Below are 72,089 nucleotides of genomic sequence, written 5' to 3' on the forward strand. Positions count from 1 at the left end.
TTTATCTGCTTTCATTTTTTTTTGTTCACTTTTTTCTTTGTTTTAAAATTTCTATAAATTTTTTTCTTTTTGTTTTCTTTCATATTTTTGCCTCTTCATTTTTTATTTTTTTCTCAAATTTTATTTTATATATTTCGTATTTTCGTATTTTATTTTTTCTTGCTTTTTCTTAAATCTTTTTGTTCACACTTTTTTTTATTTCTTCTTTATAATTTTATATTTTTTATTAACTTTTATTTTATTTTTCATATTTTATATCTTTTTCCTCTATTTGTTATTTTTTTTCTTTGTACATTCTAAACTAAAAGTTTTTTCCATTTTATATTTCAAATTTTTATTCATTTTGTCTATTTATATTTTTTTGATTCGCTAATTTTTTATTTTCTTACTTTGTTACTTTTTGTTTTTGTTTATTTTTATTTTTTCCTTTTTTGGTATTTTATTTAATTTTTTCTTTAATTTATTTTTCATTTATTTTAAAAAATTTTTATAAAGTTCAAAATTTTTTATTTTTATTTTCTTATTTTTTTTGCTATTTTTTCTACTTTGTAATTTTTTAATAACTTTTTCCCTTCACAATTTTCCTTCTTTTTGCTTTTTTTTTTTCGTTGTTTTAAAAATTTTTATTTTTCTGTTTTTTATTCCAAATCTTATGTCTTTTCAATTTTATTCTTTTCTTGCTTTCCTTTTTTTTTTTTACAAATTTCCTTTCATTTTTTATTTGCGTATTTAAATTCTCATAATTTTTTTTTATTTTGTATTAACTTTTCTCTTTTTTAATTTTTTATTTGATTTTATTTTATATTTTTTATTAACTTTTATTTTATTTTTCATATTTTATATCTTTTTTCTCTATTTGTTATTTTTTTTTCTTTGTACATTCTAAACTAAAAGTTTTTTCCATTTTATAATATTTTATTTATAATAATTAATATTAATTAATTATTAATATAATTAATATATAATATTTGAATTACTCTTGCTTATAACAATTATAAATTAATAATTAATATTTTAAATAACTAATTTTATTTACTATAATTAATTATAATAAGTTTTATAATTTGTGCGAATGAGGATTTTGTTATAATATATATTATTTTTGAATCTATTTTTAGAATAAGTTATATCTAATAAATATAAATAACTTATATTTATTAGTAATTAATAAAATAGTTAAATTATATAACTAGTTTAAATAATTATGACTATTTGATTTTACCAAATTATAAAATCAATTAATTATTATTTATTTATTTATATTTGATAAATATAATAGATATAATTAAACATAATCTTCTAATTTATAGTTATAATTAACATATATATTGTTATAGTTATATTAATTATTTTTGTTTATATAAATTATTTATTAATAATTATTAAAAAGTCGTAATGATTTGAAATAAATAATTGCTTAAGTAGTCATAACTATTTAACTAGTTTGATGAACAGATTTATTTTTTAAATCTCTTATTAATTTTTGAAATATCAATAGATTAGTATTATTTTATTCCAAACAAACATATATGTTTGTTTTATGACAAAGGGACATAACAATTTGAAATAGATAATTGTTCAAATATATAATTATTTGTATATAAAAATTATAAAATTTTAAATTTATAATAAATTAATCTAATTAATATAATATAACTAATAATAATTCATATAATTATAATATAATTACTTAATAATTAATTAATTATTATAACATTAAATTAATATGAATATATTATTAATATTAACAATAATTTTTAAGACTATTTATTGATATTAATAAATAGTAATAAAAAATTGTCATAATTTTTATAAATTTGTTAAAAATTTATACCATAATTTAATTATATTTAAAATTGTCATAATAAATTACTATTAATAAATAATTTATTAATATAAATTAAAATAATTTTAATTTTAATATTATAATTTAATTATATTGTTTAATTAATAATATTATTTAAATTAGTTATTATTTAAATAAAATAATTTAAACAATTATTTTATGACAAAACAAAAGTTCATAATGATTTGAAATAGATAATTGTTTAAATGGCCATAATTATTTGAATTGATTTGATAAACTGATTTATGTTTTAAATCTCTAACTTATCAATTTTTATAATATTAATAAAGTAATATTATTTTATTTCATATAAGCTTTTATGAACTAAAACAATTGTTTTATGATAAAATATAAGGTCATAATGATTTTAAATATATAATTGTTCAAATAGTCAAAAATATTTGAACTTGTTCGGTAAATAGATTTTTTCTAATTTCTTACTTAATAATTTTCTGAATGTTAATAAATTAGTATTATTTTATTTTGAATAAGCATGTATGAGTTGAAGCAATTATTTTATGACTAAACAAAAGGTCAAAATGATTTGAAATAGATAATTGTTCTAATAGTCTAACTATTTGAACTGATTCAGCAAACACATTTATTTTTTAAATCCTTACTTATTAATGTTTAGAATATTATTGATTTAACAATATTTTACTCTGAATAAGCTTGTTGAACAGAAATTAAATGTTTTAAGACAAAACAAAAATCATAATAATTGGAAACAGATAATTGTTCAAATAGTCATAACTATTTAAACTGGTTCAGTAAAGGGATTTAGTTTTTAAATCTCTTATTAATTTTCAAAATAGTAATAAAATAGTATTATTTTATTTTGAATAATTTTGTATGAATAGAAACAATTGGTTTTGGAACATTAATTTTTAAATAAATTTATTTTTAAAATTTTTACTTATTAATTTTTGGAACATTAATAAATTTATATTATTTTATTTGAAATAAGCTTGAATGAATAGAACCAATTGTTTTATGACAAAACAAAAGGTTGTAATGTTTTGAAATAGATAATTATTAAGATAGTCATAACTTAATTTATATAATTAAATAATTATATTATTAATTATAAATAAATTTTATAATTTATTATTTGTAATTGTAATTTATATATATTAATTAATTAATAAGTTTGATTAATATTAACAATTGCAATAATTTAATAGTAAATATTTTATTATAAATATATAATCATTAAATACATTATATAATTAATTAATTAATTAATATTTATTTAAAGTTATATATAATTTATAAATATATTAAATTATATATTTAATAAAAAATAATAGTTATCAAATAGTCATATATAATCATTTATATAATTTAGATATAAATTAATTAATAATATATAATTATTATAATATTAATTATTTAAATTTATACTATATAAAATTATTATTATTATAATATTTAAATTATAATTATAAACCTTTTGTTACAAAATAAATCTATTTTTACAATAAGTTATATCTAATTATAAGAATAAGTAATAAGTTTACAATTATTGATTTGAATAAACATATTTAATTAATATTAAATTTATGAATATTGATTTTAATTAAAATATTTTAATTATTGACTTTTATTAATTAATAGATATCTAAAAAGATTTATTTTTAAATAGTTTATTAACTTATATAAGTATATTAATAAATTAATTTGAACAATTATCTAATATAGCTATATTAACTTATAACAATTATATTAATTAGTTATATTAATATTTATTAACTTATTATAGAGTTATATAATATTTGCAAAATATTAATAAAGTAGTATTATTTTATTTTGAATAAACTTGTATGAATAGAAACAATTGTTTTATTATTAAATAATAATAAAATATTATAATTATAATATTATATAAAAATACAATTAATAAATTTAATTTATTATAATAATATAATAATGAATATTATAATATATCCCTATTTTATAATCAATTAGTACTATTATTTGAATAGTTTACTAAATTAATATAATATAATTAATTTAATATTAAACAATTGTTATAAATAATTACTTATTTGATTTCTAATTAGTATGCATTTGTTAGGATTTGAAAAGGTCTTAACTAGGCTTCAAATATAACGATAATTTATAATTTAAATATTAATATATTATAAATATTTATAATAGTTATTCATAATTATAGTATATTAATTATTAATAACTATTTATAATATTTAGTAATAGTATAATTATAAATTTTTAACTAAGTTTAAAAATATATAAAAGAAAATACGATTATATGTTAACTGTTATTTAATTAATCAAATAGTAAAATAATATTATATTATTATTTTATAAGGTATTAAACTAATAATATAAAATCTAGTTATTATTATAATTTATATTTAATTAATAGTTAACTTATTATAAATATCAATTATTAATAATATTTTATTTTTATTTTTTTTGACAATCTATAGATTGTGTTTATTAATTTAAATTTAAAAAAGTATTTGAATTTTAAAATTAATATAAAATGTTGTCGTAATGGTTTTGTGTCTGCCTGATGAATTTGAAAACAAAATTAAAAAATGAAAAACTAACAGAGTCGCCACCAATCTTTTTTGGCTAAGTGCGATTGGCCACCTATTAAAGTATATCCTTTTAATAAAATCTTAAAATTAATTAAGAAATTTATATAATAATATTAACTTATTTATAATTTATAAATAATCTAATTGTAATCCTTTACTAGTCAAATAATTTATAATATATTTTGCAATTAGTATCTAACTAAAAATAAATTAATTAATAACAATAATAATAAACAAAATTATTCAAATTTTACTTACAAAAATATTAATTTGATAAAAAGTAATTATCAAATAACTTTGATAATTTATCAAATAATAAAAATTTTTAAATCTCTTTCAAATTATTAATTTAAAATAAATTGATATTTATATAGTATTATATAGTAATTTTATATTTAATTATATAAATATTAATAAAGTAATATTATTTTATTTTGGATAAGCTTTTATGAAATGAAACAATTGTTTTACGATAAAACAAAAGGTTATAATGATTTTAAAATAATAATTGTTTAAATAGTCATAACTATTTAAACTTGTTTAGTAAACAGATATTTTTTTAATTCCTTTCTTATTAATTTTTTTAATGTTAATAAAATAGTATTATTTTATTTCAAATAAAGCATGTATGAACTGAACAATTATTTTATGGTAAAATAAAAAGGTCAGAATGATTTGAAATAGATAATTATTATAATAGTCTTAACTATTTGAACTGGTTCAACAAATACATTTATTTTTTAAATCTCTTACTTATTAATTTTTAGAATATTAGTAGTTTAGCAATATTTTACTCCGAATAAGTTTGTATGGATAGAAATAATTGTTTTATGACAAAACAAAGATCATACTGATTTGAGATAGATAATTATTCAAATAGTCATAACTATTTGAATTAGTCCGATAAACAGATATAATTTTTAAATCTTTTATTAATTTTCAAAATATTAATAAATTATTATTATTTTATTTTGAATAATTTTGTATGAATAGAAACAATTGTTTTATTATAGAACAAAGGATCATAACTATTTGAAATAAATAATTATTTAAATAGTCATAATTATTTGAACTTACTCAGTAAACAAATTTATTTTTTAAATATTTTACTTATTAATTTTTGAAATTTTAATAAATTAGTATTATTTTATTTCGAATAAGCTTTTATGAATAGAAAACAATTGGTTTATGACAAAACAAAAGGTCATAATTATTTTGAATGTGTTCAAAAAACAAATTTATTTTATATATTTTTACTTATTAATCTTTGGAATATTAGTAAATTTATATTATTTTATTTGAAATAAGCTTGTGTGAAAAAAAACAATTGTTTTATGGCAAAACAAAAGGTCATAACAATTTGAAATACATAATTGTTCAAATAGTCATAACTATTTGAACGTGTTTGGTAAATAGATTCCTTTTTTGAATCTCTTACTCATTAATTTTTGGAATAGTAATAAATTAGTATTATTTTATTTTGAATAAGCCTATATGAATTGATATAATTGTTTTATGACGAAACAAAAGGTTATAACGATTTGAAATAGATAATTATTCAGATAGTTATTACTATTTGAACTTGTTCAATAAACATATTTATTTTTAAAATTTTTTACTTATTAATTATTGAAATATTAATAAATTAATATTATTTTAATCCAAATAAGCTAATATGAACAAAAATAATTGTTTTATGACAAAAAAAAAGGTCATAATGATTTGAAATAAATAATTATTCCAATAGTCATAACTATTCAAAATTATTCGGTAAACAGATTTGAAATAAGCTTGTATGAATAGAAAAATTTATTTTATGACAATACAAAAGGTTATAGCAATTTGAACTAGATAATTGTTCAAATAGCCATAATTATTTGAACTTGTTTGATAAACAGATTTATTTTTTAAATCTCTCACTTATTAATTTTGGAATATTAATAAATTAGAATTATATTATTCTGAATAAGCTTGTATGAACAAAAACAATTGTTTTGTGAGAAACCAAAAGTTCATAATGATTTGAAATAGATAATTGTTCATATAGTCGTAATTGTTTGCACTAGTCAAGCCAAATGATACATTTTCAAAATCCATTACTTATTAATTTTCAAAATATTAATAAATTAGCATTACTTTATTCCAAATAAGATTATATGAACAGAAAACAATTGTCAAATGGTCATAATGATTTGAAATAAATATTTAGTCAAATAGTTATAACTAATTGAACTAGTATGGCAAACAAATTTATTTTTTAAATCTCTTACGTATTAATTTTTAAAATATTAATAAATTAATATTATTTTATTCCAAACAAACTTATATGAACAAAAACATTTGTTTTATGACAAAACAAAAGGTAATAACAATTTGAAATAGTTTTGTAAACAGAATTGTTATGACTTTTTGTTTTGTAATAAAACAATTGTTTTTGTTCATGCAAGCTTATTTGGATTAAAATAATATTAATTTATTAATATTTTGACAATTAATAAGTGAAAGATTTAAAAAATAAATATGTTTACCAAATAAATTCAAATGGTCAAGATTATTTGAATAATTATCTATTTCAAATAATTGTGACCTTCTATTTTGTAATAAAATAATTGTTTTAGTTAACATAAGCTTATTTGAAATAAAATAGCTCTAATTTATTAATATTCCAAAAATTAATGAGTAAGAGAATTAAAAAAATGAATTTGTTTAGCTAACAAGTTCAAATAGTTATGACTATCAAAATAATTATCTATTTCAAAACAATATGACCATTTGTTTTGTCATAAAATAATTAGTGTTGTTCATGCACGCTTATTTTGAATAAAATAATATAAGTTTATTAAAACTCCAAAAATTAATAAATAAATATGTTTTTTGAACACATTCAATAGGTATGACTATTTGAATAATTATCTATTTCAAATCATTATGACAATTTGTTTTGTCATAAACCAATTATTTCTATTCATACAAGCTTATTCAAAATAAAATAATATTAGTTTATTAATATTTCTAAAATTAATAAGTAAAAGATTTAAATAATAAATTTGTTTATCGAGCAAGTTCAAATAGTTATTAGTATTTGAAAAATTATATATTTCAAATCTTTATGATCTTTTGTTTTGTCATAAAATAATTGTTTCTATTCACACAAGTTTATTTGGAATAAAATAATACTAATTTATTATTATTCCAAAAATTAATAAGTTAGAGATTTAAAAAATAAATCTATTTACCAAACAAGTTTAAATAGTCATGTCCATTTGAACTATTATTTATTTCAAATCGTTATGATATTTTTTTATTATAAAATAATTGTTTCTATTCATACAAAATTATTCAGAATAAAATAATATCAATTTATTAGTATTTCAAAAACTAATAAGGATTTTAAAATAAATGTGTTTTTCAAAGCAGTTCAAATAGCTAAGACTATTAGAACAATTATCTATTCCAAATTATTCTGATATTTTGTTTAGTCAAAAAATAATTGTTTCAGTTCATACATGCTTATTCACAATATAATAATACTAATTTATTAAAATTTAGAAAATTAATAAGAAATTTTAAAAAAATCTATTTATCGAATAAGTTCAAATAGTTATGACTATTTGAACAATTATCTATTTAAAATTGTTATGACCTTTTATTTTATCATAAAACAACTATTTCAATACATAAAAGTTTTTCCAAAATAAAATAATATTGCTTTATTAATATTTCAAAAATTAAGAAGTTAGAGTTTTAAAAAATAAATTAGTTTATCAAAATATTCAAATAATTATGGTCATTTGAATAATTATCTATTTCAAATCGTTATGAACTTTTGTTTTGTCATAAAACAATTGTTTTTCATCATACAAGCCTATTTGGAATAAAATAATACTAATTTACTAATATTTCAAAAATTAATAAAAGATTTAAAAAGTTAATTTGTTTACTGAACCAGTTCAAATAGTTATGACTATTTGAACAATTATATATTTCAAATTGTTATAACCTTTTGTTATCTTATAAAACAATTATTTCTATTCACACAAGTTCATTCGAAATAGAATAATACTAATATAATAATATTTTAAAAATTAATAAATAAGAGATTTAAAAAATAAATTTGTTTACTAAACTAGTTCAAATATTTAAGGCTATATGAACAATTCTTTATTTCAAATCATTTTGACCTTTTGTTTTGTCATTAAACAATTTTTTCATTTCTTAGTAACTTATTCGAAATAAAGTAAAACAAATTTATTAATATTTCAAAACTTAATAAGCAAGAGATTTAAAAAACAATTTAGTTTGCCTAACAGTTCAAATAATTATGACTATTTGAATAATTATCTATTTCAAATCGTTATGTTATTTTATTTTGTCATAAAACAAATGTTTTTGTACATAAAAGTTTGTTCGAAATAAAATAATATTAATTTATTAATATTTTGAAAATTAAGAAGAAATTTAAAAAGTAAAACTATTTGAATAATTATTTATTTCAAATCATTATGACCATTTGTATTGTCATAAAATAATTATTTCTATTCATACAGTCTTATTTGAAATAAAGTAATACTAATTTATCAATATTTTGAAATTAATAAGTAATAGATTTAAAAAATGAATCAATTAGCCTGACCAATACAAATAGTTATGACTATTTGAATAATTATCTATTTCAAATCATTATGACCTTTTGTTTTATCACAAAACAATTATTTTTGTCTATACTAGCTTATTTGAAATAATATAATTCTATTTTATTAATATTCTAAAAATTAATAAGAGATTTAAAAAATGAATCTATTTATCAAACAAGTATAAATAATTATGACTATTTGAATAATTATCTATTTCTAATCACTATAACCTTTTGTTTTGCCCTAAAACAAAATTTTCTATTCATACAAGCTTATTTCAAATAAAATTATACAAATTTATTAATATTTAGACAACTAATAAGTAAAAGATTTAAAAAATAAATCTATTTATTGAATAAGTTTAAATAATTATGACTATTTGAACAATTATTTATTTCAAATTGTTATGACTTTTTGTTTTCTCATGACACAATTTAATATTTATTAATTGAAATAGTCAATTATTATAATACTTAACTTTATATTTAATTAAATAATAATTTAATAAAGATTAAAATTAAATAGTTTTGATAATAATTTTAGATAATTATTAGGATAGTTAATTATTTTAATTAATTAAGATAATAATATAGTTATTTTTTGAGAATAAATAATAATTATCCAATGATGAAATTTTTAGAAAATTTCAAATATTAGTATCTTATTATTTAAAATTAAACAAATTTAAACTTAAATTACAAGAATATTCAAATAGTTATGAATATTTGAATGCATTGACATAACTATATTTATTGTTATAAATAATTTTTAATTAGCTACTTAATAAATCAAATAATATATATTTAACAAAACAGTTACAATTAACACAAATATTAATTATTAATTAAAAATAAATTATAATAAAAAATAAACTATTTGTTATGTAATATAATTATATTACATAATTATATAAATTTATAGGCAATCTAATAAATTTATTCATAATTAATAAATAATTATAAATTAAAATAAATCATAAAAATTAATATTTAAATCGATTTACCGATTAGTAATTATATTCTGAATAAAAGCTTTAAATTTGTCATGAGATCTTATAACTACTATTAGCTAATTTATTATAAATAAATTTAATTCAAATTGAATTATCTAATAAAATATATATAATAATAATTAAATAAGAATATTAAATTCTTAGTTATAATCTATACAGTTATAATTAATTAATTAAATAAATTTAATTATCAATTAATTTATAATTAATAAACACTATAGCTATTTCTATAGTTTATTTATTTATTATTTATAAATATTTAATTAACTTAATTTAGTTAATTTTAATAAATTAAATTATTTCTTAGTTATAATTATTATTATAAATACTTATAATTTATTATTAATTATCTTAATATTGATTTTAATTTAAATATTTTAAATATTTTATTTTTTTTAATTAATAGATATCTAAAAAGATTTATTTTTTATATCTATTATTAATTTAATCTGAACAAACTTATATGGACAAAAACATTTGTTTTATGACAAAACAAAAGGTCATAATTATTTGAACTGGTTAGGTAAGTAGAATTATTTGTTAAATCTCTTATTAATTTTTGAAATATTAATAAATTCATTTTATTTTATTCTAAATAAGCTAGTATGAATTGAAAAAATTGTTTTATGACAAAACAAAAGGTAATATTATGATAAACAACAATTGTTATACGACCAAACAAAAGGTAATATTATGTTTAAATATTAAATTAATATATATATATATTAATTAGATAAAACTAATTATTATAATTATAACAAATATGAACTGGTTCGGTAATTGATTTAAGAACTTATCAATTTATTAATAATATATATAATAATTAATCTAATTATTAATCTTTCAAAAGTTAATAAGTAAGAAATTTAAAAAATAAATTTATTTTTATACATATTATAATTAATTAATATATTAACTTTAGCATCAATATATTATAAAATTAATATAATTTTGATATATATTTAATTATATAATAATTTTGATGAAATAATATAATATAATTTTATTAACATTCAAAAAATTAATAAGCAAGAAATTTAAAAAAATAAATCTGTTTATTGAATCAGTTCAAATAGTTATAACTATTTGAATAATTATCTATTTAAAATCATTATGACATTTTGTTTTATCATAAAACAATTGTTTCAATTCAATAAAACTTATCCAAAATAAAATAATATTACTTTATTACTATTTCAAAAATTGGGAAGTTGGAGATTTAAAAAATAAATCAGTTTTATCATAATTATATTAGACTATTAGTTAGGACTAACAAATAAAAATTTAATTAATTATAATTAAACAAATCATAATGACTGTAGTTATTAATTTTTAAAATAAATTAATTTGTATTATTTTAATTGAAATAAACTTTTGTAAATTTAATTATTAATTATTTATAATTAAATTCATAATTAATGAAATAGTAAAATAATATTATATTATTTAATAATTGTATACAATTATTGTTTTTATGAATTGAAATAATTACATTTCAAAATAATTTTAATTACTATTAGAATAATTATCTATTTCAAATCATTTTGATATTATATATTATTAATTTTAATTAATTATAATATTATTAATATTATACATATTTATTTAAAATATTAATATAATTAATAACATTAAAAAATATATTATTAGTAAACTAATAAGTATATATTTGTTTTATGACAGAATAATTGTTTTATGACAGAACAAAAAATGTTTATTTTTTAAATAACTGATTTAAACTATATATTTGTTCAAATAGTCGTAACTATTTAAACGGGTTCAATAAATAAATTTATTTTTTAAATTTCTTACTTATTAACTTTTGAAAGATTAATAAATTACTATTATTTTATTATGAAGCTTGTATGATAAAAACAATTGTTATATGACCAAACAAAAGGTAATATTATGTTTAAATATTAAATTAATATATACATATATTAATTAGATAAAACTAATTATTATAATTATAACAAATATAAACTAGTTCGGTAATTGATTTAAGAATTTATCAATTTATTAATAATATATATAATAATTAATTTAATTATTAATCTTTCAAAAGTTAATAAGTAAGAAATTTAAAAAATAAATTTATTTTTATACATATTATAATTAATTAATATATTAACTTTAACATCAATATATTATAAACTTAATATAATTTTGATATATATTTAATTATATAATAATTTTGATGAAATAATATAATATAATTTTATTAACATTCAAAAAATTAATAAGCAAGAAATTTTAAAAAATAAATCTGTTTATAGAACAAGTTCAAATAGTTATACTAATTATTATAACATATTATAAATCTATTTCAAATCGTTTTGATATTATATATTATTAATTTTAATTAATATATTATTAGTAAACTAATAAGTATAATTATTATTTTTACTAATTTATTATAATAAATTTAAATATATAATTACCTTCATATCTAATATTCACTATTAAATATTATACTATATAATAAATATTTATAATCCTAACTAATAGTCTAATATTATCTAATCTAATAATATTTTTAATAAGATTCTAACAATAATTAATTCTAATAGTCTATTTATATTCTATTACAAATAGAAATTATATTAGGTACAGGTCTCCAGAGATGCCAAATATAATTGCTTTCAAAATTATTTTTCTTTTAGTAAACTTATGCTTTCTATAGTCTCCTTTTGTTTAGTCATAAAATAATTGTTTCAGTTCATACATGCTTATTCAAAATAAAATAATATTAATTTATTAACATTCAAAAAATTAATAAGCAAGAAATTTAAAAAAATAAATTTGTTTACCGAACAAGTTCAAATGGTTATGACTATTTGAATAATTATTTATCTAAAATCATTATGACCTTTTATTTTATCATAAAAGCTTGTCCCAAATAAAATAATATTACTTTATTAATATTTTAAAAATTGATAAGTTAAAGATTTAAAACATAAATCAGTTAAAATAATTATGGCTATTTGAACATTTATCTATTTCAAATCATTATGAACTTTTGTTTTGACATAAAACAATTTTTTTTCATCATATTACCTTATTCATAATAAAATAATATTAATTTATTAATATTTCAAAAATTAATAAGTAAAAGATTTCAAAAATAAATCTTTTTATCGAACCAATTCAAATAGTTATGACTATTTGTATTTCAATTTCTTATAACCTTTTGTTCTTTCATAAAATAATTATTTTTATTCATACAAGTTTATTCAAAATAAAATAATACTAATGTAATAATATTCTGAAAATTAATAACTAATAGATTTAAAAAATAAATTTGTTTGCTAAACCAGTTCAAATAGTTAAGGCTATAAGAACATTTCTTTATTTTAAATTGCTATGACATTTTGTTTTACGTAAAATAATTTTAAATAATTGTTTATTATATTTAATAATTATTATTAAACAATTATTTTTATTTCGGATAAAGTCTAAATATTAATTATTAATCTATATATTAATATTTAAACTATTGCAATATTTAATAGATATAATTAATTATAACATAATAAAGTAGTAATTTAAATAATTACAATTAATATCTATATTTTAATTGTTAATTTATTTAATAATTAGATAAATAATTTGATTTGTTTGTATTAATTATTAAGCTTTTCCAATATTTATTACTTAAAATAAATTTTAAAATTTATTTTTAATTTAAACAAATTAATATATTAAAACAATATATATTAGTTTTAATATTTAAATATTAATATTATATTTTAATTGTTTATTTATTATAATTAAATTATATTATTATTTAATTATAACAATTATTTTAATTTTAAATTAATAAGTAAAAATTTTAATTATATAAATAAATGAGACTTAATATTTAAAATTAATATATATTATAATATTAAATATAACTAGTAAAAATATATTTGATAATTATTATTAAAATATTTGTTAAATATTTTATAATTAGATATATTTTAAATATATTTATATTTAATATCTAAAATATAATTATAATACTTATTATAAAATATGATTATATTATTAATCAAGTTATATTTATAATTATAGACTTAATATAATTAAATAACTATTAATAATTATAATAAATATAATTGTAACTTAATTATAATATTAGTAAACAATTATAGTATATAATAATATACTTAATTATAATTAATCAAAATAAATAATTTCTAATATTAATATTTATAATAATTTATAAATTATTTAAAACTATTTATAAGTTATTTAAAATATTATAATAGTATTAATTTATCTATTATATAATATTATTATAATTAATACAATTATAATAAAACTAATAGTTATATAATTATAACTAATTATTTATACTATTAGAATAATTATTAAACCAAATTTATATTAATAAAATTTATATTTAGAATAATTATAATTAATACTATTATCTATTACAATATTAACTTGTATGAACTTATTAATATCTGATAATGTTATCAAATAACAAAAATAAATTATATGTAATTTATAATTCAAACTATTTAACATTAAATTTTTGTCTTAGTTATTTATCAACAAATTTAATTTTTGAATTATCAAATAAATATTATTTTTAATTTGAAATAAATATAATTTAATATTTAAAGAAATTATTATATAAGCAATAAATTTAATATTACATAATTATATAAATTTATTGAATTATAAAAAATTAATATTGTACTAATAATTAATTTAAATTAATATATTATGTTATTCTATTCTGATTTAATATTATTGATATAACTTAATATATTATTGAATATTGAATTAATTATTATTAAATAATTATTGATTTAAAATTAAATCAAACAATATATAAATATTATTAAATTTATATATATTTAATTTTAATAATAACAAATACTTATACAAACTTATAAATAATTAATTTGAATTATTTAATATTATAATTTATTGCTTATAAATAATAATAAATTTAATTAATAAATTATAATATTTAATAATAATATCATTATTAATGATAAAAATGATTATTAAATTCTGAAGATTTATTAGTATATTATAATCATACTAAATTGATATTATCTATCAATTTTATGAACAAAAACATTTATTTAAAACATAATTCAAATATTATATAATCTTATATAATTATCAATTAGTTGATAATTTAACTTATTATATTAGTTTAATAATCTCTATGAACTTATTTAATATTTTAAATATTAAAATAATTTTTAATAATAATTAAATTTAAATGGTTTATAAATTTAATAATAATCATTAATATATTCTAATACATATATATCCTAATTAACAATTAATTATTAATTATAAATATTTAACATAATTAATATTTTATATTATAGTATAAATATTAATTATTTAAATATTTTAATAATAAAATATTAATTAAAATTATTATCAAATAGTATATAATTAATTAATTACATTTACTAATTAATAAATTAACTAATATTAATTAATAACAATAATTAAAATATTTACAATTGTTTCTAATAATATTAATTGTTATATAAGTTAATACAATATATAATATTAGTTAAATATTTTAAAATATTTGAATATTAATTCATTAACGATTTTTATAGTCAATTATTTTGACTATTTATTTATTAAAATTAATATTTTAACTTGATCTATTGAATAATATATATTATTTAAAATTATAATATTATATTATTTAATTAAATGTTATTAATATTATGTTATTTCAATATTTTAAAATTAATTAATGATTGATCTCTACCATTTAATTATTTTTAATATTAATATTATTATTAATTAGTATAATAATATTTGAATACATTTACTTATTAATTAATATTTAAATGTTGGTTTAATAAAGAATACAAGATCCTTTCTATTGCTTATAACAAATAAAATTAGTATAATATGTTATTAAACTAATACAATTAATCAATTATAATACATTATAATAATTAATTATATGATATAGATTAAATTTGTTTAATTCATAGCTTATAATATACTATCAATTAGTACATTAATATTTAATAATATTAGTTATTAATAATAATAATAACCATGATAACAAATTATATTTATTATCAATAAATATAAAATAGATTATTTCAATTAGTGTTAATAAATTAGTGTATTTTGAATAGTAAATTACAAGCTTATAATAAATTAATCAATTTATTAATTAATAAAATTGTATTTTATTATATAATACAAATAACTTATATACTAATTTATTACAAAAATATTATGAAATAAAATATCTATAGTGTTTGAACGATTATCTATTTTAATATTAATTATACTAAAATATTTCATATTATAACTATTATTTAATTAATAAAATAGATATTATAATATGAATATATGTTAGCTTTCAGATTAAAATAATGCCTACTATTTGCTAATAAAATTATATTTATTTATAATTATTATAAATGATAAGTAATTTGAATTAATAAATTATTATTAATACTATAATTAATTAATATTTATATACTAATTAATTAACTAGTTTGTACTAATTACAAATTATAACCATTAATTTACCTAATTAATTAATTAGGTATATGAATAGATAACTTGTGTTGGTTTATTAAATAATAATTATTAAATTTTATATATTTATAATTTATTATAAATTATAATATTTAAATTATAGAATGTAATTTATTACTATAATTAAATATTATAATTACATTAGATAACAATTGTCATATAATTGTTATATAATTATATTATATTTATTTGTAATTTAAATTTTGATATTAAGTTATTAATATATATATATATTAATAATTATCTATTTTGTTATATTAATAATTAAATTACTAACAATTATTGGATTAGAACTAATGGCCTTTAGTTACAAATTAAAAACTAATTAATTAAGTAATTAATATATTAAATATAGTATTATAGAATTAAAACAATTATAGTAATAATTTATATTATTTTAATTATAATTAAAATATTTTATATTTAAATATAATATAATATACATGTCAAATATGTATTATATTTTTAGTTATAAAAAAATACGTTTATAATGAACAATATTAATCATAATCATTTATTTATATAACAATTATATTAATAATAATATTAATTATTTATATATTGTTAATAAAGTGTTATTATGTTAAATTTATACTAATAATATTTATTTTTATATAATAATATTAACCATATTTATTGTAATTTAATATCTTGTCTAATAGTAGACAAAATATAATAATTATATAATATTTATATTTATATTTATATTGTAGAATATTTATATTTAAAAAATATAACATCACTTTGAGAATTAATTTATTATAAAAATTATATAGTTATTTTATTTATTAATATATACAATTATAATTAAATATTACGATTATAATATGACCATTTGAATGATTTAATAATTTAGTAATTATATTAAATATAGTCATTTGGTAATATATTATATTAATTACTAATAAGCTCGTACACTATCTTCTTAATTATTGAGCTTAGTAACTATTTATAATCTAATTGTCTTATTAATAATTAATAATTACTTGTAATAATTTTGTTAATAAATTATAGTATAATAATATTAATTTATTATATATTATTATAATAAGTATGGTTTAGTAATCAAATATATATAAAAACAATATATATGAATTATTATTAATAAATATATATAATATAATTACTAAGCAATAAATTATATACTATTTATAATTTTTATTATAAAATTAATATATATATTATTATTAATATATTAGTTTATATAAGTAAGTAATATTTAATTATTACTTATTTGAATTTTAGTAGTATTAATTATTATCTATTTATATTATTATAATTATAATTGTTTACAAATATTATTTTAATAAATAAATATCAATCAAATATTAATTATATTATTAATATTATTAATTTATATATAATACTATATATTATTAATAATTGTTATATATAATAAAATATATGACATTAATAATTATATCAGATTATTAATTTGATTATACTATTAAATTAGATTATATTAATAAATGGTTATTATATATTATTAACTAATAATTAATATTAGTTAATATTATAAGTATTTGAATAATAATTTTACAATAAAAGTTATGACCTTAACTATTAATATATACTTAAATAATTATTATAGTATTATAACTATTATAATAATAAATTTAAATAGTGATAATAAATTTTACTAATATCTTATAATAATATAAATTAAATATAATTATTATAAATAATTTTATAATTAGTTAATATTATAAAATTAATGATAAATTAACAAGTGACCTATTATATTAATTAGTATTCAATTTTAATAATAGTAATTAATTAATTACTATATTCATTATAAGTATTTATATTTCAATTAATAAAATTATAAAATTAATTACTATTTGTAATTTTATTATAATATATAATTTAACTATTAATAATATTAATATTAATAACTATTTCAAATAATAGTATATAGTAATTTTAATTAATTATTATTGATAATAATAATAATATCAATTATTATATTAACTAATTATATTTGATTAATATATTAATGGTTAATATTGTTATAATTAATAAATTTAATTTAATTATTATTTAAATTATTAAATAGTTTATTGTTATTGATTAATAAATAATTTATTAATGTTTAATAAATGTTATAATTATATTTGATTAATATATTAATTTTATTTATAATATGTTAAAAATAAATAATTATAATATCTTAAATATTTTATTTATCTTATATATTATTAAGATTATATGCTTATATAATTTTTATTTAAATAACTAACAATAATAAATGATAAACTATAATAATATTTTTTAAATGTTCATTTAAACTATTAATTAGTAAATATTAATAGTCTCATTAATATTTAAATGATAGTTACAAATATTAAAATATAGATATTAATTTAAGTTACAAGTTCAAATCATTATGACTTTTTTTTTTGTCATAAAATAATATTAATTTATTAATATTTCAACAATTTATAAGTAAAAAATTTTAAAAATAAATATGTTTACCAAACAAGTTCAAATAGTCATGACTATTTGAATAATAATCTATTTCAAATCATCGTGAGCTTTTGTTTTGTAATAAAATAATTGCTTTAGTTCATATAAGCCTATTTGAGATAGAACAATTTTCTTAAATAATTTTATTATCTGTAATTCAAAATCAATTAAGTCATGAGTATAATTAATTATGATTTATTAATTTAATAATAATTAATAATATAAAATTATTATTCAAATACTTATTGGTTAAATAATTATAATTTAATTATAAACTAATATCAATTATTTTAAATATAAATTCTAATATTATTTACTTATAAATTTATATATTTAAGTTAACTTAATTATTATTAATCCAATACTTAATTGACTATAGTAATAATATTATTAATTATCTCCAATAATTGTTAGTATTGGATTAATAATATAATTTATTTCAATAATAAATAACTAAACATTATTTATTTTGAATATAAACAATTTAAAATTAGTTAAATTAATAATTATAATTATAATTAATTTAAATTAATAATTAAATTTATTAATTATACAGTTAATTATAATTATATAATATTAATTATAACGATAATTATACTAAATATTATAACAAATCTATTATATTAAATTAATAATATTTATAATATTATATAACATGTCGCTTATTTACTATTTATTATTATAAACAATTGTTTTATGGCATTGATAATTGTTTTAATTAAACTTATAATAATGTTCTATTAATTTTATTATTTAACCAACTTAATTGATTTTGTAAGGAATTTTTATAATCTATCATTATATTAAATCTTGGGTCCTAACAATAATATATTTTGATACTACTAATGTATTTTATGTATAACAAATTAATAATATAAATTTTATTAATTATTTATTATAATAAATTATATAATCATTACAATAGTTAGGAATATTTTATTAATTAAGTAATGATTAATAATTTTTAAGTATATTATGTATAACTAAGATATAATAATATTATATTATTATTAATTATAATAATTAATTTATATTAATTTCATTATTAATTTATTATAATATAATTATAAGTTTATTATAATAATAAAAATTAATTATTAAATATACTAATAAAATCTAGCTAATAAATATTCTTTTAAATACATATTATAATTTAATTATAATATAACATAACAATAAATTATGTTATTATATAATAAATTTATATAATAATTTAATAATTATAATTATTGTTTGCTAAATCAGTTCAAATAGTTAAGACTATTAGAACAATTATCCATTTCAAATCGTTTTGACCTTTTGTTTAATCATAAAATAATTGCTTCAACTCATACATGCTTATTCAAAATAAAATAACACTAATTTATTAACATTCAAAAAATTGTTAAGTAAGAAATTAGAAAAAAAATCTATTTACTGAACAAGTTCAAATATTTTTTACTATTTAAACAATTATCTATTTAAAATCATTATGACATTATATTTTATCATAAAATAATTGTTTCAGTTCATAAAAGTTTATCTGAAATAAAATAATATTACTTTATTAATATTATAAAAATTAATAAGTTAGAGATTTAAAACATAAATCAGTTTATCGAATTAATTCAAATAGTTATGGCCATTTAAACAATTATCTATTTCAAATCATTATGAATTTTTGTTTTGTCATAAAAAAATTGTTTAAATTATTTTATTTAAATAATATTATTAATTAAACAATATAATTAAATTATAATATTAAAATTAAAATAATTTTAATTTATATTAATAAATTATTTATTAATAGTAATTTATTACGACAATTTTAAATATAATTAAATTATATTATAAATTTGTAACAAATTTATAAAAATTATGACAATTTTTTATTACTATTAATTAATATCAATAAATAGTCATAAAAATTATTGTTAATATTAATAATATATTAATTTAATGTTATAATAATTAATTAATTATTAAGTATTATATTATAATTATATGAATTATTTAAATAGAAATAACTTATATTTATTACTAATTAATAAAATAGTTAAATTATATAACTAGTTCAAATAATTATGACTATTTGATTATACCAATTATAAAATCAATTAATTAATTAATTATTTATATTTGATAAATATAATAGATATAATTAAACATAATCTTTTAATTTATAATTATAATTAACATATATATTGTAATAGTTATATTAATTATTTTTGTTTATATAAATTATTTATTAATAATTATTAAAAAGTCGTAACAATTTGAAATAAATAATTGCTCAAGTAATCATAACTATTTAACTAGTTTGATGAATAGATTTATTTTTTAAATCTCTTATTAATTTTTGAAATATCAATAGATTAGTGTTATTTTATTCCAAACAAACTTATATGAACAAAAACATTTGTTTTATGACAAAGGGACATAACGATTTGAAATAGATAATTGTTCAAATATATAATTATTTGTATATAAAAATTATAAATTTTTAAATTTATAATAAATTAATCTAATTAATATAATATAACTAATTATTCATATAATTATTTAAATATATTTGATAATAATTATAAATCTAAATAACTAATATTTATATTTTATAATATTACTTATAAATATCTATTATAACTATTTATTATAATTAAGTAGTCTTAATTATTTATTAAGATTATAATTACTTTTAAATAAATAATTCTTTAAGTATAAGTAAACTATTTATTATAAATAACAAAAGCTTATTATAAATTATCTTAAAATAAATATTTATTATGATTCATACATAATTATAATATAATACAAGCTTAAATGGAATTATATATAATAATTAATATACTAAATTATATAATTAAATCATAAGAAATATTAATTATAAATTAACTATTAATTTATACTAGTTATAATATAATTTATAAAGATAAATAAATTTAATAGATAATTAAATAAATTTACTCTAATATAAATATCTTTATTTAATTAAATAAATTAAATATACTCCACTAAATTATTTTACACTGTAAAATAATCAATTAGAATATAATAATACTAAATTGTTATTATATAATAATTAGGATTATTAAAATTAAATATTAATTTTACTAGTTATATTTAATACTATAATATAAATTAATAAATTTATTATTATATTAATAATGCTAATTTAACATAATAATACTTATTATTAATAAATATATATTATTTTAAACAAATAATAAAACTATTTAATATTAAAAAATATGAATTATAAATATATAATATAAATTATATTATATAACTTGATATAATAAATATTAATAATTAAGATAATTATTATATTATAATTATTACAATTTATTTAATTATATATTATAAAATAGTTAAATATTTATTAGTTTTAATAATGTAGATAATTATTATTCATAATTTTATAAGATTTAGTAATATTTAATTAACAATATATATATTAAATAACAAAAATAAATCTGAATAATTAATGATTATTAAATTGAAGAGTTAATTCAAAATTTGACTATTATTAATATTTATACTAATAAAATAATTATATTAAAATAATATTCAATTAATTAATATTAACATTTATTAATTAATAAATTATTATAATAATTCTTAATTTTTAATATTACTATTAATTATAATACATAATTAGTAGTATCATTATAAAATTGAATAATTACCTAATTTATTAATATAATAATATATTATAGTAATATTATAATTATATAATTAAATATTAGATAAACTTATTTATAGAAAAAATATATTTATAATATATTATAGTTTATAATTTATAATTTATTCATATAATTATTTAAATATATTTGATAATAATTATAAATCTAAATAACTAATATTTATATGTTATAATATTACTTATAAATATCTATTATAACTGTTTATTATAATTAAGTAGTCTTAATTATTTATTAAGATTATAATTACTTTTAAATAAATAATTCTTTAAGTATAAGTAAACTATTTATTAAAAATAACAAAAGCTTATTATAAATTATCCAATTTAATATTAAGTTATTACTTAATTATTAATTCATTATATTATAATATAATATTCAGTGCAAGCCTCATCTATTGATATATAAAATAACAATATATATTATAAATATTTCAAGTCGTTATGATCTTTTGTTTTGTTATAAAACAATTGTTTCTATTCAAACAAGTTTATTTGGAATAAAATAATACTAATATATTAACATTCTTAAAATTAATTAGTTTGTCGAACCAGTTCAAATAGTCATGTACATTTGAACTATTATCCATTTCGAATTATTATGACATTTTTATTTTGTTGTAAAACAATTGTTTCTTATCGATCAAGTTGAAATAGTTATGACTATCTAAACAATTATCTATTTCAAAACATTATGACATTTTGTTTTGCCATAAAACAATTCATTCTGTTCATGCAAGCATATTTTGAATAAAATAATATAAATTTATTAATATTCCAAAAATTAATAAGTAAAATTTTAGAAAATAAAGCTATTTTGTTAAATTAATTTAAAATGATAATTTTAAAATAATTAATAAATTATTATCGATAATTTTAATAATTATAATATTTTTATTAAAATCATTATTCTTATATAATATAGTTATTATATATAGTAATAATTAATTGTTCTAATTAATATTTAAGTTAATTAAATTATTAAAACTAATTTATTAAGAAAATTATTTGTTCAATATGCTTATTTATTAGACCCAATTATTGGATAATAATTATATATTTGATTAATTAAACCGTAATTATTAGATAAATTATATTATGATTAAGCTTGTATGATAATAAAATAAAGATATTAATATGAATTATTGATTTTAATTTAATATAACTAATAAATAAATAATTATATTTATTAATTTTCAAAATATTTAACAAATATTTTAATAATTATTATGAAATATATTTTTACTAGTTATATTTAATATTATAATATATATTAATTTTAAATATTAAATCTAATTTATTTATATAATTAAAATTAAAATAATTGTTATAATTAAATAATAATCTAATTTATAATAATATAATATTATTATATTATTATAGTATTTATATATTATATAATATTTATTAAATTATATATATTATAAACTATATTTAGTAATTGACCTATGGATAAAATGTAATTTAATTATATTTAATTTTAATTATTTGTAAATATAATTATTATTTTATTTATAGTAATTATAAATTACTTATTAGATTTATAAACAAATATTATTTATATAATATAATCAGATTATTGATTCAATGAATATATTTATTTTTTAATTTTCTACTTATTAATTTAGAAAATATTAATAAATTAGTATTATTTTATCCGTCTAAGCTTGTATTAACTGAAACAATTATTTTATGACAAATCAAAAGGTTATAATGATTCTAAATAGTAATAATTTTTATACTAATTTATTAATATTTATTATTATTAATACTAAAATAAATATTTCAAATACATTGAGTCATTGATTCAAATAATTATTACTATTTAGAATCATAATTAAGTATCATAAAAAAATTATTAATTGAAATATCAAATTAAATTATATTTGATCATAAATAATAATAAGCTTTATATATTTATAAAAATATATAAATATTTTCAAAACCTAATTCTTTGATATGGTATAATTAATATTGATATTAATAAATTATAATACTTAAATTGTTATGTAATATATAACAATTATATATTAATTGTTAAGTTAATATTTTTAAAATATAAATTCAATACTAATTCCAATAATATGATTAATAAATTTATATGAATTAATAATATTTTACTTAATAATATTAAATATTAATTATTGATATTTACTGTTACTTTATATATTATATAAAACAATATTAATTAATCTTAAACTTGTATAATTATTTTAAATCCTTATATAAATAATTATTATAATATATTATTATAAATATTGTATAATTTAATATTTATTATATAATAATATTACTAAATTATTTATAATATAAATAATTAATTATGTACTTGGGAATCATCTGTGGTACTATAATAAACATTTTAATTATTATATAGTATTCTATTAAAAATATTAAATAAATATTATTACAATTGTTTTATATATATAATATTAACTATTAATTAAAAATAGTTATTATACTAATAATAAAAATACTTTAATAGGTTAAATATTATAATATTGTCAATAATATTAATTTATATTAATTATTTTATAAATTAATTTAATAAATTTGTTTATTATAAATATACAAATTTATTTATTATTAAATACATTATAAATATTAATTAACATATACATTATTTGGCTATTAATAATAAATAATATAAATATAATTAACTATTTGAATTTGTTTGGTAATTATCTAAATATTAGTTTGATAAATTATACATAACTATTATTCAATTGTTTAATAAAATTAATATTATTATATAATTAAATTAATAATATAATAATATAATATTTATTATATTATAATAAATATTTAATTTAAATATTTAATATATAATAATATTATTAATTAAATAAATTAAATATATTATAATGATAAACATTTACTTATTAATTATTATAATTTAACTATTATATTTAATTTATTAACTATTATTATATATATTAATATTTAACATTACATATTGTTATTAAATAGTCATAACTAATTTTATATAAGTAATATTAATTGAATTATTAATAAAATTAATAAACTATAATTAATATAAACAATAATATTAATAATAAATTTATTGATATTTCATTAATTTTTTATTAATAAGTAGGAGATTTGAACAATTATATATTCCAAATTGTTATGACCTTTTGTTTTGCTATAAAACAATTGTTTCTGTTCATACAAGCTTATTTCAAATAAAATAATATAAATTTACTAATATTCCAAAGATTAATAAGTAAAAATATATAAAATAATTTTTTTTTGAACACGTTCAAAATAATTATGACTATTTGAACAATTATATATTTCCAATTGGTATAACCTTTTGTTTTGTCATAAAACAATTATTTATCTTCAAACAAACTTATTTGAAATAAACTAATACTATTCTAGTAATATTATGAAATTTAATAACTGATAGATTTAAAAAATAAATTTGTTTACCAAACCAATTCAAATAGTTATTAATTAAAATATATAATTTGTTACTTATTAACTAATTGCAAATTATATGATTAAATTAATAGTGAAAAACTGTAGTCTATATATGGCTAAAGCCATAACAACCATGTCTTACTCATCATTTGAATGTTCTTTAATGAAGCTTTGCAAAAAGCTCCTTGAAATACCTTTGCTCTCACCTTTTGATTAATAATTTGTTTATATTTATAATTAAATTGTAATTATAATAATTAATATTAATTATTATGATATTAACAATTAAAAATAGAAATATAATATAATTATTAATTAAGTAACTTATAATTATATTATAGTTATTATTTTATAAATTAATATACCTTATTTATAATTATTTATTATTTAAATAAATATTATAATCTTATAATATATAATTGATATATTAATTTTATTATTTTATAATTATAAGTAATAAAATATATAATAATTTAATTTAATTATTATATTAATTATTAAAATAATTGATATAATAATTAATTATTCTTAATAATAATATAAATATATAAATATAAATTTATTATATTATAAATAATAGGTTAGTTTAACATTAAATTAAATAATTATTAATTTATAGTATTAATTAAAATAATTAATATTGATAGATAAATAAATATAATAATTATTATATAATAAATAGATTAATATATAATAATTATTTATATTATTAAATAATATAAATTAATTTATATTTAATATTAAAAATAAATATTAATAATAATTAAGATAATTATAATATTATAATAAAATAGTTATTTTATTTTGGATAAACTTTATTAATAATTATAATAGAAATTATTAATAAAGTTATTAATATTATAAAAATATTAATTATTTTTTGTTTAATAATTTAAACTTATAATATATTAATTGAATTAAATATTAATAGTAATTATTAATATTTATTATTAATAAGTAATATAAATAAATTAACTATTAGCTTAATAAATTAGAATAATTTTTAAATTAATTATTATTAAAGAGATTATTAAAAACTATTTGAATGTTTTATAACTAATATTATTATAATTATTATAATATTTGGATAATTTATTCATATAATTGATAATTATTAAATAACTAATATTTAACTGTTCAATTAGCTTATAATAATTACTATTTAATTAAAATAATTTAAAGTACTTAATTTATAATTTAATTAATATTAATAATTACTTAATATTATTAACATAATGATTAATATTATTAGGATAATTATATAATATTTTTATATATTAAATATTTAAATTAAATATTTATTATAATATAATAAATATTATATTATATTATTAATTTTATTAAACAATTGAACAAAAGTTATGTATAATTTATCAAACTAATATTTAGATAATTAATAATATTAATTAATTAATATTCTATTATATTAAATAATTAATAAGAATTTATTTAATATGTTAAATAAATTAAGTATTTATTTAATTAAATATTATAATTAAAATGTTTGGATTAATGATTACTTATTAAGTATTTAAATAAGTATTATTGTTATTATTCATAATTAATTGAATTATATATAATAATTCTATTATATACAGATTAGTACGAGGAAACTAATCGATAATTATAAAACATAATTACTATTATTTGATAATATTTAAATATTAATTAGTTATTTAATTTAAATAGATTTAATAATATTTGTTTTGTTAATCTATAACAAATTATAATTTATAAAGTATATAATAGTTTAAATAAATAATTTAATATTAAGTATTAACCAAAAAGTATAATATTAAGATAATTATTGGTATTATCTATAATTAATAATATAGTAATGAATTGAAAAAAACTATATATAAAATAGTTTAGTTATATATCAAATTATTAATAATTTATATTAATTATAATAGATAATACATAATTAAATAAATAGATAATAACTTATCATTATTTTATAATAATATTATTAATTATTATATTATATACTATAATTGTTATATTTTATTAGCAATAAAAATAGATATATTAATGTTATATTAAATATTTAAAGTTTAATATTTTCTTATATATAAGATATAATTTATTATAAATATTATGATAATATTTGATATTATATTTTAAAATTAAATTTAAAATAATTGTAGTTTTATAATAATATAAAAAACATATAACTTAATTATAAATATTAAGGTTAATTTATAAATATAATTTTAAATAATTTTAAATTTTAATTAATAATATTTATAATTGCTATTAGTTATTTTAATAATATCAATTTTGTCATAAAACAAATGTTTTTGTTCATATAAGTTTGTTTGGAATAAAATAATATTAATTTATTAATATTTCAAAAATTAATACGTAAGAGATTTAAAAAATAAATTTGTTTGCCATACTAGTTCAATTAGTTATAACTATTTGACCAAATATTTATTTCAAATCATTATGATCATTTCTTTTATCATAAAACAATTGTTTTGTTCATATAATCTTATTCGAAATAAAGTAATGCTAATTTATTAATATTTTAAAAATTAATAAGTAATGGATTTAGAAAATGTATCTTTTGGCTTAACTAGTGCAAACAATTATGACTATTTGAATAATTATCTATTTCAAATCATTATGACCTTTGTTTTCTTATAAAACAATTGTTTTTGTTCATACAAGCTTATTCAGATTAACATAATTCTAATTTATTAATATTCCAAAAATTAATAAGTGAGAGATTTAAAAAATGAATTTGTTTACCGAACAAGTTCAAATAATTATGGCTATTTGAACAATTATCTATTTCAAATCATTATGACCTTTGTTTTCTTATAAAACAATTGTTTTTGTTCATACAAGCTTATTCAAATTAACATAATTATGATTTATTAATATTCCAAAAATTAATAAGTGAGAGATTTAAAAAATGAATTTGTTTACCGAACAAGTTCAAATAATTATGGCTATTTGAACAATTATCTAGTTCAAATTTCTATAACCTTTTGTATTGTCATAAAATAATTTTTTCTATTCGTACAAGCTTATTTCAAATTTGTTTACTGAATAATTTTGAATAGTTATGATTATTGGAACAATTATTTATTTCAAATCATTATGACCTTTTGTTTGGTCATAAAACAATTATTTTTGTTCATATTAGCTTATTCAGATTAAAATAATATTAATTTATTAATATTTCAACAATTAATAAGTAAAAGATTTAAAAAATAAATATGTTTATCGAATAAGTTCAAATAGTAATAACTATCTAAATAATTATCTATTTCAAATCATTATGACCTTTTGTTTCATCATAAAACAATTATATCAATTCATATAGGCTTATTCGAAATAATGAGTAAGAGATTTAAAAAATGAATCTATTTACCGAACAAGTTCAAATAGTAATGACTATTTATATTATAAATAAATAATTTAATATTAAGTACTAATAGATTTATTATATTATATTATTAATAATACAATTTAAATAATATTATGAAAATTAATAACTACTTAGTATTATAATAATACTATTATTCAAAATAAATATAAATGATATGAAATAGATAATTATTCTAATAATTTTAACCATTTGAACTGATTCAGTAAACAAATTAATTTTTAAATCTCTTACTTATTAATTTTTAAAATATTATTAAATTAGTATTATTTTAATCCAAATAAGCTTGTACGAACAAAACAATTGTTTTACGTTAAAAAAAAATGTCGTAACGATTTGAAATAGATAATCATTCATCGAGTCTTAACTATTTGAACTGGTTTGACAATTAAATTTATTTTTTAATTTTCTTAGTTATTAAGTTTCAAAATATTATTAAATTAGTATTATTTTATTCTAAATAAAATAGTATGAACAGAACCAATTGTTTGATGATAAAATAAAAAGGTTATAATGATTTGAAATAAATAATTATTGAAATAGTCAAAACTATTTGAAATGGTTTGGTAAGCAGATTTTCTTTTTAAATCTCTTACAGATTTATTTTCTAAATATTAATAAAACAATATTATTTTATTTCAAACAAACTTATATTAACAAAAATAATTATTTTATGACAAAACAAATCTTTAAATATTTTTACTTTGAAATAGATTTGAAATTAAATATTTAATTTTTAAATTAAACAAATTTAAACTTAAATTAGAAATGTTCAAATAGTTATGAATATTTGAATTATAAGATTTCAAATAGAAAAAATTAATAATTAAGAGATTTAAAAGGTAATATTTTTCTAACTATTTAGCTGTTGTTTTGTGACAACTCAATTAAAAAACTTTTAATAAGTTTAAATTACAAAAGGTACGATTCAAATTTATTAACAAATTATTAATTTAGTACGTTTTGAAATAAATAAATGTTCAAATTGTTATAACTAATTGAACTAGTATGGTAAATAGATTTATTTATTAAATCTCTTATTAATTTTTGAAATATTAATAAATTAATATTATTTTATTTCAAACAAACTTATATGAACAAAAACATTTATAACCAATTGTATTAATAGTTTAATATTAAAATATAATTAAATAATAACTAATACTAATAAATTGATAACTTATTTTTCATTTAAAATTATTAATATTTCATTTTTTCAAAATATTAATAAATTGGTATAATTGATATTGAATTGATATTAATCATTAATTTATTTACTATAATTAAATTCTATTATTATAACATTATTAATTAAGTAAATATGCTCGTAAAACTATTGATTTACAAATTAAATATATTAATTTAACATTATTACTTTTAAAATATTTGTTCAAATTATACATATATTACATTAAAGTAATTTTATATTAATAATATAGAACAAGTTCAAATAGTTATGACTATTTGAATAATTATTTATTTAAAATCGTTATGACCTTTTGTTTTGACATAAAAGAATTGTTTCAATTTATAAAAACTTATCTAGAATAAAATAATACTAATTTCTTAATATTTCCAAAATTAATAAGAAAAAGTTTTAAAAAATAAATTTGATTATGGAACAAATTTAAAAAGGTAATATTATTTTATTTCAAATAATACTAATTTTAAAAATAGAATAATTATCTAAATCATTAATATATAAATTGATATATTATAAAATTGCTTGTTAATATCGATTATTACTAATATAAAAATAATTGCTTATATAATAAAATAGAGTTCTAATTATTATATAAATCGGGATTTAAATAGTTAAATGTTATATTAATATTAAAAAATTTATATAATTATTAAATTAAAAATTGTCTAGAGCATATATTATAATAATTTAATATTGTTTGTCATTTAAATGTTCATTATACAAGTTTTATAATTAAAGTATAACATTAATTTTATTTGTTTATTAATTATTTAATTATTATTGATTTTAATAATAACATTTAATTATTTATTGATTAATTTTTATTATTATGATTATTTGTTATTAATAGTTTAATAATAAATTGTAATTAGTATTATTATATTATTATTAAACTACTAATTAATATTGTCATTATTTAATTTATTATATTAATATTTATAATATTACTAATAATTAATATTATTATAATATAATTATTATATTATTTTTATAATATTAGTAATTTTGTTATCCAAAATTAGTTATGACTATTTAGTAGATTACTATTATTAATATAGTTATTAATTAAACTAAATTAACAAATATTAAAAAATGAATATTTTTATCGATCAAGTTTAAATAATTATGACTATTTGAATATTTATCTATTTGAAATTGCTATAACCTTTTGCTTTGTTGTAAAATAATTTTTTCTATTGATAAAAACTTTTTTTGAATAAAATAATATAAATTTATTATAAAATTGATCAAATCCACCCTTTTGTGACAGTTTATAATTTCAATTATTAAATCTCTTGCTTATTAATGTTTGAAATATTAATAATTAATATTTTAATTAATAATTTATTTTTAATAAAATAACGTTACATTTTTTACTGTTAATAACAAGTAATTATTAACTTAATTATAATAAAATAATTATATATGTAAAATTTACTTTTCATAACTAATTTAATGATTTAATGACTAATAGTTAAAAGCATAAAAAATATATTTTCAAAATAATAAATCAAAATAATATCATTATAATCTGTTAACTTATTTAATATTCTAACCTAATGCTCCACAAAGTGTTGGCATAAGTCTCAGGCACATGATAGTTGGCATCAGAGCAGGTTCTGATTAAGGTCATGTTTAATATTAATAATTAATATAAATTATACGTATATTTATTAGAAATTTATAATAAGCTTATTATTAAGATATACTATAATTGATAAAAACTATTATATTTTTTATTATAGATTATAATTTAATAAAAAATTAAATATTTATTAATATTATTATAAATTTATTAAATTTGAATAAATGGTATTAATTATTATAATAATATAATAATAGTATTAACAATTAAAAGGTATAGGTTATATTAATTTATTAAATTCTGTTCTATTATAAAACAATAGTTTCTATTCATACAAGCTTATTCAAATTAAAATAATATTAATTTATTAATATGTCAACAATTAATAAGTAAAAAATTTTAAAAATAAATATGCTTACCAAACTAGATCAAATAATCATGACTATTTGAATAGTTATTTATTTCAAATCGTTATAACCTTTTATTTTATCATAAAAGAATTGTTTCAGTTCATATAAGCTAATTCAAAATAAAATAGTACTAATTTATTAATAATCCAAAAATTAATAATAAAGAGATTTAAAAAATGAATCTATTTATTGAATAAATCTAAATAATTATGTTTATTTAATTATATATATAATATTAACTATTATTAAGTATATTATTTAAATATTTATTAATATACATAATTATAATTCTAAATTAATTTTATTAATTAATTGAATTATTTTTTGTTTTAAGATAATATAATATAATATTATAATAATATTATTATTTAAATATTAGGTTATGTATATATACTTAAAACTTTATTAATATACTTAAAATTTTATATATTATTAATTAATTTAATATCTTAATAAGATCTATAAATTATTATAGATTAATTAATTCAATAATTGTTAATATATTCATATAATTATATTATATAAATTTAAATGGTATATTATAATTATTATATTAAATAAATTATTAGTAGTTAAATTAGTTGTATTAATTATAAAATAAATTATTAATATTATTTCAAATTAAACATTTATAATTTAAATATTAATTTTTACTATAATTAATAATATATTAATTATAATATAATTATCTTAATATAATTGTTAAGATATTTAAAATATATTTATATTCGAATATAGTTAATTATAATTAAAATAAATATTAATTAAGTGTAACAATAAATACTATATTATAGTATTTTATCTATTATTTATATATTTAATTATATTTATATTATATGCTTTAATATATTAATCATATAATTATTAAAAGGATATACTTTAATATTTATAATAATAGTTATTAATTATTACAAATTAAATATTATAACAAAATAAAACATATAATTTTCATACAATTGAGTTAGATATTAAATTATATATAAATATTATAAATAATTATAATAATTATAACTTTAGGTTATTACATGTATTATAAATTATTATTATTTAAATTAATAATATTATTAATTATAACTAAACATTATAAATTAAATAATTAATTTCAAATAATTTTGATTATATATAATAAATATATAATTATAAAATAATTATATTGTAAATTAATCATTATATATTATAATTACTATTATAATATTTAATATAAGATATTATCTCATTATTTATTGTTTAATATATTAAATAAAATAATTAATAAAACAAATTAAAATAATATTAATATTATTTAATATAAGTTATTAAAATAATAACTTTTATAATAATATTATATAATTTATAAACTAAGAAGTAATAGTTATAATATTATATTTAAATTAATTGTAATTAATTAATTAATTAATATTATTTTAAAAGAATAAAAAATTTAAAAAATAAATTTTGGGAATAAATATTAATTATCCAATGATGGAATTTATAGAAATTTCAAATGGTAAATTTCTATAAAATTCCTAGGTGAGAAATTTTGTCTAAATTTATCCCAAATGGTGGAATAATTTAGATAAGGTTTCAAAAACAATATTTGATATTTATTTTCAAACAAAAAAATAAAAAATTGGTTGAAAATATTTGATCATTATTGAAGGATGAGAATCTTAGAAATTTCAAATGGTAAATTTTCTAAGAAATCTCTAGGTGAGAAATTTCTTTAAATTTGTCCCAAATGGTAGAAGAATTTAAATGAAATTTCAAGAAAAGTAATTGTCATATTATTCCCCTTCAAAAAAAAAAAGAAATAAAAAGAATTTCTAAATAGGCCTAAATGGTGGAAAATTTAGAAATTTCAAAAAAGAAAATATTTCTAAATTGACCCAAATGGTGGAAAATTTAGAAATTCAAATAAAATAAATAATAATAAATAAAGAGAATTTCTAAATAGGCCCAAATGGTGGAATAATTAGATATATTTTCAATAAAAAAAAAAATTAATTAAACCTTTTTTTTTATGATGGAGCCTCTTCAAGGAAACAATGGGATCCTTGAATACTCTTGAGGTGAGGTTATTAAAGTTGGGATAAACTCAGAATTGAAGATTGGAAGAAATTGAAACTCTTTTCTTGCTTAGGGTTCTTAGGCTCAAGACCCTATAAATACATATACACTGACACAGATCAAGGGCAGAAAGAGAAAAAACAAAGAACACAGGAATAGAATTAAAAAAAAAAAAAAGAAGAGAAAAGCAAAAAGCAAAATAACATTTTTAGGAGTTTTTTGGGTTTAAAAAAAAAGGATTTTTTTGGAAAATTTTTTGCCCCTGTTGAATTTTTTGGTGACTTTTTTGGTGCCGATTTTCCACAAGCATCCCAGAATCTAGTTGAAGATTTCAGCTAGCTTGAATTTTTTAATGAACGTCCAGTGAAGCTACCCAAATTTCAATGACTTTTTTCAGAATTCAGTGAAGATTCAATTGAAGTTCTTTGATTTATTAGAGAGAGAGGGAGAAGGAAAATCTGGTGAAAAAATACCAAAATTAGCCTTTTATACTATTGCAAAACGACGTAGTTTTGGCGTTAGGAGACCCCTAGGATCCACGCGTTTCTATTCAGACCAACCCGACCCGAGCGCAACCCACTTTTGACCCACACATCAACCGATCTCTCAAGCTGTTATTTCTATCTCAAGCTGAGCCGAATTTCAGCCATTCCAACTGAGCCATTTTTTTATTTATATGTTTTTTCTTATTATTTTGCATGATTAAATTTTTAAAAAAATAAAAAATAAAAAAATAAATTTGGGGAATAAATATTAATTATCCAATGATGAAATTTATAGAAATTTCAAATGGTAAATTTTTATAAAATTCTTTGGTGAGAAATTTTATCCAAATTTGTCCCAAAAAGTGGAATAATTTAGATAAAGTTTCAATAACAATAATTAATATTTTTTTCAAACAAAAAAAGAGAATAAATAAATAAATAAATAAAAAGAAGAATTTTTTAATAGGCCCAAATAGTGGAAAATTTAGAAATTCCAAAAAGAGAAAATATTTTTAAATTGACCTAAATGGTGGAAAATTTAGAAATTCAAAAGAGAAAATATTTCTAATTTGGCCCAAATGGTAGAATAATTAGATATATTTTCAATAAAAAATAATAATTAAACCTTTTTTCGACGACAAAGTCTCTTCAAGGAAACAAATGAGATCCTTGAGTACTCCTGAGGTAAGGAAATATTTTTACGAATTCTGCCAGATTGATAAAGAATCTTAAGAATTATTTCCAATATTTAACATAAAATTTTAAAACCATTAGACTCAAGACCCAATGATAAGTTTAAAATAAAATGGTATCATCCTTTGGATGGGCATGTGGGGGTGCTATAACCTTTCCCACATGTAATCGAACTCTTAAACCTTGTTCTGGTTTGTATAATTACCATAATTACTATAATTTTATTATTATATTTAATAATATGTATAATCGATTAATAGTTATATTTATATTATTATATATATTTAATTGTATAATTATTTATTAAATAATTTATAATAATTAATATTATTATATTTGTAGTAATGGGTAATAATAAATTATAATATTAAATTTATAATTTTGGCAAAAATTAGGGATAATATATTAAATTATTTTTAAATGGTAATTTATTATTACCCATTACTACAAATATAATAATATTAATTATTATAAATTGTTTAATAAACATTAATTTTTTTTAAATTATTAATATATAATTAAAGATAATGTGTAATTAATATATATTTATATATATTAAATAATATATGATTAGTAGTAATATATTTTACTTATGTAATAATGGAAACATATAATTATAATCTATTTAAATAATCTTATTTACTGAATTGTTTAATAATGATTTAATTATTTGTAATTTTTAATTATAATTAAAGATAATTAGATTTAATTTTTTTAAACAATTAATAATTAAAAATATTTTTAATTAATTATTATTATTATTAATTTTAAATAATATTAAAATTATTTAAATTAATTAATATTCAACTAATTTATGAATAATAAATTATAAATTATTACTAATATGATTATTAATATAGTTATAAATTATATATAATATTGTTATAAATATTATAAGCTTTTATAATACTAAATGGATAATTATAGTTAAATAATTTATTTAATTATTATATATATAACAAATTCATTAATTGTTATAACTATTATAAATTAAAGTAAATATTTTACTTATAAATAATAATTATATTATATACTAAATATATACTATTTATTAATAATTAGTATTTAATGAAAATTAATAATATAAATACATTATAATTAATGAATATATAATTTAATATATTATAAGATTTAATAAATATACTTAATTATTATAAACGTATATTAAATTATAATAATATTAACATGATTAGCTTAACTTTAATTTAATTATAATACAATTAAATTAATATTAATTATTTTAATTATTAATATTTAGTATTCAATACATTTAATTTAATTAATTTTAATTAAATTAATTATATTCATTATCTTTAATTAATAAATATTAATTAAATTAATGTAACTATAACAATGTTTAATTTAACCCCTTATTATTCATATTAATAATTATAAATAGATAGTTTCAAATTATATAGTTATTATTTATTATATATAATAATATTATTATTATTTAAGACAATTGTTTTTGTTAATAAAATTGAAATTAATATTAATAATAAATTTAATATTAATATTAAATAACTTATTTTGATTAATATAATAATTATAGTTATTAATAGTAATATAATTAAATAACAAAATAATTATTAATTATTAATTTAAATAAATTAAAAATAGTTAATTTTTGTCTATATGAACAATTATTTATTAATATAAGTATAAATTTATACTAATTGCAAAATATATTATAAATTATTTGATTAGTAAAGGATTACAATTAGATTATTTATAAATTATAAATAAGTTAATATTATTATATAAATGTCTTAATTAATTTTGAGATTTTATTAAAATAATATACTTTAATAGGTGGCCAATCACACTTAGCCAAAAAATATTGGTGGCGACTCCGTTATTTTTTTATTTTTTAATTTTGTTTCCAAATTCATCAAACAAACACAAAACCGTTACGACAGCATTTTATATTAATTTTAAAATTCAATTACTTTTTTAAATTTAAATTAATAAACAAATCTATATATTATCAAAAAAAATAAAAATAAAATATTATTAATAATTGATATTTATATAATTTAATTATTAATTAAATATAAATTATAATAATAACTAGATTTTATATCATTAGTTTAATCAAAGATTTAGTTATAGATTATTATCTATTTATTATAGACTATAATAACAATTATATAAACTATTTATATGTATTTTATGAAATATTAGTAATCAAATATTTGAATAATTTTTTAAGTTATATCTAATTAAATATTATTTAATTATAAATTAGTAGTATTTACTGAACAAGTTTAAATAATTATGGCCGTTTGGACAATTATTGATTTGGAATCACTATAACCTTTTGGTTTGTCATATAATGATTTTATTTATTCATATAAGCTTACTTTGAATAAAATAATACAAATTTATTAATATTAAGACAATTAATAAGTAAAAGATTTAAAAATAATCTATTTATTAAACAAATTCAAATCGTTATGACTATTTGAATAATTATTTATTTCAAATTCTTATGACTTTTTTGTTTTGTCATAAAACAATTGTTTCTATCCATACGAGCTTATTCTTAATAAGTAAAATTTATATAATCTATTTAATGATTATATAGTTCTAATAAAATATTTAATATTAAATTATTGCAATTGTTAATATTAATCGAACTTATTAATTAATTAATATACATAAATTACAATTACAAATAATAAATTATAAAATTTATTTTTATATGAATCTATTCAAATATTTTATATAATTATAGTATTAAATATTATTAATAAAAATAGTAATAATATATTACTTAATTAATATAATATATATTTAATTATAACATTAAATAGTCATAACTATTTGAATTAGTATATTATCTATTTTAATATATTTAAATAAATATAATTATTTAATCTAATTTATTATTATAATTTTATAAATATTATAAAATAGAAATTTCTTATTTATGATTATATTATAATAATATATATTAATTATATAGTTAATTAATAATTGATTAATTTTATTATAATATTTGTTAAATTAATTAGTAATGTAATTAATTTATTATATAATTTATATAACTTTAAATTAGATAAAATAGTTATCTTAAATATACTTAAATATAATATATTGTTATTTATCTAAATATATTATAATTATTTATTTATATATATAATTATATTATTTATTTTATTAATAATAATATATCGATACTATATAAATATTAAAATATATTATATTTTATAATAGAATTCATAAAAATCCTAATTAAAATAAGCAATAATAAAATATATAATAATTGTATTAATATAATTTATAATAAGTTCAATTATTAATTGTTATGTATATTAATATATATTATATTAATTAAATAATATAATATTATTCTTTTAATAATCATGCATATTATTTGAAAGTTAAATATTATAATAGTATAATAAATTATACTATTATAACATTTAAGTGCTATGTATAATTACATAATAGTTATTATATTTATAGTTAATTTATAATATTGCAATAATATTTATAATTGTATATAAATTAATTAATAATATAAATTATATGTATTCAAATAATATATTAATGATTTAATATTTAATTATTTATCATAATTAATAATTATTTATATCAATTGTATCATTTAATATAATTAATTATATTAATAAACTTATATATCAACAATTAAATAAACTAGTTTGGTAAACAGATTTATTTTTTAAATCTCTTACTTATTAATTTTTGAAAGATTAATAAATTAGTATTATTTGGTTTCGAATAAGCTTGTATGATAAAAAATCAATTGTTATATGACCAAACAAAAGGTAATAATAATTTGAAATAGATAATTGTTGAAATGGCCATAACTATTTGAACTGATTTGGTAAATAGATTCACTTTTTAAATCACTTACTTATTTAATATTAAGTAAAATACTATAATTAATTAATAGATAATAATGATTAAATCTAATTATTAAATTATACTTATTTTTAATATAATAATTGTTAATAAATAATTGATTTAAGTAATTAAAAATTTAATTTATAATTTAATATATTATAACAAGCATATAAGATTACATGCGTATTAAATTAATTATTTATAATTTATAATAAATATATATAATTAAAATTTATATTAATAATTTAAATAATAATTAATATTATATGATTATATACTTATAATAGCAAAATATAATAGTAATATACTGTAGAATAATTAATTTTATAAATTAATATATTAACTAATTATGCCTGTAGAATTATATTATAATTCTTAATTTCGTATTAAATTTATTCCATTTAAGCTTGTATCAACTGAAACAATTATCTTATGACAAATCAAAAGGTTATAATAATTTTAAATAGATAATTGTTCAAATTGTAATAACTATTTGAATTTGTTCAATAAACATATTTATTTTTTTAAATCTCTTTCTTATTAATTTTTTGAATGTTAATAAATTAGTATTAATATGTATATATTAATTATTAAAATTGAAAAATTGTCTATAAAAAAATTTATTAATTTGAAATAAAATAGCCAATATTATATCAAATAATTTAATTTAATATTAAAAAATTGTTAGTATTAATATAACATTATAGAAATATTATAATATATTTATATTAATATTAATATATTATAATTAATAAAATTATTAATATTAAATTTATAATTAATATAAATTAACAAATATTTTTATTTGTAATGAATAAATATATTTATTAATTTTATATACATTAATTAATTAATTATATACAATTCAGATATTTATATACAAAAATAAAATAACAAAAATTATGAAATAAATTTTTAATTACAAATAATAAAATAATATCAATATTATTTAGTGTTAAAAATTTAGAAATAGATATAATAAACGCTTATAAGCAATTTTATTTGTTATCAATTTTAAATTATTTTAATTTATGATATTAATTATAATTATAAACATATAATCTTATTATATTAGTAATATATAATTATTATTAATAATAATTCATTAATATACTACAAAATTAATGAATATTAAAATTAATTATCGATAATAATATATCAATAATACAATAATTTTAATAATATATAATAATAATAATATTTAATAATATTTAATCTTCATTTATAAATATAGTATAATAATATCTAATTTATTAGTTAAATTAATTATGATAATATGTAAATTAAATAAAAAAAATTTTCAAAATATTATTAACTATTTTAAATAATATTTATTATTATAAACAACAATTATATATTATTTATTTCAATTAATAGATAGTACTATATAATTAGTAAAATTAATTTAAAATTTAAGTAATAAACAATTGTTTATTTATTCTATTAATTATCTATTTTAAATAAATTAATTATTTGATAATATAATTATCAAATATTACTAATTTAATACTATATTATTCTAATCTATTATAATTATAATATTACAAAATAATACTAATTTATTAATATTCCAAAAATTAAAAAGTAAGAGAATTAAAAAAATAAATTTGTTTGTCGAACAAGTTCAAATAGTTATGACTATCTTAATAATTATCTATTTCAAAACATTACAACCTTTTGTTTTGTCATAAAAAAATTGGTTATATTCATTCAAGCTTATTTCAAATAAAATAATATACAATTATTAATGTTCCAAAAATTAATAAGTAAAAATTTTAAAAATAAATTTATTTAAAAGTTAATGTTCCAAAACCAATTGTTTCTATTCATACAAAATTATTTAGAATAAAATAATACTATTTTTATTACTATTTTGAAAATTAATAAGAGATTTAAAAACTAAATCTCTTTACCGAACCAGTTTAAATAGTTATGACTATTTGAACAATTATCTATCTCCAATTGTTATGATTTTTGTTTTGTCCTAAAACATTTAATTTCTATTCAACAAGCTTATTCAGAGTAAAATATAGCTAAATTAATAATATTCTAAACACATTTATTTTTTAAATCCTTACTTATTAATGTTTAGGATATTATTAATTAGCAATAATTTACTCTAAATAAGCTTGTTGAACAAAAATTAAATGTTTTAGGACAAAACAAAAATCATAACAATTGGAGATAAATAATTGTTCAAATAGTCATAACTATTTGAACTGGTTTGGTAAAGAGATTTAGTTTTTAAATCTCTTATTAATTTTCAAAATAGTAATAAAATAGTATTATTTTATTCTAAATAATTTTGTATGAATAGAAACAATTGGTTTTGGAACATTAATTTTTAAAATTTTTTCTTATTAATTTTTGGAACATTAATAAATTTATATTATTTTATTTAAAATAAGCTTGAATGAATAGAACCAATTGTTTTATGACAAAACAAAATTAATAAATTAGTATTATTTTATTTCGAATAAGCTTGTATGATAAAAAACAATTGCTTTATGACAAAACAAAAGGTTATTTATTAAATCACTTAGATTTTTACTTATGACTAAGTAATAATTATTTAATTATATATAATTAAATAAACTATTTTAAAATTTATATATTAATAATAGTTTATTTAATATTTAAATATTATATTAATTTATAAATATTAATAACTAAATTAATTTAATTGTTAAATTAAATATTTTATATAATATTAAATAAAAAATATAGTTATATAATTACAATTAAAATAGATAATTAAATATTTTAATTCAAATAGTAATTAAATTAAAAATATTTATTTATCTGAATAAATAAATATTATTAATATTTTGCAAATTAATATTAAAGATAATTAAAGAAATTAATATAATTATTAAAATATTAAAATAAATTGTTTTAAATAAATTATAATATTGTTAATTATTAATTATATAGATTAACTTTTATTAATCTATTTGATTTAATTATATATAAATTAGATTTAATATTTAAAATTAATATATATTATAGTATTAAATATAACTCGTAATTTTAATAATTATTTATAAATTAATTAAATATTTAATTATTATTTAATTAATTTAATAATTGTATAGATTATATAATTTAGTATAATCTATACAGTTGTAATATTTATTTAAATTTATTATTTGATTTTAATAATATCAAATAACCATATTTATTAACTGTATTATTTAATTTATATTAATTTAGCTAATATAAATTAATTTAAATATATAAATTATTAATTATTAAATATTTAATTTATTAATGATTATATTAATTTATAAATATTAATAAATATATATTTATTGAATTAATTGATATAAATATTAAATAAGTTAATTTGAATTGAAATAATTATGGTTAAAATTAATTATTAAAATAAATTGTTATTAATATCATTAATAATAGTAATTTATTAATATTTAAAAAGTAAATCTGCGTACCAAACCATTTCAAATAGTTTTGACTATTTTAAAAATGATCTATTTCAAATTGTTATAACCTTTTATTTTATCATCAAACAATTGGTTCTGTTTATACTATTTTATTCAAAATAAAATAAAAACTAATTTAATAATATTCTAAAACTTAATAACCAAGAAAATTAAAAAATAAATCTAACTACCGAACCAGCTGAAATAGTTAAGACTATATGAATGATTATCTATTTCAAATCGTTATGACCTTTTCTTTTGTCGTAAAATAATTGTTTTCTTTGTACAAGCTTGTTTGGATTAAAATAATACTAATTTAATAATATTTCAAAAATTAATAACTAAGAGATTTAAAAAATAAATTTGTTTACCAAATCAGTTCAAATCGTTTTGATATTTTATTTGGTTATAAAATAATTGTTTTAGTTCATAAAAGGATATTTAGAATAAATTAATGCTAATTTAGTAACATTAAAAAAATTAATACAAATGAGATTTAAAAAAATAAATCTATTTACCAAACAAGTACAAATAGTTATTACTATTTGAACAATTGTCTAATTTAAATCATTATAACCAATTATTGATTCACATGATAATTAATAATTTATTAATTATTAAATCTATTTAATAGATTCTATATTTGTATAATATATTATTTTTTTTGGCTTTCTGATTAAAAATAGATAATAGCTATATCAATATTATATCTATTAATTAAAATATTTAATAATTATCTATTAAATTTTTTTACTAAATTTATTATTTAATTTTTACTATTTAAGTAATTGATTTAAAAATTAAATATGTTTTATTTATTAATTGATTAAATAAAAAGCTATTCGAATAATTTAATTATTTTGATTTGTCATAAAACAATTATTTCAGTTAATACAAGGCTAGATGAAATAAAATAATATTATTTTATTAATATTTTTGAAATTAATAAGAAATTTTAAAAAATAAATCTATTTACTGAATCAGTTAATGTTTCAAATCATTATGACCTTTTGTATTGTCATGAAATAATTGTTTTTGATCATACAAGCTTATTTGAAATAAAATAATACTAATTTATTAATATCTCAAAAATTAATAAGAGATTTAAAAAATAAATTTATGTACCAAACCAGTTCAAATAGTTATGACTATTCGAACAATTATCAATCTTAAATCGTTAAGATCTTTGTTTTGTCATAAAACAATTATCTCTAATCATAGAAGCTTATTCAGTTAAAAAAATACTAATTTAATAATATTTCAAAATTAATAAGTAAGAGATTTAAAAAATAAATATGCTTGTAGAAGCAGTTCAAAAAGTTAAAACCATTAGATTTATAAATATTTCAAAAAGTTCAAAAAGTTAAAACCATTACAATAATTATAATAATATTTAATAATATTAATTTAATTTAATTAATATTATTTAATCTTCATTTATAAATATAGTATAATAATATCTAATGTGTTAGTTAAATTAATTATAATAATACGTAAATTAAATAAAAAATAATTTTCAAAATATTATTAACTATTTTAAATAATATTTACTATTATAAACAACAATTATATATTATTTATTTCAATTAATATATAGTACTGTATAATTAGTAAAATTAATTTAAAATTTAAGTAATAAACAATTGTTTATTTATTCTATTAATTATCTATTTTAAATAAATTAATTATTTGATAATATAATTATCAAATATTACTAATTTAATACTATATTATTATAATCCAATAATTATAATAGAAGGAAATAATAATTCTATTATTAAATAAATTTATTAATAGTTGATATTAATAAATATCAAATTATTATAATGGATATATTAATTTAAAATTTATTAAATTATTATAAATATCAATTATTAATAATAGGAATTATAATAATTATAATTAATAAAGTAAATAATTATTGGATATTTTTAATTAATATTTTAATAAATTATTTAACAATAATTTGAACAATTATTATTCATTGTTAGTTATAATAAATATTACTATAATTAATTAACAAATAAGTTAATCAATAATATACTAATATAATATTATTATAAATAATAATAATTATTAGTTATACTAATAAAATAATTTATAGTTATTATTAATATATAAATAATAAATATCTTAACTATTTATTTTATTATTATATTTGAATAATAATTTTCAAATTTTTTATTAAATATGATTAAATAATTATAATATATTTTAATAATTTATGTGTTTAATTTAATAGTTAAATACAAATTATATTATATACTAATTTATGACCTATTAAATAATATATAAAATAACTATTAAATTATAATTATATTTATATAGTATTATTTGAATAGTTTACTAAATTTATTATTTATATTAATATAAATATATAATATTCAATTATATGATAATTTATATTAAATTAGATTAAACTAATTTAATATTAATCATTATAATTAAATATTATTATTAATTAATTATATTATAAATAGTTATGACTATTTGAACAATTATCAATTAATTATAATTAAAATAAGCTTGATATATCTATTTAATTGGAGGAGTTATTTATTAATTTATTAAAATAATTTAATTAAGTTAACTAATTATAATATAAATAGACTATTAGAATTATAATACTAATAATTTATTAGTTATTAATTAATAATATTGATAAGCAAGTTATCTATTCATATGTACTAATAAATTTTATTAGTATGTAATAAAATGAATGTATAATTTATAATTATCAGATTATAAAAATTATTAATAATCGTTAATATTATTATTAGTAATTAAATTATAATAATATATATTATATATATTTAAAATAATTATCTTTTTAAATTATAATATATTCAAAAATTTATAATATTATAATGTTAATTAACAAATACCTAAAAGTCAATAATATTTAAACTTATTAATATATAATTCAATCAAAATAATAATAAAAGAGTTTGTTATTTAATAACAATTGTCATTTATTTGAATAATTATCCCTAATATTGATATTATTATTAGTAATTATTTTAAATAGATAATTGTTGAAATAGTCATAACTATTTGAACTTGTTTGGTAAATAGATTTATTTTTTCAAATCTCATGCTTATTAATTTTTTGAATGTCAATAAATTATGACCCTTATCTTATAAATTGAATATTTTGAAATAGTTGGAGATTTAAATAATAAATATGTTTACTGAACAAGTTTAAATAGTTTAAATTATTAAATCTTATTATTTAAATAATTATTAATTTAAAAGATAATTATATTCCTTATAGTTTTAACTATTTAAACTTAAATTAGAATCATATTCAAATAGTTGTTTGTTCAACTTATTAATTTTAATAAGTTTATTATTTTAAGCTTATTTAAATTATTCGATAATTTAAATAATTTTTATAAAACAATTATAAAACTTAACTTATAGTAAAATAATTAATAAATTATATCAATATTATCTATTTAATAAATTAAATAATAAACTTATTTGAACAATTATCTAATTAATATTAAAATATTAAAAATTATTTTTATTTTATTCTAAATAAACTTGTATGACAAAACAAACGGTCATAATGATTTGAAATAGATAATTGTTCACATAGTCCTAACAATTTGAACTATTTAGCAAATGAATTTTCAAACTATTATTAAATTTGTATGAACAGAAATAATTGTTTTATGATAGAACAAAAGGTTATAATAATTTGGAATAGATAATTGCTCAAATAGTAATAACTATTTGAACTGGTTATAATTATTTAAATTGGTTTGGTAAATAGATTTATTTTTTAAATCTCTTAGTTATTAATTTTTGAAATATTAATAAATTAGTATTATTTTATTTTGAATAAGCTTGTACGATCAAAAACAAATTTTATAATAAAATAAAAGGTCATAACAATTTGAAATAAATAATTATTTGAACTGATTCGATAAATTGATTTATTTTTTAAATCTCCAACTTCTCAATTTTTGAAACAGTAATAAAGTCATTATTTTATTTTGGATAAGTTTTATTGAACTGAAACAATTGTTTTATGATAAAACAAAAGATTATATATGTAATAAATTGTTATATAATAATTATAAATTAAATATTTAAAACTTTATTATTTAACTTACTTAGATTATATTAATATATAGTAAATTTATTTTTTGCTATTTTAATATATATTATATTAATAATTAATATATTATATTAATTTATTATATAATAAATTAAAAAATATCATATATAATTAATTATATTTCATAATTATTTTTAATTGAAATCGTTAATAATATTAAATTATTAATATTTAATAAAAATTTTTATATATTAAGTTTGTGAATTGTGTTAAACATTAGTTTTTATGAATATAATTAATAATTTCTTAAGGGATTTAATTATATTAATTATAATTATTTAACAAGTTAATAAGGATTGAACTATTCAGAAGTTTTGTTATTATAGTCATTTAAATAGATAATTATACTATATTTATATTCTATTATAAATAATAATAATATATAAATTATTATTTATAAATTATTTGATGGGTCATATCTTTATACAGAGTTAGGCTTGAAGGAAACCACTTCACAGGAAATATATCAGAAGCTTTTGGTGTGTATCCAAATTTGAATTATATTGCATTAAGCAACAACAGATTTTATAATGAACTTTCTCCATATTGACTCAACTAATTAAATTAGTAATATAATTCACAAATTTTAATATTAATAACAATATTAAATTAATTTTTAATATTAATTATACCATATCAAATAATTAGGTTTTGAAAATAATTATAAATTAATTATAAATTATTATAAATAATAATAAGCTTTATATATTTATAAAAATATATAAATATTTTCAAAACCTAATTATTTGATATGGTATAATTAATATTGATATTAATAAATTATAATACTTAAATTGTTATATAATATATAACAATTATATATTAATTGTTAAGTTAATATTTTTAAAATATAAATTCAATACTAATTCCAATAATATGATTAATAAATTTATATGAATTAATAATATTTTACGTAATAATATTAAATATTAATTATTGATATTTACTATTACTTTATATATTATATAAAACAATATTAATTAATCTTAAACTTATATAGTTATTTTAAATCCTTATATATATAATTATTATAATATATTATTATAAATATTGTATAATTTAATATTTATTATATAATAATATTACTAAATTATTTATAATATAAATAATTAATTATGTACTTGGGAATCATCTGTGGTACCATAATAAACATTTTAATTATTATATAGTATTCTATTAAAAATATTAAATAAATATTATTACAATTGTTTTATATATATAATATTAATTATTTTTATAATTAATTAATTTATTATCTTTCAAATATTATCTCTTACTTACAATTATAGATAATTATATAGTTAGAATATAATTGAATATTAAAGATAATATAAAATATTATATATTTTATTAATTAGATAATAAAAAGCCTATTTAAATATTATTTATTATTATTTTAAAACAAAAAGTTAATACCATATTCAATTATTATTTTTTATGAATATTATGGTAATAATTAAATTATTAAAACTATAATAGATAATTTTAAATATTTTAATATTAATTAGATAATTGTTCAAATAAGTTTATTATTTAATTTATTAAATATATAATATTGATATAATTTATTAATTATTTTAATATATGTTAAGTTTTATAATTGTTTTATATAACTTATTTAAATTATCGAATAATTTAAATAAGTTTAAAATAATAAACTTATTAAAATTAATAAGTTGAACAAAAAACTATTTGAATATTATTCTAATTTAAGTTTAAATAGTTAAGACTATAAGGAATATAATTATCTTTTAAATTAATAATTATTTAAATAATAAGATTTAATAATTTAAACAATTTAAACTTGTTTAGTAAACATATTTATTATTTAAATCTCCAACTATTTCAAAATATTCAATTTATAAGATAAGGGTCATAATTTATTGACATTCAAAAAATGAAAAATTATATTATATTTATTATATTATTAATAATATTTATGATAATTAATAAATAAATTTAATTATTTAATTATATTAGATTACTAACTATTAATTGTTTCTATTTAGTTATATACAATATCATTAAATATTTTATAATAAATTGATATAATTATTAAATTAAATTAAATTAATTATAATATAATTAATATTATTAATTATTAATTAGATTTATTATATTAATTATAATATAATAATTATATTAATTATATGCTCTTATTAAATTACTTAATAATAAATTTTAAGTATATTGATTAATTATTAAATTATTTCATTTTTATTGTTTAATGTATAATTTTAAAATTAAAATTATATTAATAATTAGTATAAAATTATTTAAATTTTATTATATTTAAAATTAAATATAATTTTTATTAATATTAATAACATATTAATATTTTATACTATATTAATTATTTAATTATATTAAATTAAAATACTAAATATTTTATAAGTATTAAATAAATGAATTAACTTAAATGAATTATTTAAACATTAATTAATTGTTACTAATATCATGTTCAAATTATTATTTGTATCTATGAGTAAACTAATGTTTAACATAATTCATAATTAATTAATAATATTAATAAATAAATAATTTATATAAATTATTTGATAATTTACAAATTGTTTAATACAATTTAATACAATATAATTATTAATATAACTAACACAATTAAATAAATAAAAAAATAGTATATTAAATTATTATAATTAATTAATTAAAAATCTATAATTATTGTTTAATAAACGATTAAATTATTCAAATAATTATGGCTAGGTCAATAATGTAGTATGTTATTATATAAATTATTTATAATAATAATTAATATTATAATTTTATTTATTTGTTTTGTCATAAATTATTATTTAGTAAATATTATTCTCTTATATTCAATATATTCAAATATTTAATAAATAATATTTATAAAACATTTAAAGTAATTGTTAATAGATTAAAATATTAAACAATTAAATATTATTAATTAGAATTTGAATATTAATTTGCAAAATATTAAAATTAAAATTATTTGAAACTGAATTTAATTAATTAATAGAAAATTAATAATCTATTAACATATTTATTAATTTTTAATACAATTAACAGTTATTTTTAATTTCTCAAATGTTAATAAATTAGTATTAACTTATTCTAAATAAGTAATATAAATTAACTAATTACAAATATAATAACAAATATAAGTTGCTATTCAGCCTTAATATAATTATTTCAGTTCATACAAGTTTATTAATAATAATTTAAGCAATATAAATTAATTATCAATTATTATCAATAATAATAAACTTTATATATTTATAAAATATATAAATATTTTCAAAACCTAATTATTTGATATGGTATAATTAATATAATGAATTAATAAATATATTATAAATAATTATTTAAATTAATAGTTATAGTCATTACTTTTTAATTAAAGTTTTGTATAATAATATACAAATAATTTGTACTATTATATATAATAGAATTAATTAACAATAATTTAAAATAATTTAAATAATAGCTTATTATTAAATTTAATAAATTATCATAATAATATTAATTAAATTATTAAACAAATAATTTTATAATTAAATATTTAATAAATAATTATAATTATTTTTATATTAATTTTATAATTAATTTATAATAAGATTATAAAATTATAATAATTTATATAAATTAAATATAATAAATTATTTATTAATATTATTAATTAATTAGTATAAAACATATAAATATGTCTATATGAACAAAGATATATTAATATTAATAACTATTAATAGCTATTATTACTTAATATTATAAATTAAGTTATATAATTTATTAATAATATATAAGTAAATTATATATTTAGAACTATATAAATGTTTTTGTTCATAAAAATTAAAAAATTCTTATTAATATATTCAAAAAATAATATTAAATAGAAATTGTATTAATTATAGTTCTAATTATTATATAATTATTTGTTTAGTCCTTATATAATTAAATTAATAATTTAGATTTATTATTATCTTATAATAATATTAAATATATAATTTTAATACTATTAAAATTATATATTCTGAATAAAAGCTTATTCGAAATAAAATAATACTAATCTATTAATATTTCAATAATTAATAACTAAGAGAATTAAAAATAAATTTATTTATCAAATTAGTCCAAATATTTAAGACTATATGAACACTTATTCATTTAAAAATGTTATGACCTTTTGTTTTGTCATAAAATAATTTTTCAATTCATACTAGCTTATTTGGAATAAAACAAAATGAATTTATTAATATTTCAAAAATTAATAAGTAAAAGATTTAAAAAATATATTTCTATTTACTATTAAATAAACATAATAAACTATTTATTAAGTAATTTATTAATAAGAGATTTAAAAACTAATACTAATCTATTCATAGTTAAATCATTATAATAACATAATTAATTAAATAAATACTTAATAATTTTAATAATAAAAACTTAATTATTCAATATTAAATTAGTATAATATTAACTAATTTACTAAATTTAACAATTAATATTAATAAATTAAGAAAATATACAATTGGTTAATTATTATATTAATAATATTAAAATATAATATTTTAATTTAATAATATTTATTTATATTCATTAAAATATAAATATTTATGAACTATATTATAAATATAGATAAGCTATATTTCCACTCATATAATAGTAATTATATTATGTTTTGATCTTTATATTATTTATTATATTATAATAATATATACAAGTTTATATTATTTACTAATATAAAATAATATTTGCTAATTATTATTTATATTAAATTCTATTATATAATATTAATTAAAGATAATCATTATTAGTAATTATTAGGATAATTAAAATAATTAATAACTTTAATTGTTACTACTAATAAAATTATATATTAAAATAATAATTATTATCTATATAACAATAATTATAATTAATTATATTATAAATTATTTATTCAATTTAATAAATTATTATTTACTGTTAATTATTAACAATAGTATAATATCAATATTAGTAATATTAATTAACATATTTTAATTATTAATAATTGTTTACTTTATATCATGAATAACTTATACAGTCAAAATTGTTTATATTATTATTAAAATTATTAATATTTAAATAATCAAAATTATTAATTAATAATTTATTAAAAGTATTAGTTTAATATATTAATTAATCTTCTGTTTAAATTAATCTATTTATTATGTAATAATTATTATATTATTAATTTTATAATAAAATAATTAATGTTATAATGATTGTTAATATTTAACTTTATAAATTAATATAAAGTTATTTCTTTATATCTTTATAAATAAAATAACTAATTATTTTTAATATTTTTAAAAATATTAATTATTAATTTCTATTTTTATTATTATAATTAATTAATTAATCAATATTAATTAAATATTTTTAATTTAATAGATATTGATATATTTTAAATTTTAAAAATTTAAATATATATTAGTAATATATTAATAGATAATTAAATATTTACTTTAAATATAAATATTAATTTAATTCTTTAAATTATTTAATTTATCTTAAATAATATTTAATTTAAGATAGAAATAGATTAAATATAATATTAAATATTTAAACAAAAGGTAATAAATTAGTATTATTATTAACTAGTAAACATTTAATTTATGTATAATTATACTAAATTATATAACTAAATAAATAATTTAATATTTAATAAAAGCCTTATTAAATAAATTAGAATAATAATTATTTTTCTTAGTTATATTGATAATTATATTAATAATTAATATAAATAATTGCTTACAAAAAATCAATAATTCAAATAAGCTTATATAAATAATTTAATATTATTTAAATAATAATATTCTAAATAATATAAATAAATTAATATAATCATAATAAATTAATCATGAATATTTTAATTATTATTTAGTAAATCTATTTACCGAACAAGTTCAAATAGTTATGACTATTTCAATAATTATCTATTTAAAATCATTATGACTAGTTATTTTGTCATAAAACAGCTGTTTTAGTTCATAAAAACTTATCCAAAATAAAATAATACTACTTTATTAATATTTCAAAAATTAATAAACAAGAGATTTAAAAAATAAATCAGTTTACTAAATCAATTCAAATAATAATGGCCATTTAAACAACTATCTATTTTCAATCATTATCACCTTTTGTTTTGTCATAAAACAATTGTTTTTCAACAAATAAGATTTTTTTAAAAAAATAATACTAATTTATTAATATTTCAAGAATTAATAAGAGATTTAAAAATGAAATGTATTTGTTGATCCAGTTCAAATAGTTATGATTATTTATAGGTTTTAAAGAAATATAATATAATTATAGATTATATAGTTCATAAATTATTAAAAATTATTATTAACAATTATTTATTAGTATTATAAATAACAATTATATAAATAACCTTTAATATTATAATTTGTTATAATAAGCTTATAACTAAAATAGATAATTTATAATATTTATATATTAGTTATATAAATTATAAAATGTTTATTATAATTAATAAATAATTAAATATTTTTAATAATGATTATTATATTAAATTTATATTAGTATAATTAAATAATTATTAAATAATTATTAATGCTAATATTTAATAAGTTCAAATAGTTTATTTTGAATAAAATAATATAAATTTATTAATATTCCAAAAATTAATAAGTAAAATTTTATAAAATAAAGCTATTTTGTTAAATTAATTTAAAATGATAATTTTAAAATAATTAATAAATTATTATCAATAATTTTAATAATTATAATATTTTTATTAAAATTATTAATCTTATATAATATAGTTATTATATATAGTAATAATTAATTGTTCTAATTAATATTTAAATTAATTAAATTATTAAAACTAATCATTATTATTTAATAGATTATAATTTTATTAAGAAAATTATTTGTTCAATATGCTTATTTATTAAACCCAATTATTGGATAATAATTATATATTTTATTAATTAAACCATAATTATTAGATAAATTATATTATGATTAAGCTTGTATGATAATAAAATAAAGATATTAATATGAATTATTGATTTTAATTTAATATAACTAATAAATAAATAATTATATTTATTAATTTTCAAAATATTTAACAAATATTTTTATAATTATTATTAAATATATATTAATTTTAAATATTAAATCTAATTTATTTATATAATTAAAATAATTGTTATAATTAAATAATAATCTAATTAAATTATAATATAAATATTTAAATTTTAAATATTAAAACTAATATATATTGTTTTAATATATTAATTTGTTTAATTTAAAAATAAATATTAAAATTTATTTTAAGTAATAAATATTGCAATAGCTTAATAATTAATACAAATAAATCTAATTATTAATAAAGTATTAATTAGTTTATTATATAAACTATTGTTATAAGTATAATAAATATTACATGAATATAATAAATTATTGTTTATTATAAATTAAATATTAATTTAAGTTTCCATTCTCACATATAACCAGTCATTCTCATAAAATCATTAACCTCAATTTCCAATCATTGGAAGGGAATGTTACTTCAACTCCTACAAGTGGGACAATTCTTCCAAGCGTTACACGTAAAAGCATCATTGACATTACGAGTGGTCTTACTAAATAAGTTTTAGCTTCCCACAAGCTGTCCACCTCTTTTCCTCAACTTTTTGCATGAACATAATTTAATTAAGACTTTTACAAAACCTATAGCTCTTCTGAATATATGCTGAAAATAAAAGAAAAAAGAATCTGTTAAACTGAATCAGGTTGAGGAAAATTATATTATTATAATATAGTATATAATTATTATAAATTATAATTAATAAATAATTTATTAATATTAATATAAGTACTAACATTAAATAATTATATTATAATTAAGTTATGTTATTGTGTTAAATAACAATATCTGCTTCAAGTTATTATATATTTATTCAATTATTTATAATTTAATATTTGAAATTGAATAATTAATATTTGAATATTAAATTGATATTATCTAATAATAATAAGTATAATATTTTAGTTCAATTATTAACTATATTGCTTATTATATTATATTATATAATGAAATATTTCATTCTATATTTCATTTGTATAATTATAAAAAAAAATGATTTAATTAAATCAAATATTTAAATAATAATCATAATTATCTATTATATTTAAATTTTTTAATTGTTCAGATTTAAAAAATATAAATATTTAAATTTTTTAATTGTTTAGATTTAACAATTATCTATTTTAATTCAAATAGTCTATAATAAGAAAATCTATACAATTGCTTTATGATAAAACAAAAAGTCATAACAAGTTGAAATAAATAATTGCTCAAATAGTCAAAACGATTTGACTATTGTTTATAAATATATTATAGTATTATAATAATATATTATCATAATTATTAGATAATTATTCTAATAATTTTAACCATCTGAACTGATTCAATAAACAAATTTATTTTTTAAATCTCTTACTTATTAATTTTCAAAATATTATTAAATTAGTATTATTTTAATCCAAACAAGCTTGTACGAACAAAACAATTGTTTTATGTTAAAAGAAAAGGTCATAACGATTTGAAATAGATAATCATTCATAGAGTCTTAACTATTCGAACTGGTTCAACAATTAGATTTATTTTTTAATTTTCTTGGTTATTAAGTTTTGAAATATTATTAAATTAATATTATTTTATTCTAAATAAAATAGTATGAACAGAACCAATTGTTTGATGATAAAATAAAAGGTTATATCGATTTGAAATAAATAATTATTGAAATAGTCAAAACTATTTGAAATGGTTTGGTAAGCTGATTTTCTTTTTAAATCTCTTACAGATTTATTTTCTAAATATTAATAAAACAATATTATTTTATTTCAAACAAACTTATATTAACAAAAACAATTGTTTTATGACAAAACAAAAGGTAATAACGATTTAAAATAAATAATTGTTCAAATAGTTACAATTATTTGACTAAACAAAAACATAATTATAACTTTTCGAACCAGTTCAAATAATGATAACTATTTAAACAATTACCTATTTCAAATAGTTATTACTTTTTGTTTTGTTATAAAATAATTGTTTTATTAGTACAAGCTTATTCATATTAAAATAATCTAATTTAATAATAACTCAAAAATTAATGAGTAAGAGATTTAAAAAATAAATTTGTTTACTGAATCGGTTTAAATGGTTAAGACTATTAGAACAATTATCTATTTCAAATCATTTTGACCTTTTGTTAAGCTTGTATAACATGTCAAATTATAATAAACTTATATTACTTATTTATTTAATTAAAATAAAATAATTTATATACTTAACTATATAAAAATATAATATAATAATTAAAATTTGAAATTATTTATAATTATATATAAATTATTAAATCATTAAAATGGTCATATGTTAAATAAAATATTATAAGATAAGATATTTAATGTTGTATTAAATAAAATTAATATAATAATTATTATAATAAATAATATTATATTGTTATAATAAATAATAATTATAATTATTTTCATAAATTAATTAATTTAATTAATTAATATATTACAAATATTATATTATAAATTATAATTAACATTATATATTAAATTAGACTATTTTATAATAAAATAATTTATTGTAATATTAATTATATTACTAACTATATAAATATAAATATACTATAGTTATAACAATAAATATTAGTAGTACTATTAGAATAATTATTAAACCAAATGACTATAATAATTAATTTATCATTAATGATTATTAATTAAATTAAAAAATTAATAAATATTATTAATTATCTAATATTTCATAAATGGTTATTATATCTATATTTTAAAAATATAAATAATTATAATGAATATAGTATTTAATTAATTACTATTATTAAAATTGAATACTAATTAATATAACAGGTCACTTGTTAATTTATCATTAATTTTATAATATTAATTAATTATAAAATTAATTATAATAATTATATTTAATTTATATTATTATAAGATATTAGTAATATTTATTATCACTATTTTAATTTTTTATTATTATAATAGTTATAATACTATAATAATTATTTAAGTATATATTAATAGTTAAGGTCATAACTTTTATTGTAAAATTATTATTCAAATACTTATAATATTAACTAATATTAATTATTAGTTAATAATATATAATAACCATTTATTAATATAATCTAATTTAAATAATTATTAATTATTTGTATATTATTATAATATTATTATAATTTATATACTATTATAACTTTTTCTTAATATTTCAAAAATTAATAATTAAGTAGTTTAAAAAGTGAATTTGTTTACCAAATTAGTTCATTAGAGTAATTCATTAGATGATAAACTAATTACAATTTAATTATAATAAAATTATAATTAAAATAATAATGATACTAATTTAATAACATTACAATATTTAGTTAATTAATTTATCATATATAATATTAGAAAATTTAATAACTATATTAATTTTTAATTATATTAGATAATTTAAATTTAAATATAAATTAATTAAATATTAATATATTATAATTATACTATATTATTTATTATTTTTATAATTAATAATTAGTACTAATTTAATAATATTATTATCAATTTTTGTCATAATTATTTAGATTAGTATTATTTTGTTGCGAATAAGCTTTTATTCAGAATATATAATTTTGAATTTTGGGTTATAATAAACTATTAATAAATTAGTAATATTAATAGTATTAAAATTAACTATATAATATAATTATAAGATAATAATAAATCTAAATTAGTAATTTAATTATATAAGGACTAAACAAATAATTATATAATAATTAGAACTATAATTAATACAATTTCTATTTAATATTATTTTTTGAATATATTAATAAGAATTTTTTAATTTTTAATAACAAAAAATTTATATAGTTCTAAATAAATAATTTACTTATATATTATTAGTAAATTATATAACTTAATTTATAATATTAAGTAATAATAGTTATTAATATTAATATATCTTTATTCATATAAACATATTTATATGTTTTACACTAATTAATTAATAATATTAATAAATAATTTATTATATTTAATTTATATAAATTATTATAATTTTATAATCTTATTATAAATTAATTGTCAAATTAATATAAAAATAATTATAATTATTTATTAAGTATTATATATTTAATTATAAAATTATTTGTTTAATAATAAGCTATTATTTAAATTATTTTAAATTATTGTTAATTAATTATATTATATATAATAGTTAAATTATTTGTATATTGTTATACAAAACTTTAATTAAAAAGTAATGACTATAACTATTAATTTAAATAATTATTTATAATATATTTATTAATTCATTATATTAATTATACCATATCAAATAATTAGGTTTCAAAAATATTTATATATTTTTATAAATAAATAAAGCTTATTATTATTGATAATAATTTATAATCGATTTAAGTATTATATTGAAAAACAATATTACTATTAATTTATTAATAATCATAATTTATTCAAATAATTAATTATTTTATAATTCAAACTAAAAAATATATATTTTTAATAATAATATAATAAATATTAAAATTTAATAAATTTATAAATTATAATCAATAATTTATTAAAAATAATTAATATTGATTTAATATATAAATAATTTAATTAATTTAATATTAATTGTAATTTTATTAACCTAATTAAACATGTTGAATTATAACATGACTTATAATAATTAATTACTAATTAGGTTTTTTAACTATTATTAATAGTTAATAATATTAATTACATAATATAATTAATTTTATAATTATAATTATTAAATAAATTATTTCCAACGCACTATTAAATATAAATTCAATAATAATATTTACACTATTATTCATTGTTATATAATTATTTATAAGGTATATTATAAATTTTAATATTAGTTATTAATTATTATATCAATTTTAAATTATATATAATTTAATGAAATAATTTAATAAAATTCAATTCATAACGACTTTCAATAGTCAGATCAATTATTCAAATGGTTAAATCTATTTGAACTTGTTTGTTAATAATGGAAATTTAATATTAATAATATTTATGATAATTAATTATAATATTTTATAATTAATATATTAATCATATAATTTTATCCATTATTAACTTATAATCTTTGAACAATTATAATATTAAGTTTATAACGAGCAATAATATTAAGTTAATATTATTATAATTAAATATAAGTTAATTTGATAATTTATTAATACAAAAAATAAATAATGAAATATCAAATTAATTAATTTTAAAAACAAAATGATTATAATAGTATCAACTATTATTAAATAAATTGATAATAAATAATTTATTAATTAATTATCTATATTATTTAATAAAATGTAAACAATTTGTATATTTTAATAACTTATTTTATTATTATAGTTAACTATTATTACTAATATCATATATTTAATATTTATTGAATTTTTGTAATATAAAAAATTTTATGACAATTTGTAATAATTAATAATTTAATTATTGATAATATAATAATTATAATTACAATTATTGTAACTAATATTTTGTTATTATAAAAAAATTTATTCCAATATTGTTTATATTATAAAAATGAACTAATTAATATATTTTTATATTATCTATTCAAATAATTATTCATTTAAATAATAATTATGATTATTTGATTAATAATCAATTTAAATTATATATTTGTTAATATTTATTTTATTACTATAATAATATTAATTATAATTGATATTTATAATTATTAATAACAATTATATAATATGAAAAATATTATATTATATAATTATAATATTAACTTAATTATACATTTAATTAGTATTATAAGATATTGTTATTATTATATTATGTATTATTATAGTATAATATAAATATATAATATATAAAATAATAGTTATTATACTAATAATAAAAATACTTTAATAGGTTAAATATTAATTATAATTATTATAATATTAATTTATCTTAATTATTTTAAAAATTAATTTTAAAAATTTGTTTATTATAAATATACAAATTTATTTATTATTAAATACATTATAAATATTAATTAATATATACATTATTTGGCTATTAATAATAAATAATATAAATATTATTAACTATTTGAATTTGTTCGATAATTATCTAAATATTAGTTTGATAAATTATACATAACTATTATTCAATTGTTTAATAAAATTAATATTATTATATAATTAAATTATTAATATAATTATATAATATTTATTATATTATAATAAATATTTAATTTAAATATTTAATATATAATAATATTATATAATTAAATAAATTAAATATATTATAATGATAAACATTTACTTATTAATTATTATAATTTAACTATTATATTTAATTTATTAACTATTATTATATCTATTAATATTTAATATTACAGATTGTTATTAAATAGTCATAACTAATTTTATATATGTAATATTAATTAAATTATTAATAAAATTAATAAACTATAATTAATATAAACAATAATATTAATAATAAATTTATTGATATTTCATAAATTTTTTATTAATAAGTAGGAGATTTGAACAATTATCTATTTCAAATTGTTATGACCTTTTGTTTTGCCATAAAACAATTGTTTCAGTTCATACAAGCTTATTTCAAATAAAATAATATAAATTTATTAATATTCCAAAGATTAATAAGTAAAAATATATAAAATAAACTTGTTTTGTGAACACGTTCAAAATAATTATGACTATTTGAACAATTATATATTTCCAATCGTTATAACCTTTTGTTTTATCATAAAACAATTATTTATCTTCATACAAGCTTATTCAAAATAAGCTAATACTAATCTAGTAATATTATGAAATTTAATAACCAATAGATTTAAAAAATAAATTTGTTTACCGAACCAATTCAAATAGTTATTAATTAAAATATATAATTTGTTACTTATTAACTAATTGTAAATTATATGATTAAATTAATAGTGAAAAACTGCAATCCATATATGGTTAAAGCCATTACAATCATGTCTTGCTCATCGTTTGAATGTTCTTTAATGAAGCTTTGCAAAAGGCTCCTTGAAATCCCTTTGGTCTCACCTTTTGATTAATAATTTGTTTATATTTATAATTAAATTGTAATTAAAATTATTAATATTAATTATTATGATATTAACAATTAAAAATAGAAATATAATATAATTATTAATTAACTTATAGTTATTATTTTATAAATTATATACCTTATTTATAATTTAAATAAATATTATAATCTTATAATATATAATTGATATATTAATTTTATTATTTTATAATTATAAGTAATAAATTATTATATAATTTAATTATATTATTATATTAATTATTAAAATAATTGATATAATAATTAATTATTCTTAATAATAATATAAATATATAAATATAAATTTATTATATTATAAAAATAGGTTTAGTTTAACAATAAATTAAATAATTATTAATAATATATGTTTACTAATTATTAATATTATAGTATAAATAAATATAATAATTATCGTATAATAAATAGATTAATATATAAATATTATTTTATATTATTAAATAATATAAATTAATTTATATTTAATATTAAAAATAAATATTAATAATAATTAAGATAATTATAATATTATAATAAAATAGTTATTTTATTTTGGATAAACTTTATTAATAATTAGAATAGAAATTATTAATATTATAAAATATTAATTATTTTTAGGTTAATAATTTAAACTTATATTATATTAATTGAATTAAATATTAATAGTAATTATTAATATTTATTATTAATAAGTAATATAAATAAATTAACTATTAGCTTAATAAATTAGAATAATTTTTAAATTAATTATTATTAAAGAGATTATTAAAAACTATTTGAATGTTTTATAACTAATATTATTATAATTATTATAATATTCATATAATTTATTCATATAATTGATAATTATTAAATAACTAATATTTAAATGTTCAATTAGCTTATAATAATTAATATTTAATTAATATTAATAATTACTTAATATTATTAACATAATGATTAATATTATTAGGATAATTATATAATATTTTTATATATTAAATATTTAAAACAAATATTTATTATAATATAATAAATATTATATAATTATATTATTAATTTTATTATATAATATTATTAATTTTATTAAACAATTGAATAATAGTTATGTATAATTTATCAAACTAATATTTAGATAATTAATAATATTAATCAATTAATATTCTATTATATTAAATAATTAATATTAATTTATTTAATATATTAAATAAATTAAGTATTTATTTAATTAACTATTATAATTAAAATGTTTGGATTAATTATTACTTATTAAGTATTTAAATAAGTATTATTGTTATTATTCATAATTAATTGAATTATATATATTAATTCTATTATATATATTAATTCTATTATATACAAATTAGTATGAGGAAACTAATCGATAATTATAAAACATAATTACTATTATTTGATAATATTTAAATATTAATTAGTTATTTAATTTAAATAGATTTAATAATATTTGTTTTGTTAATCTATAACAAATTATAATTTGTAAATTATATAATAGTTTAAATAAATAATTTAATATTAAGATAATTATTGGTATTATCTATAATTAATAATATAGTAATGAATTAAAAAAAAACTATATATAAAATAGTTTAGTTATATATCAAATTATTAATAATTTATATTAATTATAATAAATAATACATAATTAAATAAATAGATAATAATTTATCTTTTTTTATAATAATATTATTAATTATTATATTATATACTATAATTGTTATATTTTATTAGCAATAAAATAGATATATCAATGTTACATTAAATATTTAAAGTTTAATATTTTCTTATATATAAGATATAATTTATTATAAATATTAATAAATATTATAATAATATTTGATATTATATTTTAAAATTAAATTTAAAATAATTGTAGTTTTATAATAATATAAAAAACATATAACTTAATTAAAAATATTAAGGTTAATTTATAAATATAATTATAAATAATTTCAAATTTTAATTAATAATATTTATAATTATTATTAGTTATTTTAATAATATCAATTTTGTCATAAAACAAATGTTTTTGTTCATATAAGCTTGTTTGGAATAAAATAATATTAATTTATTAATATTTCAAAAATTAATACATAAAAGATTTAAAAAATAAATATGTTTACCATACCAGTTCAATTAGTTATAACTATTTGATCAAATATTTATTTCAAATCGTTATGACCTTTTGTTTTATCATAAACAATTGTTTCTGTTCATATTATCTTATTCGAAATAAAGTAATACTAATTTATTAATATTTTAAAAATTAATAAGTAAAGGATTTAGAAAATGTATCTTTTGGCTTGTCCAGTGCAAACAATTATGACTATTAAACAATTATCTATTTCAAATCGTTATGACTTTTTGTTTTCTTACAAAACAATTGTTTTTGTTCATACAAGCTTATTTAGATTAACATAATTCTAATTTATTAATATTCCAAAAATTAATAAGTGAGAGATTTAAAAAATAAATTTATTTACTAAACAAGTTCAAATAATTATGGCTACTTAAACAATTATCTAGTTCAAATTTCTATAACATTTTGTATTGTCATAAAATAATTTTTTCTATTAATACAAGCTTATTTTAAATCTGCTTACCAAATAATTTTGAATAGTTATGACCTTTTGTTTTGTCATAAAACAATTATTTTTGTTCATATTAGCTTTTTCGGATTAAAATAATATAATTTATTAATATTTCAACAATTAATAAGCAAAAGATTTAAAAAAATAAATATGTTTACCGAACAAGTTCAAATAGTAATAACTATCTGAATAATTATCTATTTCAAATCGTTATGACCTTTTGTTTCGCCATAAAATAATTATATCAATTCATATAGGCTTATTCGAAATAAAAAAAAATACTAACTTATTACTATTCCAAAACTTAATGAGTAAGAGATTTAAAAAATGAATCTATTTACCAAGCAAGTTCAAATAGTTATGACTATTTATATTATAAATAAATAATTTAATATTAAGCATTAATAGATTTATTATATTATATTATTAATAATACAATTTAAATAATATTCTAAAAATTAATAACTACCTAGTATTATAATAATACTATTATTAATATTAATTATAAGATATAATTATTCAAAATAAATATAAATGATATGAAATAGATAATTATTCTAATAATTTTAACCATTTGAACTGATTCAATAAACAAATTTACTTTTTCAATCTCTTACTTATTAATTTTTAAAATATTATTAAATTAGTATTATTTTAATCGAAATAAGCTTGTATGAACAAAACAATTGTTTTACGTTAAAAGAAAAGGTCATAACGATTTGAAAATAGATTGTCATTCATAGAGACTTAACTATTTGAACTGGTTTAACAATTAGATTTATTTTTTAATTTTCTTGGTTATTAAGTTTTGAAATATTATTAAATTTGTATTATTTTATTCTAAATAAAATAGTATGAACAGAACCAATTGTTTGATGATAAAATAAAAGGTTATAATGATTTGAAATAAATAATTATTGAAATAATCAAAACTATTTGAAATGGTTTGGTAAGCATATTTTCTTTTTAAATCTCTTACATATTTATTTTCTAAATATTAATAAAACAATATTATTTTATTTCAAACAAACTTATATTAACAAAAACAATTGTTTTATGACAAAACAAATCTTTAAATATTTTTACTTTAAAATAGATTTGAAATTAAATATTTAATTTTTAAATTAAACAAATTTAAACTTAAATTAGAATAATATTCAAATAGTTATGAATATTTGAATTATAAGATTTCAAATATAAAAAATTAATTACTAAGAGATTTAAAAGGCAATATTTTTCTAACTATTTAGCTATTGTTTTATGACAACTCAATTAAAAAACTTTTAATAAGTTTAAATTAACAATTCAAATTTATAAACAAATTATTAATTTAGTATGATTTGAAATAAATAAATGTTCAAATTGTTATAACTAATTGAACTAGTATGGTAAATAGATTTATTTATTAAATCTCTCATTAATTTTTGAAATATTAATAAATTAATATTATTTTATTTCAAACAAACTTATATGAACAAAAACATTTATAACCAATTGTATTAATAGTTTTAATATTAAAATATAATTAAATAATAACTAATACTAATAAATTGATAACTTATTTTTCATTTAAAATTATTAATATTTCATTTTTTCAAAATATGAATAATTAGTATTATTGATATTGAATTGATATTAATCATTAATTTATTTACTATAATTATTAAATTAGTATTAAAATATTATACTATTATTAAATTCTATTATTATAACATTATTAATTAAGTAAATATGCTTGTAAAACTATTGATTTACAAATTAAATATATTAATTTAACATTATTACTTTTAAAATATTTGTTCGAATTATGCATATATTACATTAAAGTAATTTTATATTAATAATATAGAACAAGTTCAAATAGTTATGACTATTTGAATAATTATTTATTTAAAATCATTATGACCTTTTGTTTTGACATAAAAGAATTGTTTCAATTTATAAAAACTTATCTAGAATAAAATAATACTAATTTTTTAATATTTTCAAAATTACTAAGAAAAAGTTTTAAAAAATAAATTTGTTTATCGAACAAATTTAAAAAGGTAACATTATTTTATTTCAAATAATAATAATTTAAAAAATAGAATAATTATCTAAATTATTAATATATAAATTGATATATTATAAAATTGCTTGTTAATATCAATTATTACTAATATACAAATAATTGCTTATATAATAAAATGTAGTTCTAATTATTATATAAATTGGGATTTAAATAGTTAAATGTTATATTAATATTAACAATTTTATATAATTATTAAATTAAAAATTGTCTAGAGCATATATTATAATAATTATTTAATATTGTTTGTCATTTAAATGTTCATTATACAAGTTTTATAATTAAAGTATAATATTAATTTTATTTGTTTATTAATTATTTAATTATTATTGATTTTAATAATAACATTTAATTATTTACTGATTAATTTTTATTTTTATGATTATTTATTATTAACAGTTTAATAATCAATTGTAATTAGTATATTATATTATTATTAAACTACTAATTGATATTGTCATTATTTAATTTAATTTATTAATATTTATAATATTACTAATAATTAATATTTTTATAATATTAGTAATTTTGTTATCCAAAATTAGTTATGACTATTTAGTAGATTACTATTATTAATATAGTTATTAATTAAAATAAATTAACAAATATTAAAAAATAAATATTTTTATCGATTAAGTTTAAATAATTATGACTATTTGAACATTTATCTATTTGAAATCACTATAATTTTTTCTATTCATAGAAACTTTTTTTGAATAAAATAAAACAAATTTATTATAAAATTGATCAAATCTACCCTCCTGTGACGGTTTATAATTTCAATTATTAAATCTCTTACTTATTAATATTAATAATTAATATTTTAATTAATAATTTATTTTTAATAAAATAACGTTAATATTTGACTATTAATAACAAGGAATTATTAACTTAATTATAATAAAATAATTATATATGTAAAATTTACTTTTCATAGCTAATTTAATGATTTAATGATTAATAGTTAAAAGCATAAAAAACTATATTGTCAAAATAATATCATTATAATCTATTAAATTATTTAATATTCTAACCTAATGCTCCACAGAGTATTGGCATAAGTCCTAGGAACATGATAGTTGATATTAGAGTAGGTTCTGGTTAAGGTTATGTTTAATATTAATAATTAATATAAATTATACATATATTTATTAGAAATTTATAATAAGCTTATTATTAAGATATACTATAATTGATTAAAAACTATTATATTTTATATTAAAGATTATAATTTAATAAAAAAATTAAATATTTATTAATATTATTATAAATTTATTAAATTTGAATAAATGGTATTAATTATTGTAATAATATAATAATAGTATTAACAATTAAAAGGTATAGGTTATATTAATTTATTAAAATTTGTTCTATTATAAAACAATAGTTTTTGTTCATACAAGCTTATTCAAATAATATTAATTTATTAATATTTTGACAATTAATAAGTAAAAAATTTTTAAAATAAATATGCTTACCAAACTAGATTAAATAATCATAACTATTTGAATAATTATAACATTTTATTTTTTCATAAAAGAATTTTTTCAGTTCATATAAGCTAATTCAAAATAAAATAGTACTAATTTATTAATAATGCAAAAATTAATAATAAAGAGATTTAAAAAATGAATCTATTTACTGAATAAATTTAAATAATTTTGTTTATTTAATTATATTTATATAATATTAACTATTATTAAGTATATTATTTAAATATTTATTAATATACATAATTTTAATTCTAAATTAATTTTATTAATTAATTGAATAACTGAATTATCTTTTGTTATAAGATAATATAATATTATAATAATATTATTATTTAAATATTAGGTTATGTATATATACTTAAAACTTTATTAATATACTTAAAAATTTATATATCTTAATAAGATCTATAAATTATTATAGATTAATTAATTTAATAATTATTAATATATTCATATAATTATATTATATAAATTTAAATAGTATATTATAATTATTATATTAAATAAATTATTAATATTATTTCAAATTAAACATTTATAATTTAAATATTAATTTTTACTATAATTAATAATATATTAATTATAAATATATTATAAATAATATAATTATCTTAATATAATTGTTAAGATATTTAAAATATATTTATATTCAAATATAGTTAATTATAATTAAAATAAATATTAATTAAGTGTAATAATAAATACTATATTAATAAGAAGATACTATATTATAGTATTTTATCTATTATTTGTATATTTAATTATATGCTTTAATTTATTAATCATATAATTATTAAAAAGATATACTTTAATATTTATAATAATAGTTATTAATGATTACAAATTAAATATTATAACAAATAAAACATATAATTTTCATACAATTGAGTTAGATATTAAATTATATATAAATATTATAAATAATTATAATAATTATAACTTTAGTTTATTACATGTATTATAAATTATTATTAATTTAACTAGACATTATAAATTAAATAATTAATTTCAAATAATTTTGATTATATATAATAAATATATAATTATAAAATAATTATATTGTAAATTAATCATTATATATTATAATTACTATTATAATATTTAATATAAGATATTTTCTTATTATTTATAATTTAATATGTTAAATAAAATAATTAATATAAACATATTAAAATAATATTAATATTATTTAATATAAGTTATTAAAATAATAAGTTTTATAATAATATTATATAATTTATAAACTAAGAAGTAATAGTTATAATATTATATTTAAATTAATTTAAATTAATTAATTAATATTATTTTAAAAGAATAAAAAAATAAAAATAAATTTTGGGAATAAATATTAATTATCCAATGATGGAATTTATAGAAATTTCAAATGGTAAATTTCTATAAAATTCCTAGGTGAGAAATTTTATCTAAATTTGTCCCAAATTGTGGAATAATTTAGATAAGGTTTCAACAACAATATTTAATATTTATTTTCAAACAAAAAAATAGAAAAATAAAAAATTGGTTGAAAATATTGATAATTATCCAAGGATGAGAATCTTAGAAATTTCAAAAGGTAAATTTTCTAAGAAATCTCTAGGTGAGAAATTTCTTTAAATTTGTCCCAAATGGTGGAAGAATTTAAATGAAATTTCAGGAAAAGTAATTGTCATATTATTCCCTTTCCAAAAAAAAATAAAAATAAAAAAGAATTTCTAAATAGGCCCAAATGGTGGAATAATTAGATATATTTTCAACAAAAAATAAAAAAAAAATTAATTAAACCTTTTTTTGGATGCTGGAGCCTCTTCAAGGAAACAAATGGGATCCTTGAATACTCTTGAGGTGAAAAAATATTTTTAAAAATTCCACCAGATTGATGGAAGAACTTTATAAATTATTTCCAATATTTAACATAAAAATTAAAACCATTAGAATCAAGACTTTAGGATAAATTTAAAACAAAATGGTACCATCCTTTGGATGGGCATGTGAGGGTGCTATAACCTTCCACTCATGTAACTAAACTCTTGAATCCTATTCTGGTTTTTAGACCCGAACCTATTCTTTTATGAACCCTTAGTCAAGCTTAGGAGCTCCTTAAAAGGATAGATTCCTTAGGTGGCCAATCACACCTAGATAAAAAGATTGGTGGTGACTCAATGTATTTGTTAAGTCTAGCCTAAAGAATAGGTTCGATTAATTTAAATATAATTAATAAATCTTCAAATGAAAATCTTTGAGTCATAAATGAGAATCTTTAAGAAATCCTCAAATGAGAATTTTTGAGTCCTCAAATGAAAATCTTTGAATCTTCAAATGAGAATCTTTAAGTTTCAAATGAGAATTTTTGAGATGTGAAATCATGAAATTTATTGGATGTGAATCTTCAAACTCGAATGAGAAGCTTTGAACTTTTTGATGTGAATCTCCAAAATTCGAATGAAAAAGCTTAAACTTTTTGGATGTGAACCCCAAATTTAACTTGAATGAGAAGCTTTGAACTTTTGGATATGAATCTCCAAAATTCAAATGAGAATCTTTAAATGTGGATGAGAGTCTCGCAATTTGCAAGTACGAATCTTGAGATCTTGTAGATTTGAATTCTTGTAAAACTGAAATTTTGAAAATTAAATTTTAGTGAATTCTTGTGAATCTGAACATTTGGAATTTCAAACTAGAATTGTGAATCTTTGAGTTTTCATTACAAATTTCATTAAACTTGATCTATGACTCTTCTGGACATGATTGTCAAGGAAACTTTATTTTTTAAAGTTGTTGTGTCTCTATTTAGATGAGCCATTTATTTTTCTGAAAGTTATTAAACCCCTATTTAGAGGAGCTTTGTTTACTTTTTCAAAAAAAAAGAAATGTGTCAAGTTGATTGGGTTGTCTACGTCTTTGCACAATTCCTATTTCACAAAAAATGCGCAGAGAGAGACAGTTATAGACACCCCGATCTGTCTGGGGTGTTTATTTTTAATAATTAAAAAATGAAAAATTAGGAAAATTCTAGGTGATTGGATTTGTTTTGGATTATTTTGTGAGGTTATTAAAGTTAGGATAAACTCAAAATTGAAGATTAGAAGAAATCAAAACTCTTTTCTTGTTTAGGGTTCTTAGGCTCAGGATCTTATAAATACATATACATAGACATAGATCAAGGGCAAAGAGAGAAAAAACAGAGAACACAAGAATAGAATTCAAAAAAAAAAAAGAGAAGCAAAAAGCAAAAAAAAATTTTTAGGAGTTTTTTGGGTTTAGAAAAAAAAGGATTTTCCTGGAAATTCCAAATTTTGGTGAAAATTTTCGGCTCCGGTTAAATTTTTTTACAAGCATCCTAAAATCCAAGAAGATTTCGACCAGCTTGAATTTTTCGGTGAACATCCAGTGAAGATTCAATTATAGTTCTTTGATTTACTAGAGAGAGAGGGGGAAGGGAAATTGGTGAAAAAAGATCGAAATTAGGCGTTTATACTATTGCAAAACGACATCATTTTAGCGTTAAGAGACCCTTAGGATCCACGTGTTTCTATTCGAACCAACCCGACCCAAGCGTGACCTATTTTTGACCCGCGCATCAGTCGATCTCTCGAGCTAAGCCAAATTCCAACCGCTCTAACCGAGCCATTTTTTTGGTATTTTTTATATTTTATATTTTATTAGTTATATTTTTTCTTATTATTTTACGTGATTAAATTTAAAAAAAATAAAAAAATAAAATTTAGGAATAAATATTAATTATCCAATGATGGAATTTATAGAAATTTCAAATGGTAAATTTCTATAAAATTCTTAGGTGAGAAATTTTATCTAAATTTGTCCCAAAATGTGGAATAATTTAGATAAAGTTTCAAAAAAAAAAAAAGAGAATAAATAAAAAGAAAAATTTTTGAATAAGCCCAAATGGTGAAAATTTTAGATATATTTTCAATAAAAAAATAATAATTAAATCTTTTTTCGACGATGGAGTCTCTTCAAGGAAACAAATGGGATCCTTGAATACTCCTGAGATGAGAAAATATTTTTACCAATTCTACTAGATTGATGAAGAATCTTAAGAATTATTTCCAATATTTAACATAAAATTTTAAAACCACTAGACTCAAGACCCTAAGATAAGTTTAAAATAAAATGGTACTATCCTCTAGATGGGCATGTGGGGGTGCTATAACCTTCCCCACATGTAATCGAACTCTTAAACCTTGTTCTGGTTTGTATAATTACTATAATTTTATTATTATATTTAATAATATGTATAATCGATTAATAGTTATATTTATATTATTATATATATTTAATTGTATAATTATTTATTAAATAATTTATAATAATTAATATTATTATATTTGTAGTAATGGGTAATAATAAATTATAATAC

The sequence above is a fragment of the Durio zibethinus genome, chromosome 25 (assembly GCF_047325235.1).
Source record: "Durio zibethinus cultivar Kanyao isolate XHJ-2024 chromosome 25, ASM4732523v1, whole genome shotgun sequence".
Taxonomy (NCBI): Eukaryota; Viridiplantae; Streptophyta; class Magnoliopsida; order Malvales; family Malvaceae; genus Durio; species Durio zibethinus.